The sequence below is a fragment of the Pongo abelii genome, chromosome 7 (assembly GCF_028885655.2).
Source record: "Pongo abelii isolate AG06213 chromosome 7, NHGRI_mPonAbe1-v2.0_pri, whole genome shotgun sequence".
NCBI lineage: Eukaryota > Metazoa > Chordata > Mammalia > Primates > Hominidae > Pongo > Pongo abelii.
In genome coordinates this window covers 31,925,895-31,990,747 of record NC_071992.2, presented here as the reverse complement: position 1 = coordinate 31,990,747, position 64,853 = coordinate 31,925,895, and the positions used below count along the sequence as shown (strand labels likewise).

The following is a 64,853-nucleotide window of genomic DNA, read 5'->3' as shown; positions in this document are numbered from 1 at the left end:
TCATAACCTATCTCTGAGCTACATCCAGCCCCTGCCTACTTCTCTCTTCCTCTTTCTATGTGTTCGATCACACCCTCATTCACCAAAAAAGCAAAGCTGACTCTCCACCCCCAACCGCTTCCACTTGCCCCCACCCTAACACCTTCTGACCCTTTATGTCTCGGATGTCACATACTCAGTTTCCAACCAAACAGAACTAGTAGTAGATGGATATCAAAAGGCTTATTGTAAGGAATTGGTTTACATCATTGTGGAGCCTCGGCTAAGCAAGTCCAAAGTCTGTACACTAAGCTGGAACTCTCATGCAAGGGGTGAGGCTGTTGTTCACAGGAGGAATTTCTTCAGGGAAGCCCAGCTCTGCTCTTATGGCCTTCAACTGATTGAATCAGGCCCACCCAGATTAGCTAGGATAATCTCCCTTCCTTAAAGTGAAGTGATGATAGGCTTTAATCACATCCACAAAATACCTTTACAGCAGCATCTAGATTAGTGTTTGACTAATGACTTGGGAATGTAGCCTAACCAAGATGACACAAAAAACTGACCATCGCACTCAGGGAAACCCTCCTTGACTGTCTTAGTTCTTTCTGGCTGCTATAACAAAATACAGTTGGCCCTTTGTATCTGTGGGTTTGACATCTGTGGCTGGTTGACATCAACCCACGTTGGATCAAAAATTTGGGGGAAAAAATTACACAAGTTTCCAAAAAGCAAAACTTGAATTTGCTGCATGCCAAGTACTACATTGAAGCCACATGAATGAAGTGATATGTAGGAATTGTATTAGATATTCTGAATAATGTAAAGATGATTGAAAGGATATGGGAGAATATGCATCAGTTAGTTATATGCAAATACTACACCATTTTATATCAGGGACTTGAGTCATCTGCAGATTTTGGCATCAGGGTGTCCGGGAACCAGTTCCCCAAGCATACTGAGGGACAGTTATACATTAGACTGGGTATAGTAGTCCTTCTTTATCCTCGGGGGATACATTCCAAGACCTCTAGTGGATGCCTGAAACCACAGATAGTACTGAACCCTCTATATACTATGCACACATTTCCTTTTCCTCATTAACAGTTTCATGGGTAAAAGATTTATTCTTACCATAGATCTTAGCAACCTCAGCATATAGTTTTTTTTCTTTCTTTTTGAAATCAAGGTTTTCACATTTTCACTGAAAGCATTTTACAGTTTCTCTTTGGCAGATCCAAATCACCTGCATCGCTACTTTTGGGCTTTGGGGCCATTATGAAGTAAAATAAGAGTGACTTGAACACAAGCACTGTGATACTGCAACAATGTATCTGATAACTGAGAAGGCTTTAATGGGCAGGTAGTACCAACAGTGTGGATACAAAAGGATGATTCATGTCCTTGCCTAGAGAGAGCAGCATGATAGGAGAGTTCATCACGCTACTCAAAATGGTGTGCAATTTAAAACTCACGAATTGTTTATTTCTGGAATTTTCTATTTAATATTTTTGGACTGACGTTGACTACAGGTTACTGAAACCACAGAAGATGAAACCATGGATAAGTGCGACTACTGTTATTTATAAACAAAGACATTTATTGCTCACGGTCCTAGAGGCTGGGGAGTCCAAGATCAAAGCGCTGGACATTCTGTGTCTGATGAGAGTCCTCATCACCTAATCACCTCCCAAATGTCCCACCTCTTAATTGCCAAGTAGTCAATAAAATATCAGATGTGAAGCTTGGCAGCGAGGACAGAAGCTTGAAGGTTTTATTTCAACATATGAATTCTGAAAGGACAAAAACATTCAGACCATAGCACCATCTAATCAAAAATAGGCTACCCTTCCTATTCTAATTATTTTCTCTATGGGGTAAGGATTGCAGTCATCACCAGCTATACTTACTTATCTTACCATTTCCTCCAAAGACGTAAGTTCCACGAAGGTAGGGCCATGTGAGTTTTGTTCCCACTCTTTACTCAGCACCAACCACAGTGCCTGGTGCATGGTTGATATCCCTCTAAACTTGTTGAATAAGTATATGAATGAATTTAGAGTGTTTTGTCACTGCCAGCCATGTAAACACCTATCCATTTTCAAGCAATGTCTATCTATATTAATTTGAAAGACTTCTATGGCATACTTATAAAGGACCATTTTATCAGTATTAGGTACAGTGTCTAGGGCCTATAGGCTTTTTGGGGATCGATGAACTGTTTGAAACCTGAAAATAAAATGTACTGATTCCAGAATGCAAAAAGTACAGGTAGGAATTAATTAATACTAAGGCCAGGCACAGTGGCTCATGCCTGTAACCCCAGCACTTTGGGAAGCTGAGGCAGGTGGATTGTTTGAGTTAGGAGTTCGAGACTAGCCTGGGCAACATGGCAAAACTCTGTCTCTACAAAAAATACAAAAATTAGTGAGGCGTGGTGGCATGTGCCTGTAGTCCCAGCTACTTGGGGCCTGAGGTGGGAGGATCGCTTGAGCCTGTGAGGTCAAGGTTGCAATGAGCCAAGATCACACCACTGCACTCCAGCCTGGGCAACAGAGTGAGAGCCTGTCTCAATAATAAAATAAATAAATGCACACATACTTTTTTTTTTTTTTTTTTGAGACGGAGTTTCACTCTTGTTGCCCAGGTTGGAGTGCAATGGCGTGATCTCGGCTTACTACAACCTCTGCCTCCCGGGTTCAAGTGATTCTCCTGCCTCAGCCTCCCAAGTAGCTGGAATTATAGGCACCCACCACCATGCCTGGCTATTTTTGGATTTTTTTGTATTTTTAGTAGAGACAGAGTTTCATCATGTTGGCCAGGATGGTCTTGAACTCCTTGACCTCAGGTGATCCACCTGCCTCTGCCTCCCAAAGTGCTGGGATTACAGGCATGAGTCACCGCATCCAACTTCACACATACATACTTAATTCAGTGTCTACAAAGCAATTTTTTCCTTAACGAATCAACTGCAATTCAACTCTTCTATACCTAGAAATGATATTTAATGTGGGGTTTGGTTTCATTCAATATGTTTAATACAATGTTAGCTTGTTTAGTTCCTTAGGGAGCCCTCTTCTTCCCTGTTGGGAATAGGCCCCCAAAATCTGGCCATAAACTGGCCCCAAAACTGGCCATAAACAAAATCTCTGCAGCACTGTGACACGTTCGTGATGGCCATGACGCCCACGCTGGAAGGTTGTGGGTTTCCCGGAATGAAGGCAAGGAACACCTGGCCCACCCAGGGCAGAAAACCGCTTAAAGGTGTTCTTAAACCACAAACAATAGCATGAGCGATCTGTGCCTTAGGACATGCTCCTGCTGCAGATAACTAGCCAAACCCATCTCTTTATTTTGGCCCATCCCTTTATTTCCCATAAGGAATATCTTTAGTTAATCTATAATCTATAGAAACAATGCTTATCACTGGCTTGCTGTCAGTAAATATGTGGATAAATCTCTGTTTGAGGCTCTCAGCTCTGAAGGCTGTGAGACCCCTGATTTCCCACTCCACACTCTATATTTCTGTGTGTGTGTCTTCAATTCCTCTAGCGCTGCTAGGTTAGGGTCTCCAGGACTGAGCTGGTCTTGGCAAGTGGCGCCCATACATGGGGGCTCAAACCCACATTGAAGGGTCATCAGAGCGACGGTTGGAGAATGTGGAACTAAGCTGGAGGACACCCGAGTACTCTTAAAGCAATCCCTGTGGTGAGTAAGAAGGGGAGCTCGGAAGCATCAGGGTAACAATGGGACAAGTGTGGGCTCTGGTTCGTTCCACTTTGGAACCTTTTCACACTGATGATGAGGAAGGAGAGTGTAACGAAATAACAGAAGACGTTACAGAGCAGGTTTGTTTGCCAGCTAAAGCTAAAGCGGCAAAGGAGGGAGAGGTTCATCCCTACCCTTCTGCACCCCCTCATTATTATTTTGAAGAAAAAGAGTGGCCTGACCCTCCAGATCTTTCTTTTCCAGAGGACACTGGGTGAAAAGTAGTTGCCCCAGTGACTGTTCAAGCAGCGTCTCCAGCAACCACTCTCAGTTCTATTCAGGCAGGAATTCAGCAAGCTAGACGAGAGGGTGATATAGAGGCTTGGCAGTTCCCTGTTAGAATACACCCACTTGATCAACAGGGAAATATTACAGCTACATTTGAGCCTTTTCCTTTTAAATTACTCAAAGAATTTAAACAAGCTATTAATCAGTATGGACCAGGTTCTCCTTTTGTAATGGGACTGTTAAAGAATGTTGCTGTTTCCAGTCGGATGATTCCTACTGACTGGGACACTCTTACTCGAGCTTGTCTAATTCCTGCTCAGTTCTTACCGTTTAAAACTTGGTGGGCAGATGAAGCTTCCATTCAGGCTGCTCGTAACACCCAGGCCCAACCTCAAATTAATATAACTGCAGACCAACTTTTGGGGGTCGGTGGCTGGGCTGGTTTAGATGCACAAGTGGTCATGCAGGATGATGCCATAGAATAGCTTAGAGGAGTGTGCGTTAGAGCCTGGGAAAAAAATCACTTCAGGTGGAGAGCAATACCCTTCCTTTAGTGCTGTAAAGCAGCGACCAAAAGAACTGTATGCAGATTTTATAGCTCAGTTACAGTAGTCTCTTAAAAAGGTGATTGCAGATTCGGCTGCTCAGGATATAGTGTTGCAGTTATTAGCTTTTGACAATGCTGATCCCAATTGCCAGGCTGCTCTGAGACCTATTAGAGGGAAAGCACATTTAGTTGATTATATCAAGGCCTGGGATGGTATCGGGGCTAATCTGCATAAGGCTACTTTGTTGGCACAGGCAATGGCAGGACTGAGAGTGGATAAAGGAAATACTCCATTTCCTGGAGCTTATTTTAACTGTGGGAAGCATGCTCATACTAAACAAGAATGTAGAAAAAATCAGGAAGTCAGGCCACCTGATAGGGGAAAAAAGAAAACCGTTGAGCCTGAAATATGTCCAAAATGCAAAAAAGGAAACATTGGGCTAACCAGTGTCATTCTAAGTTTGATGAAGATGGGAATCTGATTTCGGGAAACATCCTGAGGGGCCCATCCCGGCCCCATTCCAAACCAGAGCATTTGTGGCTCAGGCCATTCCCTCACCCCTGTACAATGTCTGTCCCCTGCCACAGCCGGTAGTGCCACAGTAGATTTATGCTGCACAAAAGCTGTGAGCCTTCTGACTGCGGAACCCCTGCAAAACATCCCAACAGGAGTCTGTGGACCCTTGCCAGCAGGGATGATAGGATTACTTATAGGAAGGTCTAGTTTAAATTTAAAAGGGGTACAAGTACATACAGGAGTCATCGATTCAGATTACAATGGGGAAATTCAAGTTGTTATATCTACTTCTGTTCCCTGGAAAGCAGAGCCAGGAGAACGCATAGCACAGCTCCTGATTGTGCCGTAGGGAATGGGGAAAAATGAAATTAAACAAACAGGAGGATTTGGAAGCACAAATAAGCAAGGCAAAGCAGCTTATTGGATAAATCAAATTACTGATAAATGTCCTACCTGTGAAATAACTATTCAGGGAAAGAAATTTAAAGGTTTGGTAGATATAGAAGCGGACATATCAATCATTTCTCTACAGCACTGGCCATCCGCGTGGCCAATTCAACCCACTCAATTTAACATAGTTGGAGTTGGTAAAGCCCCTGAACTATATAAAAGTAGTTATATTTTGCATTGTGAAGGGCCCAATGGACAACCTGGGACTATTCAACCAATTATAACTTCTGTACCTATAAATGTATGGGGAATAGATTTGTTACAGCAATGGGGAGCACAAGTTCTAATTCCTGAACAATTATATAGCCCTCAAAGTCAACATGTGATGCATGAAATGGGGTATGTCCCTGGTATGGGACTAGGAAAAAGTTTGCAAGGTTTAAAGGAACCGCTTCAAGTGGAAAGACAAAGTTCCCACCAAGGTTTAGGATATCATTTTTGATGGCAGCCATTGTTAAGCCTTCAGAATCTGTACATTTAAAATGGTTAACAGAGTAGCCAATTTGGATAAAACAATGGCCGCTAAGTAGAGAAACTGGAGGCTTTAGAGGAATTCGTTACTGAACAATTAGAAAAAGAGCACATACCTCCAACATTTTCCAGTTTTTGTAATTAAGAAAAAATCAGGTAAATGGAGAATGTTAACTGACTTAAGAGCCATTAATTCAGTTATACAACCTTAAAATAACAACTTGGGATAGAGGTTATGCTTGTGTTTCTCCAGGACCGAATCATCAGCCAATTTGGATACCATCAAGACACCTGAAACCTTATCATGAACCAGATGCCGAGGAAGAGATTCTGGGAGGATCCCAAGGACCCCCCAGTTACAGCCATGTTGAGACTGATGCTGAGGAGGACCCCAACTGTCACAAGCAACACCCGTCAAACACAGCCACCCACCTGAGGACAGCTCAAGAAGCTGTCACAGATGGCAGAAGAAAACCTGAGGAAAGCAGGACAACCAGTCACAATGAGTAATTTAATGGTAGCTATGATAGCGGTGATCATCATTGCCATGAGTGTTCCTTCAACAAGGGCTGACACAAGAACAATTATACTTATTGGGCGTATTTATCAATCTTGGCCGGCAATAATGCCTGGATGTAATCACTCTATGACACTGTTACACATGCTTTCTGACCTCAGTATTTACCATAATAAATCTGCTCCTATAATTGAGGCATACCACCCTCAAAAACCTATTTGTAAACAGTATTGGACCTGGCTAGAAATAATGAACATACTTGTTTGGGAAGATTGTATTGCAGAACAGGCAGAGGTGCTGTGCAACGATTCCTACGGAATCATTATTAATTGGTCCCCTAAGGGGATGTTTAGCTTAAATTGCACCTCTCAGTCTGTGTGCCATGGCGACACTATATTCAGCTGGTCTGAACAAAATGGTCAGATGGTAGAAATGGTAAGAAGTATTGCAAGAGTTCCTATTATCTGGAACCATGGTGGTATAGTGGCACCTCAACCTCAAATGATACGGCCTGCTGTAGGAGCTAAACATAAGGATTTGTGGAAACTATTAATAGCTCTTAATAAGATCAAAATTTGGGGAAGAATAAAAAAGCATCTAGAAGGACACCCTACAAACTTGTCTTTGGATATTGCAAAATTAAAAGAACAAATATTTAAAGCATCCCAGGCATGCCTGACGTTAATGCCAGGAACTGGAGTGCTTGAAGGAGCTGCAGACAGATTAGAAGCTAGTAACCTATTAAAATGGATAAAAACACTTGGATGCTCTGTGATTTGAATGATGATTGTGCTTTTAATCTGTGTTGTTTGTCTTTGTATAGTCTGCAGATGCAAATCCTGACTCCTGTGGGAAGTAGCTCACCATGACAAAGCTGCCTTTGCTTTTATTGCTTTGCAAATCAAATAAGAGGGGCATGTTGGGAATAGGCCCCCAAAATCTGGCCATAAACTGGCCCCAAAACTGGCCATAAACAAAATCTCTGCAGCACTATGACATGTTCGTGATGGCCATGACGCCCATGCTGGAAGGTTGTGGGTTTCCCGGAATGAAGGCAAGGAACACCTGGCCCAACCTGGGCAGAAAACCACTTAAAGGTGTTCTTAAACCACAAACAATAGCATGAGCGATCTGTGCCTTAAGGACATGCTCCTGCTGCAGATAACGAGCCAGAGCCCATCCCTTTACTTCCGAAAAGGAATACTTTTAGTTAATCTATAATCTATAGAAACAATGCTTATCACTGGCTTGCTGTCAATAAATATGTGGGTAAATCTCTGTTCGAGGCTCTTAGCTCTGAAGGCTGTGAGACCCCTGATTTCCCACTCCACACTCTATATTTCTATGAGTGTGTCTTTAATTCTTCTAGCGCCGCTGGGTTAGGGTCTCCACAACCAAACTACTCTTGGCATTCCCATTAACTGTTTTATTGTTGCCTAAGACTTTGTGCCTTCTGTGACCTAGAATAAGCCACCCATCTGTTTGGAAACATCCTTTCATAGAGAGCCAACTTAAGCATTTCCACTCTTCCAAAATCCTTTTCGATTCCCTTTTTCTGCAGGTGATTGTTTCTTTTTTTATCCCCTACCACACACCTGTGTACCTACAGTTTATTAACAAAGGTATTTATTTCCATTTCTGTCTCTCCAGTAGACTGAGAGTCACATGGGTGCAGGGACCATGTCTTACTCATCCCCGTATTCCTAGTGCTTAGCAAAGAGTCTGTCATAAAGTAGTAGCCCAATAATACTCATAATGTTGATTATTCAATCACTTTACCTTCAGCTACATTCAACCAGCCAGCTTTATATGCCATGCTTTTACATGCTTTATCTGATTTTTGTAATGATTCTGTTGAGACAGGCATAATTATGTCTAATTTTAAGGTGAAGTTTAGTCCCAGAGAGGTGATGTGACTTGCTCAAAGTTCCCCAATCAATAAGATTCTTTTGGATTTTCTTCTCTGTGCAGAGCAGTCTCTGATATGTTTGGGTCTATGTCCCCACCCAAATCTCATCCCCAGTTGTAATCCCCAAGTGCTGAGGAAGGGAAGTGACTAGATTATGGGAGCGGTTTCCCCATGCTGTTCTCGTGATTGTTCTCACGTGATAGTTCTCATGAGATCTGGTGGTTTTATAAATGGCAGTTTTTCCTGCACTCTTACTTCTCTTTCCTGTCACCTTGTGAAGAAGGTACTTGCTTCTCCCTTGTCTTCCACCATGACTGTAAGTTTCCAGAGGCCTCTCCAGCCATGCAGAACTGTGAGTCAATTAAACCTCTTTCCTTTATAAGTTACGCAGTCTCAGGTAGTTCTTTATAGCAGTGTGAAAACGGACGAATACAGTCTCTCACCAAAAGATGGTCCTTGCCCTGAAGATGCTCATGTCAGATTTTCCTGTCCTTTATTGACAGCTTGCTCATGCACGTGCCTTTGGAGAGGCAGAGCAGCTGGTCAGGGACAGCCCGGGAATGCCCTGGGCTCAGTAGATGGATCACTACCAGCCAAGAGATGTCTTGCCTCTAGTAAGTCTCTTCTGTATTACTTGTCAAGAAAAGATTCTCTTGAAATGTTTCCCCTCTACACTTTTGTATCCTCAAAACATTTTTTTTTCTTTTTTTTTTTTTTCCGAGACAGAGTTCCACTCCTGTTGCCCAGGCTGGAATGCAGTGGCATGATCTCGGCTCACTGCAAACTCTGCCCCCTAGGTTCAAGTGATTCTCCTGCCTCAGGCTCCTGAGTAGCTGGGATTACAGGTGTCCACCACCATGCCCAGCTAAATTTTTGCATTTTCAGTAGAGACAGGGTTTCGCTTGTTGGCCAGGCTGGTCTTGAACTCCTGACCTCAGATGATCCACCCACCTCAGCCTCCCAAAGTGCTGAGATTACAGGCGTTAGCCACCACGGCTGGCCTCCTCAAAATCTTTTAAACAAATATTTACTGGGTATATAGTATGTTTTCAGCAGTGTTCTATGTGCTAGGGATATAGTAATCGACAAAAGAAGTCTTTCCCTTGTAGAGCTCACGCTGTAAAGGGGCTAGGCAAATGAATTGAGAAATATATACATAAGAGGTACTGATAGGAAAAAAAAAGTAGCATAGGAGGAGAGTTGTGGTGAGGAGGGGGAATCTTGGTTTTTGCCTTAAGGACCTGCCTCCATCTGGGTGCAGTTCCTCATGCCTATAATCTCAGCACTTTGGGAGGCTGAGGCAGGAGGATTGCTTGAGCCCAGGAGTTTGAGATCAGTCTGGCCAACATGGAAAAACCCCATCTCTACAAAAAAAACACAAAAATTAGCTGGGCATGGTGGCACATGCCTGTAGCCCCAGCTTCTCAGGAGGCTGAGGTGGGAGGATCACTTGAGCTGGGGAGGTGGAGGTTGCAGTGAGCCGAGGTTGCGCCACTGCACTCCAGCCTGGGTGACAGGGTCAGACCCTATCTCAAAAAGAGAAAAAGAAAAGAACCTGCTTCCCTTCCTCCTAGTTACATTCTTGTTTCCCCTTTTCAGTCCACAGAGTGTCTGTCCACAGTTAGGAAATGAGATTTTTCATTAACTTAGTGAAGAAAATATGATAGCATGATGACTGGAAAGGTAAATAGTATACTATGTCAATGAAACAAAACCACAACTTCCAAAAGCAATGTTTTTAGTGCATGTCATGATTAATGTTACACCAAAACGTGTTTTGGTTTCCATAGTGCAGTTCCTCAATCAGAAAGCCAGCTTTTATTCTGCTTATCTCCAGAGCTTTTGTTTGCCTTTTGCTCACCCTAGCCCTGCTAAACCAGATAAAAAGACCAGAGACAGCCTGGTTGAGATTACTCTTGGAGGAAGGCATCAGTTAAGGACACTGGAAAAGACAGGCTCTTTTGTTCTGGTCCCTAATGGAGTGGCTTCGGCTGTTCTTTCTCCATCCTATATCATTTTACCAGGGGGCTGCATTTCCCTTTGCACTTCTCTTCAATTATCTCTGCATCATGGATTCATTCTCCACTCGTGCCAGGTAGGCTGGATGGCTATTTTTACTCTTACATCCAGAAATACTATAGTGACTGGGTGTGGTGGCTCACGCCCGTAATCCCTGCACTTTGGGAGGCTGAGGCGGGCGGATCACTTGAGGCCAGGAGTTTGAGAACTGCCTGGCCAACATAGCGAAACCCTGTCTCTAATACAAATACAAAAAAAATTAGCTGGGCATGGTGGCTCATGCTTGTAGTTCCAGCTCCTCGGGAGGGAGGCAGGAGACTTGCTTAAGCCCAGGAGGTGGAGGTTGCAGTGAGCCGAGATGGCGCCATTGCACTCCAGCCTGGGCAATGGAACAAGCCTCTATCTAAAAAAAAAAAATTCAGAAATACTATAGTAGGGAAAACGCAGAGTAGATTGCAGATGTGAAGATTACAATATATTAATTACACTTGTTTTTAACTTACTCTCACTGTCACTGATTATTGATTGTTTGATAATGAATATGTATAACAGAGTAAAATTAAACTGGAAATTCACATCCTGTCTGCACTGACATAAGGTTTGCTGGATTCACTTTAAATGGCAGATGGATGAAAATAAACTCTCAGGAGAGATGGTTGTTGCAATGGTACAGGAATTCTCCAAATGGATACATCTCTGTCAACCATGGATCTCAGATATTCTTGAATAGTCCTAATTTTATGGAATTTTATCATTTTCAATCAAATTAAATTTTATATAAAGTTACATCAGTATAAGTTTTATTATAACTAAACGTGATTTTTAAAGTGCCTTTATATGAATTCTCAGAGAAATGAAATAAGTCAAAATGAATCTTGTTAGATTAGCTATATGATAAATTGAAGTTCAAAAATTATTGTCATTAGAGATGTGATGACTTGATTGTAATGATTTTTTAAATATCAAATAACCTCAACACATTAGAGACAGCACCTATTTTTTTAGATTGCTCATATAAGATTTTATTTTTTTAACATAGTCAAAAGGCAAGAACTTAACTGAACATAGAACAGAAATGGTGAGTGTACTGTTAACATGGCTACATGACTTTCTGTTAAATTGAAAAGTCGCAAATACATTTTTTATTTTATTTATTTATATATATTTTTGGAGACAGAGTCTCTCTCTCTGTCACCCAAGCTGGAGTGCAGTGGCACGATCTCGGCTCACTGCAACCACCACCTCCTGGATTCAAGGGATTCTCCAGCCTCAGCCTCCCCAGTAGCTGGGACTATAGGTGCACACCACCATGCCCAGCTAATTTGAAATACATTTTTAAAAATAATTCCAACTTTTATTTTAGATTCAAGGGGTACACGTGTAGGTTTGTTACATGGGTATATTGTATGATGCTGAGGGTTGGGGTATGATTGATCCCATCACCCAGGTAGTGAGCACAGTACCCAAGAGTTAGTTTTTCAACCCTTTTTCCCTGACAGTCCCTATTTTTAACAAGGTTTTGTGGAATGTCCTTTTGTAAAGTGAAAATCTGTTGCCAAAGGGCCACTTCCTAATAATTCACTTATTTTGGGAATTAGGATTTTTGTATATTGGGATTCTTAAATAAAATATGGCTGTATCTAACGATCAGTTAGGATCGTGGAATTTGATTAAACAATGGTATGATCACGTGTTCACAACTGTCTGATGGCCCTTAACTTCACTTATGGAGATTGGAGTTGGGGAACAGCTGTAAAGAAGTTTCCTTTTGAGAAAGATTCTCAAAACAATAAAGCAACATGAGTGCAAAAATAAGGATTAACCCTCATGGAGTTACCTTAGGGTGAAGATTGCTCAGTTTCTGGCCAGATGCAGTGGCTCACACCTGTAATCCCAGTAACTGGGAGGCAGAGGCAAGTGGATAGCTTGAGCCCAGGAGTTTGAGACCTGCTCGGGCAACATGACAAAACCCCCGTCTCTACAAAAAGTACAAAAAATTAGCCAAGTGTGGTGGTGCATGCCTGTAGTCCCAGCTACTTAGGAGCCTGAGGCAGGAGGATCCCTTGAGCCCAAGAGGTTGAGGTTGTAGTAAGTCGTGATCATGCCACTGCACTCCAGCCTGGGCAGCAGGGAGAGACTCTGTCAAAAAAATAAAAATAAAATAAAAAAGACTTCTCACTTTGGATTCAGCCTGTTGTCTTGACTCCCTCACCTAACTAAGTGTCCTTGTGTACGTCAATATACTTCACCCAAATGCCCTCTTCTTATCTGTAAAACAGAAAACATAATGCCTATCTCATGGGGTTATTTTAAGTATTAAATAAATATATTTCTCGTAAAGGATTATTAGCACTATGCCTAGAATGAAATAAGCAATCGCTAAGTCACACATTCTACATTGTCCATGTACAGAAAATTTAATGTTTATAAATCTCCTAGGGGAGTTGCCTGTGGGTGGGAGGGTTGCTGTGTAAAGGATAAATGTTCCCCCTTTTGTTTTCCCATAGCAGGGAAGTGAAGGCTTAGACCACAATATTAACTGGGGTGTTGAGGGGGGAAGTCACCCCAAGCATAGGCTCAAAGAGAAGCACAGGAATGGCCCAGGCTTTTGAGTAATAGATGCTCTCACACTGAGACACTTAACGCTCTCCCCCAAGAAAGAAAGTGGTTCTTGCTAACCTGTACTTGGCACTGTGCCTGGAGCCGTGACACACATTTGCCTTGCAATGGTGTTTCCTGGTTCTGAGTTGGTAGAGAAATCCTAGGCTTCTTTGAGTCGCTTTCCCAGCGAGTCAAAAGGACAAGTGGGTCCTTTTTTCTTTTCTTTTCTTTTCTTTTTTTTCTCTTTTCTTTTCTTTTTGAAACGGAGTCTCTCTCTGTCACCCAGGCTGGAGTGCAGCAGTGCGATCTCAGCTCACTGCAACCTCTGCCTCCTGAGCTCAAGTGATTCTCCTGCCTCCCGAGTAGCTGGGATTACAGGGGCCCACCACCATACCCTACTAATTTTTTTTGTATTTTTAGTAGAGACAGGGTTTCACCATGTTAGCCAGGCTGGCCTCGAACTCCTGACTTCAAGTGATCTGCCTGCCTCAGCCTCCCAAAGTGCTGGGATTACAGGCATGAGCCACCACGCCCAGCTGTTTCACACTTTTTCTGACCCCTTCATTCAGCTTTATTAGTTTGGCACCAATTAAAAAACAAGCCTCCATATAATGCAGAAGGAAGAACCAAGTGTGCATAATGTGAAGCTTCCCAGGCCTCTGCAGATCCGCATCTCCTTGCCTTCTGAGAGAGAGGCATGATTCACAAACCATTTCATCAATGTGGGTATTTTACAACATTTAAAAAAACACTGGCCAGGGACCCTGGCTCATGCCTGTAATCCCAGGACTTTGAGAAGCTGAGGCAGGAGGATTGCATGAGTCTGGGAGTTCAAGACCAGCCTGGGCAACATGACGAATCCCCATCTCTACAAAAAATATAAAAAATATTAGCCAGGTATGGTGGTGCGTGTCAATAGTCCCAGCTACTAGGGAGGCTGAGGTGCGAGGATTTCTTGATCCGGGGGGGTCAAGGCTGCAGTGAGTCATGATCATGCCACTGCACTCCAGCCTGGGCAACAGGGACCCTGTCCCAAAAACAAGACAAAACACTGCTCTTTTCCTCCCTGGCCACCTGAAAATTGGCCACTATCATGAAAGACACAGCAGCTACCCATTCAAAGGAGTTCATAATCAACTGACGACTTTGGTGGAAACATACAGTCACGGTCATCCTTCACTCTGGGAAGGCAACAGTAATAAGAAAGAAATTTGGGAAAAACTAGCCAAAATGTACAAGATCTCGTGGACATGATATATAAGATGGAGATCGTCTTTGTATTTAGATTCTGATCCCATTTTGTTGTAACAAGATAACTGGCATGATTTATGATTCCCTGGATTATGTAAAGAAAAGTGAACCCAAGCATAAACTTGTAAGACATAGCCCAGATGAGAGAAAAAGACGTCAAGAAAACACCAAAAGGAATGCAAGGACAGAATGAAGAAAGTTAGGGGGCCCCAAAAGCCAGTGTTGGTGCTGACAAAAAACAGTCCAGATTCTGCAATGGCTGGGCGCGATGGCTCACGCCTGTAACCCCAGCACTTTGGGAGGCTGGAGTGGGCGGATCACCTTAGGTACAGTGTCTAAGACTGTACCAGGAGTTCAAGACAGTGTCTAAGACTGAGGCCAGGAGTTAGAGACCAGCCTAGCCAACATGGCAAAAACCCATCTCTACTAAAAATACAAAAATTAGCCGGGCATGGTGGCAGGTGTCTGTAATCCCAGCTACTCCAGAGGCTGAGGCAGAATTGCTTGAACCCGGGAGACAGAGGTTGCAGTGAGCAAGATCACACCACTGCACTCCAGCCCAGGCAACAGAGCGAGACTCTGTCTAAAAAAAAAAAAAAAAAAGAAATATTCTGCAATGACTTCATCTGCGGTGACTGTGCAGATTTTTCGTGACAGGATATAATAAACTGTAACAACTTTTTGGGTTTTTTTAGAGACAAGATTTTGCACTGTTACCTAAGCTGGAGTGTAATGGTGTCATCATGGCTCAAGTGCAGCCTCTAACTCATGGGCTCAAGTGATCCTCCCACCTCAGACTCCTGAGTAGCTAGGACTACAGGTAGGCCATGATGCCTGGCTATTAAAATTTTTTTTTTTTTTAGAGATGGGATCTTGCTATATTGCCCAGGCTGGTCTCAAACTCTGGCCTCAAGTGATCTTCCCTCCTTGGCCTCCCAAACTGCTGAGATTACAGGTGTGAGTCACTGTGCCTGGCCTAAACTTTAATAAGTATAAACTTTAATAAAACAAAACAAAATCCTAACTCATAAGATCTTAAAGTGCGGTAGTAAGGATGAAGGGTGGATATAAAGATTTTTCTGAGTTTTCACTTTTCAAAGGGAAGTGTTGAGTCTCCTTTCTCTGTCAGCCTCTGGAACACTTCCGGGTAGCACAACCCTGTGAAAAGGAAGGCACTCGTCTTGAGAGGATGCCTAGGGCGCTCTTCTAGATCCTTGACACTAGATTCACGGCACTTTTCAGTCAGATGACGTACCAGGAGATTTCAAAGATGTCCTTGCTAGCCAGACTTCCGGGACTGTCAGGGGCAAGCGGTGGAATACCTTGGGTGGGAATCCCTTGAATGGTGGGCATCAAAGAGAGAGGTTCCAGGGCCACTAAGGCAGGAATTGAGATTTGTCTCCAGGTCAGGGGTGTGGCTCATGCCTGCAATCGTAGCATTTTGGGAGGCCGAGGGAGGAGGATCGCTTGAGGCCAGGAGTTTGAGACTGGGCGACACACGAAGACCCCATCTCTAAAAAAATAAAAAGCTAACCAAGCATGGTGGTGCATGCCTGTAGTCCCTCCCAGGTGGGAGGATCACTTAAGTCCAGGAGGTCAAGGCTGTGGTGAGCCATGATTGCAACTCTATACTCACCCTGGGTGACAGAGAGAGACCCTGTCTCAAAAAAAAAAAAAAAAAAAAGATTTGTCTCCAAGGTGGAAATTTACAAATTTACGCTGGTTCTTTCTCCCGTGATTCTTTTCTTCTGAAGAACAAAAGGAAGGCCCCAGAGTGCAAACAGCACGGCTACTTTAGGTGTTGCATGGGGCTTACCAGATCGGGTCCCTGGAGTGAAATCTGCAGTGATTCCTTTGCTGTGTTGTTCTAAGTCATTCTCCCCAAGGTGTCCCTTCTCTTTCAGGTACCTCTTTCTCCTGGCTGGAGGAGGTGCCCTGGCCGTGGCTGCCATGGGTCCCTATGCCATGCTCGTCTTCACCCCTGCTGTCTGTGCCGTGGCTCTCTTCTGTTCCCTGGCCCCGTGGCAAGTCCACAGGTGGACCTTCTGCTTTCAGATGAGCTGGCAGACCTTGTGTCACCTGGGTCTGCACTACACTGAGTATTATCTGCATGAGCCTCCTTCCGTGAGGTAAGCAGCCTGTTCGTTGGTCATGCTCAGCCCACCTGCGGTTTGCTTGTATCACAGTGGTAGCAGAGAGAACCTGGGTGTTGGGTTGGAGTCCTAATTCTTCCACATTTGACCAGTGTGACCTTGAGCAAGTCATTTTACCTCTTTCAGACTCATTTCTTTTTCTGGAAAAAGATATGGGGCTAACAATACTGTGTTGCAAGATTGTTGTTAATGTTAGTGTAACCACCCAATGGGTTCACCTTCTCCCCTGCCTAGACAGACAGGGGAATTGCAGTAGAGAAAGAGTAATTCACAGGGAGCTGGCTGTGCAGGAGACAGGCCAGTTTCATTATTACTCCAAGCGTTTGGAGTAATCATAATCAGTTTCCCCGAGCATTTGGGGATCTGAGTTTTTAAGGATAATTTGGTGGGTAGGGGGAGGCCAGTGAGTTGAGAGTGCTGACTGGTTGGGTTGGAGATGAAATCACAGGGAGTCAGAACAGTCTTCTTGCACTGAGTCAGTTCCTGGGTGGGGGCCACAAGATAAGATGAGCCAGTTTATCGATCTGGGTAGTACCAGCTGATCCGTCAAGGGCAGGGTCTGCAAAATATCTCAAGCACTGATCTTAGGCCTTAGAATAGTAATGTTATCCCCAGGAGCAATTGGGGGAGGGTCAGAATCTTGTCATCTCTAGCTGCGTGACTCCTAAACCATAATTTCTAATCTTTTGGCTAATTTGTTAATCCTACAAAGGCAGTCTAGTTTCCAGGCAAGAAGGGGGTTTGTTTTGGGCAAGGTCTGTGATTGTCTTTGTTTGAAACTGTAAGCTATTAACTAAGTTCCTCCCAAAATGAGTCCCAGGAATGAACAAGGACAGCTTGGAGGTTAGAAGCAAGATGGAGTTGGTTAGGTTAGACTTCTTTCACTGTCTCAGTTATAATTTTGCAATGGCAGTTTCATTAGAATGAATATAAATGTGATTTTGTGACTAATCATCGCTGCCACATGTTGCCTACGTGGTGCAGTGTCTGGCACTGAGCAGTAGTTGTCATTGTGCCTGAGAGGGAGGGCAAAGCAGGAATCCTAGAGCCCACAGAGCAGGCCTGCCCGGAAGTGACTCAGCACAGTCTGCCAGCCTCAGCACGGGTTGAGTGGACACTCCGCTTGCAGGTAACAATCTTCCCATGGCGGCTGCTAGGAGAGGCAGCTGCTGTGTCAGTGTTTCTCTTCCTTCAGACTCAGCTGTTCCCATCTTGCTGAAGAAGGGTAGGCACCCCATCTAGAAAACAGAAATCAAGAGCTAATTACAGTCTAGAGAAGTGTTGTTATGAATCAGCAAGATCCCTGAGATGAGGGGAAACATTGCTTTGTGATCTGGAGATCTCACGTTCCTGGCTCTCTCTGGTGATCACAACTGGCTTCAGGGTCACTTGGAGCACAGAGGCTGTGATGCTCCAGGTGGTCACCTATCTGATTCTAGCCTGTGGTTGGTTCACTTGCTTTGCCATCCTCCTGACTATACCCAGAATTTTTTTTTTTTTAATTTTCCTGTGAAGACTATTTTCAGCCAGGCACAGTGGCTCACTCCTGTAATCCCAATAGTTTGGGAGGCTGAGGCAGGCAGATCACTTGAGGCCAGGAGTTCAAGACCAGCCTGACCAACATGGTGAAACCCCGTCCCTGCTAAAAATACAAAAATTAGCTGGGCATAATTGGAATCCCAGCTACTCAGGAGGCTGAGATAGGAGATCGCATCACTGCACTCCAGCCTGGGTGACAGAGGGAGACACTGTCTCAAAAAAAAAAAAAAAAAAAAATAGACTATTTTCACCAAAGGCTTCAGGTTGGCTGCTCTAAGTAAAAGGCAAGATGGCAGGTGGGTGGGGCGTAGGAAGTACCAAATGGGATGGAGTGAATCAGGATTTCAGTAGGGAGCTGGGGCCTGATGGGGCTGGGAGGGCAACAGGATCTGGCTGGATGTGAGGGAGGCTGGAGCAGACCTGGAATGGGGGGGCTCTGCTAGTCGGGCAGGGCTGCTGCCATCACACAGTGCCACAGACTGGGTGGCTCAAACAACAGAAATTCATTTCCTCATAGTTCTGGAGGCTGGAAGTCACTGATGATGGCGTCAGCAGGGCTGGGTTCTTCTGAGGCCATTCTCGTGGCTTGCAGGTGGCGGTGTCCCCCTATGTCCATTTGACAGTCACTCCTCTGTCTGCGCATGTATCTGTGTCCTAATTGTCTGTTCTCATAAGGACTCTGTGCATATTAGATTAGCGCCCATCCTAATGACCTCATTTAACCGTAATCACATCTTTAAAGACTAACTCCACATACAGTCACATTCTGAAGTACTGGGGTTAGACCATAAGCACAGGAATTTTGGGGGCACATTCAGCCCATAATAGAGAGTGAGTGAGCAGGGTTTGGTGGCATTTGGAGGCTACCTTGCTTTCAGTGAGTATCAGTCAAGTGAGCGGGTCAGTTTTTCTTAAATCTTCAGACACATGGATAGAAACAGCAGCAGTTAGAAGACTGTTGTTTTCTCTCCACAGGACAGCGTTCCTGATTGTAGAGTGTGTCATTGTAATTTTCTTTCCTTTTTTTTTTTTTGAGACAGGGTCTCACTCTGTTGCCCAGGCTGGAGCACAGTGGCATGCTTATGGCTCACTGCAGCTTTGACCTCCCCAGCTCAAGCAATCCTCCCACCTCAGCCTCCTCAGTAGCTGGGACCACAGGCATGCGCCACCACATCGGGCTAATTTTCCTATTTTTTGTAGAAACGGAGTTTTGCCATGTTTCCCAGGCTGGTCTCAAACTCCTGGGCTCAAGTGATCAGCCTACCTCACCTCAGCCTCCCAAAGTGCTGGGATTACAGGCGTGAGCCACTGTGCCGAGCTTCATTTTCATTCATTGTTCTCCTCAATAATCTTGCCAGCAGGATCTTTGATGGTGAAGCAGTAAGAGCTCAGGTGATTGGCTAAGACCATATTTCAAATTGCGAATGGCTCAGCACACACTGTGATCCATTCCTCAGTACAAATCCCACATTAGGCAAAGTCTTACAGCCAGGGCCTGGTTCGTATTTAAAACCTTCAGCTTCCTATCTTTTCTTCACTACCGAGTTTTTGTTTCCTCTATGGCAAATTTCTCCCAAGTCTCTGATCCTAATCTTTGTAGGCCTTTCTTGGAAATATTATAATCAACATTTCCCACAATGTTCCTCATCATTCTCTTATTTGCATCTCTGACTAATGTTTAATTTCCCCATTTACTTGATCCTGCCTGATGTCACCCTAAATAACAAATAGAAAGAGGCTCCCTAAAAGAAAATGATGGGGCTGGGCGTGGTGGCTCATGCCTATAATCGCAGCTCTTTGGGAGGCTGAGGCCAGGAGTTTGAGACCAGCCTGGCCAACTTAATGAAACTCCATCTCTACAAAAAAACCTCACAAAAATTAACTAGGCGTGGTAGCGCATGTCTGAAGTCCCAGCTTCTTGGGAGGGAGAGGTAGGAGGATCACTTGAATCTGGGAGGCAGAGGCTGCAGTGAGCCAAGATGGTGCCACTGCACTCCAGCCTGGGCGATAGAGTGAGACAGTGTCTCAGGAAAAACAAAACAAGAGAAAAGAAAAGAAAAAAGAAAAGGATGCTTATGGCTGGGAGCAGTGGCTCACACCTGTAATCCTAGCACTTTGGGAGGCTGAGGCGGGTGGATCACCTGAGATCAGGAGTTCAAGACCAGCCTGGCAGACATGGTGAAACCCTATCTCTACTAAAAATACAAAAATTAGCTGGGCGTGGTGCTGTGCACCTGTAATTCCAGCTACTCAGGAGGCTGAGACAGGAGAATTGCTTGAACGCAGGAGGCAGCAGAGGTTGCAGTGGGCTGAGATTGCACCACTGCACTCCAGCCTGTGCCACAGAGAGAGACTCTGTCTCCAAAAAAATAAAAAAAGAAAATGATACTTATTTAGGAATTGGGCATTACAGTGGGAATATGTGTGCCATCATATGTGTATTCAGGTAGGTAAAGGAAGACAAAGTTTTTGTTTGTTTGTTTGTTTTTGAGATGGAGTCTTGCTCTGTCACCAGGCTGGAATGCAGTGACACAATCTCGGCTCACTACAATCTCCGCCTCCCAGGTTCCAGCGACTCTCCTGCCTCAGCCTCCCGAGTACCTAGGACTACAGGCGCACACCACCACACCCAGCTAATTTTTGTATTTTTAGTAGAGATGGGGTTTCACCATATCGGCCAGGATGGTCCCGATCTCTTGACCTCATGATCCACCCGCCTTGGCCTCCCAAAGTGCTGGGATTACAGGCGTGAGTCACCACACCCAGCCGGTAAGAGAAAGTTTTTTAAGAGAAAAATAAGGAGCATTACATAATTGTTTTGAAATCATTATCCTTGAGTACAGGCTCAATGACAAGGGTGATGCCAGTTTGTGGCTGGGCAGGCAGTGGCTGGGCAGGTGACCTCACAAAAGTATTTTTTTTTGTGTAGGGTTGCAATGGTTTTTGTGCAAGGTTGTGGTTTTTGCAGTCTTTTGTGGTAGTTTTTGTTATCAGACATACAAGCATTGAGAACTCTCTCTTCATACATTTTCCTGGCTCTGTTTGTCAGAAGTGTTTTGTTTTGTTTTGCTTTTTAACACAAGTGACTTCATTTTTCTTTTTCCTTTCTTTTTTTTTTTTTCTCTTTTTTATTTGAGACAGGGTCTCACTTGGATGCGTAGGCTGGAGTGCAGTGGTGCAATCATAGCTCACTGCAGCCTTGAACTCCTGAGCTCAAGGGTTCCACCCACGTCAGCCTCCCAAAGTGATGGAACCCACTGCACTCAGCCATGATTCCATTTTTATTCCCACAACTTTCAAATTGGAGTAGTGTGTAGTTCTGAATTAATTCAAGAGTCTTCAGCTGTTAAAGTAAAATTTCCCAGGCAAATTCTCCTATTCAGGATGGAAGATTTCGGGATGGAAGATGGGATGAATCTCTGAGATCCCTGGGAAGCTTCTCAAGTTGAACATGCGTGTAAATGTGTGCATCTTTTTTTCTTTAAAACAAACAAAAAAATGCAAATATACACACATATTCATACAGATATACATATACTTATTTATAAAACACACATGATCATTACAAAAAATTCAAACAAAGCAAAAAGTGAAAGATCTTCTTATGCTAATCTCATTCCCTAGAGGTAACTATTCTTAAAAGTTTGGGGTATATTAGTCTAGACTTAAGCTCCACTGTATACTTAAGATCTATAAATATTGCCAGGGGCGGTGGCTCATGCCTGTAATCCCAGCACTTTGGGAGGCCGAGACAAAAAAATAAATAAATAAGATTGATTTATTTTATTTTAAGATTTATTTTGTATGGGGTCCTGCAGGCCATGAAATTAATCTTAGCTGTACAGACCTATCTATTTCCTGTGAGATCATGTATGACAGACTGGAATAAGAGAGAGAGAATAAATACAGAGTGTTTTTATGTTCTTTAAAAAATTATCTTGCAGGTTCTGCATCACTCTTTCTTCTCTCATGCTCTTGACCCAGAGGGTCACGTCCCTCTCTCTGGACATTTGTGAGGGGAAAGTGGAGGCAGCATCTGGAGGCATCAGGAGCAGGAGCTCTTTGTCCGAGCATGTGTGTAAGGTGCTGCCCTATTTCAGCTACTTGCTCTTTTTCCCTGCTCTCCTGGGAGGCTCTCTGTGCTCCTTCCAGCGATTTCAGGCTCGTGTTCAAGGGTCCAGTGTTTTGTATCCCAGGCACTCTTTCTGGGCTCTGAGCTGGAGGGGTCTGCAGATTCTTGGACTAGAATGCCTAAACGTGGCAGTGAGCACGGTGGTGGATGCAGGAGCGGGACTGACCGATTGCCAGCAATTCGAGTGCATCTATGTCGCGTGGACCACAGCTGGGCTTTTCAAGCTCACCTACTACTCCCACTGGATCCTGGACGACTCCCTCCTCCACGCAGCGGGCTTTGGGCCTGAGCTTGGTCAGAGCCCTGGAGAGGAGGGATATGTCCCCGATGCGGACATCTGGACCCTGGAAAGAACCCACAGGATATCTGTGTTCGCAAGAAAGTGGAACCAAAGCACAGCTCAATGGCTCCGACGGCTTGTATTCCAGCACAGCAGGGCTTGGCCTTTGTTGCAGACGTTTGCCTTCTCTGCCTGGTGGCATGGACTCCATCCAGGACAGGTGTTTGGTTTCCTTTGCTGGGCCGTGATGGTGGAAGCTGACTACCTGATTCACTCCTTTGCCAATGAGTTTATCAGATCCTGGCCGATGAGGCTGTTCTATAGAACCCTCACCTGGGCCCACACCCAGTTGATCATTGCCTACATCATGCTGGCTGTGGAGGTCAGGAGCCTCTCCTCTCTCTGGTTGCTCTGTAATTCGTACAACAGTGTCTTTCCTATGGTGTACTGTATTCTGCTTTTGCTATTGGCGAAGAAAAAGCACAAATGTAACTGACATCTTTCCCTGGCTTTCATCTTAAACACCCAGGAAATAGTTTAGAAAGTGCCAGATGATGCATCAATAATGCATACATTTGAACTTTTCCATAATAAAATTTTTTCTAAAGTTTTGGATGAATATACCCAGTGACTTGCAGTAGGAATTTGTATATCTACTTTAGCAAGCTATTCTGCTGGTACTGAGGATGACAAAAAGGAAAAAGATGTGGTTTCTTCCCTTAAGGTTTACAGAACTTTTCCATAATAAAATTTTTTCTAAAGTTTTGGATGAATATACCCAGTGACTTGCAGTAGGAATTTGTATATCTACTTTAGCAAGCTATTCTGCTGGTACTGAGGATACAAAAAGGAAAAAGATGTGGTTTCTTCCCTTACGGTTTACAGTCTAGATGTGGAAGCAAAGATTAAGTAAAGTGATACACAAAAACACAAAGTGCTGTGAACCAGATGGCAAACGCTCTATATATAAACACCCCAAAATTTAGTGTTCAGTTGGCCCACCTGATCCTGGAATGGGAACTTTAGGAACACAAAATCAAAACAAAACCTAACTCATTATCATATTGGTTTGTTATGTGGACTACAGACTTATATCCATTATTAAGTTTGAACATTTTTTTTCTATATTTGGAAATTTGGGCCAGGTGCAGTGGCTCATAACTGTAATCCCAGCACTTTGCAAGGCTGAGGTGGAAGGATTGCTTGAGGCCCAGAGTTTGAGACCAGGTTGGGCAACATAGCAAGACTTTGTCTCAAAATAGATATATATATACACACATATATATATACACACACATATATACACACACACACACACACACACACATATATATATATATATATTTGGGTGGGCATGGTATATGCACCTAAAGACCTAGCTCCTCTGGAGGCTGAGAAGGATCTCTTGAGCCCAGGAGTTCGAGGCTGCAGTGAGCTGTGATTGTGCCACTGCACCCCAGCCTGGTTGACAGAGGGAGACCCCATCTGCTAAAAAATTTTTTTAGGCCGGGTGCTGTGGCTCATGCCTGTAATCTCAGCACTTTGGGAGGCCGAGACAGGCGGATCACAAGGTCAGGGGAAATCACAAGGTCAGGAGTTCAAGACCAGCCTGGCTAATATGGTGAAACCTCGTCTCTTCTAAAAATACAAAAATTAGCCGGGCGTGGTGGTGGGCGCCTATAGTCCCAACTACTTGGGAGGCTGAGGCAGGAAAATTGCTTGAATCCAGGGTGTGGAGGTTGTAGTAATCCGAGATCACACCACTACACTCCAGCCTGGGCGACAGAGAAAGATTCCAACTCAAAAAAAAAAAAATTTTTTTTTTTTAAATTTGAAAAAAAATTGTCCTAAAAATAAATGGCTGATATTATTCCCAGGTATATGTTAATAAAGTAAAAACCCACATGATAACTATTTACATAATTGTTAAATACAAAGCTGACTCATAAACATGTCTTACAAAGAGATCAGTAACAGGAAGTAAACACTATTTTAATATGACTTTGAGGGTGGGTTTGATTCTTTTTTTCTTGGCATATCCTAAATAACTCCCTCTGTTTCTTCCTGTTAGGATTTAAAATACACAAGAGAAAGGTTTCAGGACTTCTAAATTATGCAGTAGCAATGTCATTTAACTAGCACTTACAAATTACTGCCACATCTGCAGGTCACCTGTACTGTTATGTAATTACCATTTTTCTTTAATCAACTTTAATTCAACTTACTTATAAAACTTACTGTCCTTCTAAGCAATGGCAGTGATGAAAATTGGGTTTGGTGTGCTAATTCTATTTTGCTCCAGTTCTCACTAAAAGAAATACATGCTTGTTCAAATTAAACAAAAAAAACTTTTTATTTATGTTCTATGTAAAACCATCTGCTTATCTAGGGTGACATCTATCCCACCATAGAAAGCACTATACAGGTATCTCAGTTTGTTGAGTATTCCAAACCAATCCTTCTCATCGTTTTCAAAATGTAAAATTGCAAATAAGCTTTTTGATATGGTTTGGGTCTGTGTCCCCACCCAAATCTCATGTTGACTTGTAATCCCCAGTGTTGCAAGAGGGGCCTGGTGGGAGGTGATTAAATCATGGGGGTGGATTTCCCCCTTGCTGTTCTCATAATAGTGAGTGAGTTTTCACATGATCTGGTTGTTTATAAAAGTGCGTAGCACCTTCCCGCTCTTTCTCTTCCTCCTGCTCCAGCCATGTAAAACGTGCCTCCTGCCTCTTCACCTTCCGCCATGATTTTAAGTTTCCTGAGGCCTCCACAGCCATGCTTCCTGTATAGCCTGTAAAACTGTGAGCCAATTAAACCTCTTTTCTTTATTAATTACCCAGTCTCAGGTAGTTCTTTGTGTGTGTGTGTGTGTGTGTGTGTGTGTGTGACAGGGTCTCGCTCTGTCACCCAGGCTGGAGTGCAGTGGTGTGATCTCAGCTCATTGCAACCTCTGCCTCCTGGATTCAAGCGATTCTCCTGCCTCACCCTTCCAAGTAGCTGGGACTACAGGCACATGCCACCACACCCAGCTAATTTTTGTATTTTTAGTAGAGACGGGGTTTCACCATGTTGGCCAGGCTAGTCTTGAACTCCTGACCTCAAGTGATCCATCTACTTTGGCCTCCTGAAGTGCTGGGATTGCAGGTGTGAGTCACCGCTCCCGGCCTCAGGTAGTTCTTTATAGCACTACAAGAACAGACTAATACACTTTTAATCGTTAAAACTTCGCAAAGATAATACTAAGTTAGAAGTTATAGATAACTTAGAAAGTTATAGGTCAATATCACTGATTAACATGAAGGCAAACCACAAGCCCAATCTCAGCACTCAGAACATAACACAGTGAGGGTCTTGATGAACAGAGATGGCAAAGATTTGTAGTGGCCTTGGTGGGGCGCAGTGGCTCACGCCTGTAATCTCAGCACTTTGGGAAGCTGAAGCAGGAGGAGCTCTTGAGCCCTCAAGTTTGAGACCAGCCTGGGCAACATAGGGAGCTGCCATCTCTATTTAAAAACGCGCACACACAAACCCAAAACTTGTAGTGCCTTAACCAGAAGGGTTCTATACTTTCTCTCACCATACTCAGTATCTCAGAGGAGACAAAGTAGATAAATGGGGTTTCCCAGAGTTGGGAATAGTCAAAGAGACTCTGTCTCAAAAAAAAAAGAAAAAAGAGTGCTTTTTATAGGCGCACTTCTGGGGAGCTGTCTATGGGTGTGTGCAGTTGATGAAAATCCTTCAAGAGGTACACTTTAGATGTGTGCAAGTTTCCATATATATGTTACACTTCAATATATATATTTTTTTGAAACAGGGTCTGGCTCTGTCACCCAGGCTGGAGTGCAGTGGCACGATCTTGGCTCACCACAACCTCTGCCTCCCGGGCTCAAGCAATCCTCCCACCTCAGCCTCCCAAGTAGCTGGGACTACAGTAGCGCACAACTATGTCTGGCTAATTTTTTTTATTTTTTTGTACAGACAGGGTTCTGCCATGTTGCCCAGGCTGGTCTCGAATTCGTGAGCTCAAGCGATCCAACCTCCTTGGCCTTCCAAAATGCTGAGATTCAGCCATGAGCCACCGTGTCCAGCCCCGTAATTTTTTTAAGTGACTACTCTTCATGATTAGGGAAATGCTCATGAAGGAATGTTAAATTTAAAATAAGAACTTGGTTAACAAAGCCTTTTAACATGCAATCTGGTCTCAAAATCTATCTCCCCACTGATGGCCAGGGGTAATTTCTACTCCTCTGATTGGTTAAACCAGGACGTCTACTTCCTTCTTTTTCTATTTGCATTCTGTAGAGAATGATTCATTTCTCTGGACAGTAGTAGAAAGAACATTTATCTGGACAGTAGAAAGTGATTTGTGGGAATTGATCTAACGAAAGAAGTTGGAGCCAGAGATGTAGACTGGAGCCCTCTGTCTGCCCAGAGGACAGCCCGGATCCAAGATGGGCAGAAACAGAGAGGTGGTGTCTCCTTCCAGTCCTGTTTCTTTTGTTAGATCTTAACTCGTTCACTTCCCAACTCCTGCCCCCGCTGCTCCCTCCCGTTTGGCAACAGTTTCCCTATCCTTCGTTACCCATTCTGTTACTTCCAAGACTCTGCCCATTGCTCCTGAGTTCCCTTTCCTACATGACTGGTAGTACCTGCTTATTGACACCCCACCCCCTCTTTTTAAAAAATTCAATCACTACCCTTCTGGAATATCCTCTCATTAATGTGCTCTGATCTCACTTCCAGATCTGGATTTGATGTTTTCCTTCTCTTGCTTGATCTAGAAGTAACCCTCAGGTTACCCCTGCTTTTTGTCTTGTTCTGGCCCATTTATTGGCCCAAGCAGAATACATATACGTGTGTGTGTGTGTGTGTGTGTGTGTGTATTTTATTTTTTTTTGAGACAGGGTCTCACTCTGTCACCTAGGCTGGCATGCAGTGGCACAATCATAGTTCACTGCAACATTGAACTCCTGGGCTCAAGCAATCCTCCCACGTCTGCCTCCCAAGTATAGAATAGTATTTTGATGAATCGTGCCTATCCTTACAAATGCACGGACGGGGCCAGCTGTCTCTGTCTTGCAGGCAGTGGCCCTGGACAAGTGAACTCAATTCTGTGGACCATGTACTAGAGCTCAGTAACCCATGGAAACAGCACCCAGTGGGCACACACCTCCTGACCTCTGGCCTCCCACTTTCATCAGCCGAATCACTCTGAGAGGTTTGGCAGCTCTTTCAGGTCCCCAGGGGATCTCATTCATTTGTTTGAAAATAGTGTCTGAGAGTTTGGTGATTAAGAAATCCCTAAGAGGAGGGTAAGCTAGGCCATGAAAACCATCAAGCTCAGGATGCTGGCAAAGCTGAATAAGAAAATGTTTAGCAGAAAGCTATAGCATTAGCCTTTCTAAGAGCAGCAAGAAACTATAGCCTTCATTATTTATAGATTGAAAAGGCATCATCACCTAGGAAGTGTCATGAGAACTCAGGATATCTGTCAGCATATCTGTCAGCATATTATTTTGTATTTTCTTTTTTTTTTTCAGACACAGTCTTACTCTGTCACCCAGGCTGGTGTGCAATGGTGCCATGTTGGCTCACTGCAACCTCCACCTCCTGGGTTCAAGCGATTCTCATGCCTCAGACTCCAAAGTAGCTCGGATTACAGGCATGTGCCACCATATCCAGCTAATTTTTTTGTATTTTTAGTACAGATGGGGATTTGCCATGTTGGCCAGGATGGTCTTGAACTTCTGGCCTCAAGTGATCCTCCTGCCTCAGCCTCCCATAGTGCTGGTCTGGCCTGTCAACATATTATTCTGAATATACTACCCTCATAGTGCAGCCCCATCCTTCTGAATCATAGCAGCTACTAAGCTGGGCTGGCCTCCTTCTTAATCTGTAGACAGTCGTCATGATCAACAGGCAGCCAGTGGCTTTAATATATGTCCCAGGTTTAGCAATCCACTCCAGTAGTTAAACTTCTCCATAGGAGACAATCCAACCTTGGCCTTTTTCTATCCATGTAGTTTCATAAAGCAAACCACAGGAAGGCTTCACTGATACACACTCAGTCTGTTGATTCATCTATACTGGATTCATCAATTCCATGAGAACTTGGAAAAGGAGGCTGGTATGGTTTGAATGTGTCCCCTAAAGTTCAAATGTTAGAAACTTAATCCTCCGTGCAGCAGTGTTGGGAGATGGGGCCTAATGGAAGGTACAGTCTTGTGTCACTTAATATGGGGACACATTCTGAAAGATGCATTGTTAGGCTATTTTGTCATTGTATGAACATATAGAGTGGCCTTACACAAAGCTGGATGGTCTAGCCTACTACACACCTAGGCTATATGGTATAACCTAGGGGTCTCTGACTCCCACTGCTGATCTACGGCCTGCTAGGAACTGGGCCACACAACAGGAGGTGAGTGGCAGGCAAGATTATAGATAGATTATGGGCATTGCAATGACCAATTGCAATCATTAGTAATTATACTGATTAGAATGCCAACTATCAGATAGTACATTCAAATCACTTACAACAGATTCTTCACAGATTTATAACATAGAAGATGGTTCAGAAAACTTGATTCTCCATAGTCTAAGAGTTCAGTACTAAGAGGTGAAGGGATAGTGATTATACTTTATGTGAGCTTTTTCCAAATGTCTAAATGCATCTATTTCCAAAACATTTCAAAGGAAATGATAGACTAAAATGGCCGTGACTACTTTAGCATTTTCTTCCTGATAATGGCTGATTTGGATGTTAGCAAAGCCATCTCATGGGGAAGCAGTCTGAACCCCTCTCCTGGAGGCAGGAGTTCTGGCCCTGTCCCAGTTCTAGCACAGGCCAACTGTGGGACCCAAGCAATTCCTTCTGGGCCCCAAGTTTCCTAGTACGCCAAAACAGGATGTGGATAAAATATTCCTTTTAGAGTATTTAATTTTAAAACTGAAGGCATTATGATTGTATAAGTGCTCTATTAATTTTTCAACACATTAAGCGGAAAAAGTAAGGCATCCATCTCCCAACCTACCTCTATTCATCCAAAAGAATTTTATAGAAAGCAATGGAAGAAAATCTGCTGAGTGCTCAAGGTTCTTTATAAACACCTGGCATTTCCTATTATGTTCCTTCCATTTGTTTTCTATTGTATAAAAAGAACAAAGTGATATTTTTGTGGCTCATCAAAAAACTGAGAGTCGACAATAGTTCTTTCCTACTAAGAAAACACTGTTAACTTCTTTGACTCTTTCTTTCCTGAATAGTAGGTTTAATTTCTTAGCCTATATTTGGCAGCTCATAACAGTCAGATACTTGTTAATCTGTTTTGGCTCGTTTCCAGGGACAATCATAACAACAGCTAGAGATGCCAGATTATTTCTAAGGAAGTATTTTTGTCTTGCTTGGTTCTTGCTACACCTTTTTCTTCAGAAACACCTTTTAAGTTACAACAAGTGAGATAATTATGTATGTATGTTTTCCTTGCAGGGAATTTGTGCAGTTCATAAGATTCAAGTGATACTTTGGTTTAGTTTCGTGGCCAATCTGGATATGTTACATCGAGTGCCTTAGGTGGATTCATTAGCCTGAGGACATGTGAGGTGATGTTTTCTGGCATTCTGAACTTACTAAAGGAATGCTTTCCACAACTTTGCTTCTAAATTGTTTGTTTAGAGCTTAGATGACATTTCCCTGTAGAAAGAACATTATGTTAACTCCTAATGGATGACACTCATGGTAATGACCTGAATTCAAGGGAACATGTTGTTTAGGATTGAAGAGAAGAGCAAAGGTAATTTCCTCCCCATTTCTTAAATATGCAGCTGACCCTAAGTACATTTTATTTTTATACTTTTTTCTGTTTATATAGTTATGTAAATAACTATATAATAAATTATATTTATGAACTATATATGGACTTTGTTTAGATCTTGATTCAAATGAACCGACTTTGAAAGGATATTATAGGGAAATTTAAACACTAACTGGATAGTAAAGCTTTATTGTTAACTTTTTCAGGTGTAATAATCATATTGTGATTTTTCTTAAGAATAAGGAAGGGTCACATTTTAGAGATATTCACAGATTAAATGATACGTCTTGGATTTGCTTTAAAATAATCTGAGTTAGAGAGAATGGAGAATACATGGATGAAACAGAACAGCCACGTGCTCAGAATTGTTGAAACTGGTTGATTGGGAGTTCAATGTATTCTATTTTTTATAGGTTTGAAAATTTACATGAAAACAAGTGTGCAAGAGACTACTGGGTAGATAAGGAAGAGGGAAGTCAGATACAGGAATTTCCATTCCCCAGTTCCTAATGAAAAGATCAAAAACTGCAAAAAATCATTGTGGCCCCAGTGACCCATCCCGTCTTCCGGCATCCTCATCATCCCACATTGAATCAAGGTTGGTCTGTGTGATGAATATTACATGACAGAAGTGATGGTATGTCACCTCTGAGATTAGGTTATAAGAGACAGTATGAGACTAACAATCTTACCAACTTTGTGTTTTGGTGGTTTCTTCTTCACTGCACTCCAGGTACAATGGCCTTGCTATCTTCTGGGAAAAAAAAAAAAAAGCATATTCCTCCCTTTGAGCCTTTGAAATTGCTGGTCCTTCTATCCAGAATGTTCTTACCCAGGTCTCTATGGAGAGAGATGCTGCTCCTTTACATCATTCATGTCTCTGTCCAAATGACATCTTGCCAGAGAGGAACACCTTGTCTAAAATAAATCCCATTCCCATGCCATCATTCCCATCTCCTCACTCTGCTCTATTTGGTTCATTTACTTTTCATTGATTGAAATTATGTTATTTATTGTTTGACTAAATGAATAAATTACAGGTCTGGATAGAGCTTCCTAAGCAGGAATAAGTATAGACATGGGAACCATGCAAACATATGTCATACTTGAGGTTTATATGTGTGTATATGTATGTGTGTGTGAGTGAGAGAGAGACAGAGCGAAAGAGAGAAATGTTAGTATGACATTAGAAAACCTGACATATTTAGGAATAAATGTAGTAAAATGACTGTAAGACTTGTACTTGGAAAACTATAAAACACTGCTGAGAGATGTTGCAAACCTCAATAAATTGAGAGATATACCATGTTCATTGATTGAAATACTCAACATTGTTGTGGCAGATTGCATTTTCCAAAGATGGACACCATAATATATTCCCTCCCATATGCTTTTCTTACAATGTAACATTAACACTCTTCCCATTGAATGGTCTATGGTCATTCCCCTTGAACCTGGGGGGACATTTACACAACTGGGTTGACCACTAGAGTATGGCAGAAGTGATGCTTCGTGACTTCTAAGGTAGGTCATAAAATGTCTATACACTTCTGATTGGTTTTCTTGGGATGATTCATACTCTTCGAATGGATGTAAGAAAGCCACATTGCCATGGAGAGGCAGAGTTTTATATGGAGAGGAGCAGAGACCCCTGGCCTTCATACTAGCTGAGCTCCCATTTAGACATCCAGCACCAATTGCCAGCTATGTAAGTGAACCATCTTGGGAGATGATCCACCAACCCCCAGCTGACACCATGTGGAGCAGACAAACCCTTACTGTTAAGACCGGACCAAATTACAGATTTGTGAGCTGAACAAATGATTATTGGTTTAAGTCAATAGGTTTTGGGTGGTTTGCTGTGCTGCAATAGATAACTGTTACAATTGTTAAGATTCATTCTCCCCAAATTGATCTATAGCTTCAATGCAATCCCAATCAAACTCCCAAAAGTTTTTTTGAGAGAGAGTCTTGCATCGTTACCCATGCTGCAGTGCAATGGTGCGATCTCAGCTCACTGCAACCTCCACCTCCTAGGTTCAAGGGATTCTCCTGCCGCAGCCTCCCGAGTAGCTGGGATTACAGGCATGCAGCACCACACCTGGCTAAATTTTTTTTGTATTTTAAGTAGAGATGGAGTTTCACCATGTTGGCCAGGCTGGTTTTGAACTCCTGACTTCAAGTGATCCACCCGCCTTGGCCTCCCAAAGTGTTGGGATTACTGGCGTGAGCCACCATGCCCGGCCCTCCCAAAAGTTTCTAAAAATAGAAATTGACAAGCTAACTCTAAAGTTTATATGAAAATACTAGACTGGGTGAAGTGGCACAGGCCAATAATCCCAGTACTTTGGGAGGCTGAGGTGGGAGGATTGCTTGAGGACAGGAGTTTGAGACCAGCCTGGTCAACACAGTGACACCTTGACTCTACATAAAAATCTTGAGTGAATTTTTGAATACAGAGTAAAGTAGGGGTCCAATTTCATTCCTTTGCATGTGGATATCCAGTTATCCCAGCAGAATCATCTTTAAGAGATGATTCTTTCCACATTGAATTACCTTGACACCTAAAGTTAAATTTTTTTTTTTTTTTTTTTTTGAGAGAGAGTCTCGCTCTGTTGCCCAGGCTGGAGTGCAGTGGCATGATCACGGCTCACTGAAACCTCGGCCTCCTGGGTTCAAGCGATTCTCCTGCCTCAGCCTCTTGAGTAGCTGGGATTACAGGCGCGTGCCACCACGTACAGCTAATTTTTTGTATTTTTAGTAGAGATGGGGTTTTACCACGTTGGCCAGGCTGGTCTCGAACTCCTGACCTCAAGTGATTTGCCCGCCTTGGCCTCCCAAAGTGCTGGGATTACAGGGGCGAGCCACTGTGCCAGCCTAATTTTTTTTTAAAGATAAAAAGAAAACAAAAAAGAAATCACTGGAATGCTTGGGGGAGCAGAAGGTAAGGAGCTCTCCACCAGCTTTCCTGTTAGACCCCACACCCCTAATCCAGAGGCCAGGACATTTCTACTGCCATCCAGAGGCCAAGAAACCACTGCCAGAATCACATATCCCCGCATCGGGTAAAAAGCAGTGCAATGGAGTCTTGTCAGCCCCAGAAAAAACACACCAAAGCCCTCATACCACTGCTGGCAGACGAAGGATGTATTTTGCTTTCCTTCAGGTTTCCAAGTCATCTCATGAGTTTATTTTATTAACAATATCTAGGCTGGGTGTGATGGCTCACACCTGTAATCCCAGCACCTTGGGAGGCTGAGGTGGGCGGATCACTTGAGCTCAGGAGTTGGAGACCAGCCTGGCCAACAGGGCGAAACCTCGTCTCGACTGAAAATACAAAAAATTAGCCGGGCATGTTGGCGGGTGCCTGTAATCCCAGCTACTCGGGAGGCTGAGGCAGGAGAATCACTTGAACCCAGGAGGCCAAAGTTGTGGTGAACCGAGATGGCGCCACTGCACTCCAGCCTGGGCAACAGAGTGAGACTCCGTCTCAAAAAAAAAAAAAAACCAAAAACCAAAAACAAAACAAAAAAACCCAAAAACGACAAACAACAAAACACACAAAACACAATATGTAGATGAAACACAGAACCCTGGAGGTAAGGGAATCGAGTAAATGTAGTTTCAAGGCTCCTGAGATAAAAGGGGATGGGAATCAGTAAACAATATACAGCTTATCAACCAGTCCCAGAAGAACAAACGCTATATGATTCCATGTATAGGAGGTACCTAGAGGAGTCAGACTTACAGAAATAGAGTAGAATGGTGGCTGCCAGAGGCTGGGAGGAGGGAGAATGGGAGTAGAGTTTGTCATGCAAGATGAAAAAGTTCTAGAGATCTGCTGTATAGAATTATGCGAGTATATAACAATACTGAAGTGTACACTTAATAATTTAAGACGGTATTTCAGCCAATCCTGTTTGAAAAGAAAAACAAAACAGTTGGGTGTGGGGGCTCATGCCTGTAATCCCAGCACTGTGGGAGACTAAGGCTGGTGGATCACTTGAGCCCAGGAATTCAAGACCAGCCTGGGTAACATGGCGAAACCCCATCTCTAAAAAGAAATACGAAAATTAGCCAGGCATGGTGGCTCATGACTGTAGTCCCAGCTACATCGGAGGCTGAGACAGGAGGATTGCTCAAGCCAGAGAGGCGAAAGTTGCAGTGAACTGAGATTGCACCACTGCACTCCAGCCTGGGTGACAGAGAAAGAACCCGTCTCAGAAACAAAATTAAACAAAGATGGTAGATTTCATGTTATGTATTTTGTTACCACAGTTAAAAAAAATATACATATATATGTATATGCATATACAAATACATACAACTTATTAAGCGACCATTTACATTTTGCCCTCTTTATATTTTACAACTAAAAGAGTATCATGTAACATCTCATGCACGTGCAGTCTTATGATAGTTCTTATTCTTCTATTTTTCCCCAAATGGCTGGGGGAGATCTGGATCCATGCTGTTCTTTTATGTTTGTTATGGAGGAAGCAACTGTTAACAGATTTTCCAACTCAGAATCTGCTTCAAAGGGATGAGCTATTTGGACACTTTTCAGAAACTTGCTTGGGGCAAAAATCATTAGTAATAATGACAATCAATTATAATTTTATTATTTTATCTGAGGTAGTTTAATGGCAGCATTAAAAACATTTATTTATTTATTTATTTATTTATTTATTTATTTATTTATTTAGAGATGGAGTCTCACTCTGTTGCCCAGTCCGGAGTGCAGTGGCACGCTCTCGGCTCACTGCAACCTCTGCCTCCCAGGTTCAAGCGATTCTCCTGCCTCAGACTCCCTAGTAGCTGGGATTACAGGCATATGCCACCACGCTCTGCTAGTTTTTGTATTTTTAGCAGAGACTGCATTTTGCCATGTTGGCCAGGCTGGTCCTGAACTCCTGTCCTGAAGTGATCTGCCTACCTCAGCCTCCCAAAGTGCTGGGATTATAGACATGAGCTGCTAGGCCCAACTTAAAAGCATTTTTATAAAAAAATCATGAAAAAATTCTCCATATTTAAAAAATACCTAGTTAATATTTTCGTATATAGCTGTTATGGGCTGAGTAGTATTCCCCTAAGATTCATATCCTAACTCCCAGTACCTCAGAATGTGACTATATTTGGAGAAAGGGCTTTAAAGATGTAATTAAGGTTAAATGAGGTCATTAGCATGGTCCCTCGTCCAATATGACTGGCATCCCTCTAAAATCAGACAATTAGGACACAGACACAAAATAGAAATTGACAAGTGAATTGTAAAGTTTATATAAAAAAAACTAGATAGGGTGCAGCGGCAGCTCACGCCTATAATCCCAACACTTCTGTGTGAGGACACAGGGAGAACGGGCCATCTGCAAGCCAAGGAGGGAGATTGCAGGGAAAAGAAAGAGGCATCAGACTGTTACTGTGTCTGTGTAGAAAGGGAAGACATAAGAAACTCCATTTTGACCTGTACCCTGAACAACTGCTTTGGCCTGAGATGCTGTTAATCTGTAACTTTGCCCCAACCTCGAGCTCACAAAAGCACATGTTGTATGGAATCATGGTTTAAGGGATCTAGGGCTGTGCAGGATGTGCCTTGTTAAAAAAATGTTTACAGGCAGTATGCTTGGTAAAAATCATCACCATTCTCCAGTCTCGATAAACCAGGGGCACAATGCACTGCGGAAAGCCGCAGGGACCTCTGCCCTGGAAAGCCGGGTATCGTCCAAGGTTTCTCCCCATGTGATAGTCTGAAATATAGCCTCGTGGGATGGGAAATCCCTATGAATGGTCTGTGCTGAGGAGAATTAGTAAAAGAGGAAGGGAGGCGAGACATGTTGGCAGCAATGCTGCTTTGTTATTCTTTACTCTACTGAGATGTTTGGGTGGAGAGAAGCATAAATCCGGCTTACGCGCACATCCAGGCATAGTACCTTCCCTTGAACTTATTTGTGACACAGATTCCTTTGCTCACATGTTTTCTTGCTGACCTTCTCCCCACTATCACCCTGCTTTCCTACCACATTCCTCATGCCGAGATAGTGAAAATAGTAATTAATAAATACTGAGGGAACTCAGAAACCGGTGCCGGTGCAGGTCCTCCGTATGCTGAGCGCCAGTCTCCTGGGCCCACTGTTCTTACTCTATACTTTGTCTCTGTGTCTTATTTCTTTTCTCAGTCTCTCGTCCTACCTGACAAGATATACCCACTGGTGTGGAGGGGCAGGCCACCCCTCCAGGAGATCTCAGAAAAAACTGAACCTGCTGACACCTTACTGTTGGACTTTCAGCCTCCAACAGTGAGAAAATAAATGTCTTGTTGTTTAAACTACCCAGTCTGTGGTACTTTGTTATTGCAGCCCTGGCAAATTGATATAATAACCTTCCAGCTTTTTCCACATGTACACATGTATCTGTATGTACATATATTAATATATTTATGTTTTTCTGGCCAGGCATGGTGGCTCACACCCATAATCCCAGCACTTTGGGAGGCCAAGGCAGTTGGATCACTTGAGGTCAGGAATTCGAGACCAGCCTGGACAACCCAGTCTCTACTAAAAATACAAAAATTAGCCAGGTGTGGTGGCAGGTGCCTGTAATCCCAGCTACTTAGGAATCTGAGGCAGGAGAATCGCTTGAACCCAGGAGGCAGAGGTTGCAGTGAACCAAGATTCTGCCACTGCTCTGCAGCCTGGAAGACAGAGCGAGACTCTGTCTCAAAAAAAAAAAAACCAACCAAACCAAAAAATATATATATATATTTTTTTCCCAAACAGTAGATTCACACTAATTTCTATTTTATAGCCTGCTTTTTAAACTTTATGTCTATAAGCATTTTTCTACAATGTAATTTTTAATAACCACCTAATATAGTCATAGTTGATTTAATTGATCTTCTGCTAACTTTCAGATTTTAAAAATTTTTTGTAGAAACAGGATCTCACTGCTGTTTCCACCATCTTTCCGCACCACCACAATGGCGCGCGTGAATGTCCTGGCTGATGCTCTCAAGAGCATCAACAATGCCAAAAAGAGAGGCAAACGCCAGGTGCTTATTAGACTGTGCTCCAAAGTCATCGTCTGGTTTCTCACTGTGATGATGAAGCATGGTTACATTGGCGAATTTGAAATCGTTGATGATCACAGAGCTGGGAAAATTGTTGTGAACCTCACAGGCATGCTAAACAAGTGTGGAGTGATCAGCCCCAGATTTGATGTGCAACTCAAAGATCTGGAAAAATGGCAGAATAATCTGCTTCCATCCCACCAGTTTGGTTTCATTGTACTGACAACCTCAGCTGGCATCATGGACCATGAAGAAGCAAGACGAAAACACACAGGAGGGAAAATCCTGGGATTCTTTTTCTAGGGATGTAATACATATATTTACAAATAAAATGCCTCATGGACAATAAGAAAAAAAAAAGAAAGAAACAGGGTCTCACTATTTTGTCCAGGCTGGTCTGAAACTCCTGGCCTCAAGTGATCCTCCTGCCTCCACCTCCCAAAGCACTGGGATTACAGGCCTGAGCCAGCACACCTGGCCTTAAGATTGTTTTGATTTTTCAATACCATAATTAGTAAAGCGATGACCATCTTCTGTCTCTGATTAATTCCCTAGGATTACAATACAAGAAGTTAGTAGGTCAAATGGTATGCATATTTTGAAGGTGTAAAGGGGAAAAAAAAACATTTTTTTTCCTCTACTCACACATCTCTCAATACTTCTGATTACCAAATGTATGGTTTTTTTTTCTCCCCCACACTGACCAATTCTCCAGCACTAGCTGGGTGTCCTATAATTCAATTCATGTCTGATACTGACTACCTGGAGTTAGCATCAGATCCCACATGGTGAGGGCCCAGTCCCACAAGATTGTCCCTCCCTTCAGATGCAATCACAAGTAGTAGGTTTCCAGAGAACCCACAATGTCTGTCTGACTTGGCTACAAATCAGAGGTTCCCACAACCCCCTTCTTGGGTTTGACCATTTGCTAGAGCAGCTCATAGAATACAGGAAAGTGCTTTACTTTATTACCTGTTTACCCTAAGGGACACAACTCAGGAACAGAAGGACATTTATCACATAAGACAGGGGTCCCCAACCCCCAAGCCCCGCAACCCCCAGGCCAGGGGCCAGTATCAGTCCATGGCCTGTTAGGAACCGGGCGGCAGAGCAGGAGGTAAGCAGCTGGTGAGCGAGCATTACTCACTGAGCTCCACCTCCTGTTAGGTTAGTGGTGGCATTAGACTCTCACAGGATCACGAGCTCTATTGTGAATTGCACAAGCGAGGGATCTAGGTTGCGCGCTCCTTGTGAGAATCTAGTGCCTGATGATCTAGAGGTGGAACAGTTTCATCCCAAAACCATCCCCTGCCTCCCTGTCCATGGAAAAACTGTCTTCCACAAAACCAGTCCCTGGTGCCAACAAGATTGGGGACCGCTGACCTAACAGACTGCAAAGATGTTAGGAGCTATGTGCCAGGAAATGACAGTAGTAACCAATTTTCTTTTTTTTTAAGACAGGGTCTCACTCTGTCACCCAGGCTGGAACACAGTGGTATGATCACAGCTCACTGCAGCCTCTACCTCAAGGCTTAGGTGATTCTGCCACCTCAGCTTCCTAGGTAGCTGGGACCACAGGCATGTGCCACCATACCTGGCTAATTTTTTGTATTTATGTAGAGACAAGGTTTTGCCATGTTGCCCAGGCTGGTCTCAAACTCCTGGCCTCAAGCAATCCGCCCAGCTTGGCCTCCCAATATATTTCTTATTATATCACAATATTACAGAAGGCTTTTAATATTTACTACCAAATTACATTTTAGAAGGTTGAGACCAACTACTTACACTCCCACCTAAAATCTATGAGAGTGATCGTTTTCATATGTACTACCTGGGTATTATAATTTCTTAGAAACACTGGGTATTCTAATCTTTATAGATCTTTATCAAATTTATGGGTAATATAAAGTATCATATTGATGTTTAAATTTCATTTATTTGATTACTAATGAGAATAATGCCCCTTCCCGCACTCTTTATTTGCCACTTATGGGTTTTTATTCAGAAATTGTCTGTTTATATATTTTGCTATTTCTCTCTTGGGCCTTTTGTCTTTTCCTTATCTATTTGTGAGGTTTTAAAGCATTCTCCTAAGCCTGGGCATCATGGTGAAACCTTGTCTCTACAAAAAAAAAAAAATTAGCCAGGCATAGTGGTGCGTGCCTGTAGTCCCAGCTACTTGGGAGGCTGAGGTAGGAGGATCACCTAAGCCCAGCGAGATCAAGGGCGCAGGATTAGATGAAGGTATGCATTTTTGGTAAGAATATCATGGAAGTGGTGTGCTTTTCAGTACATCATATCTGGTGGTACATGATATAGATTTTTTTTTTTTTTTTAAGATGGGGTCTGGCTCTGCTGCCCAGGCTGGAGTGCAGGGGTGAAATCTTGGCTCACTGCAATCTCTGCCTCCTGGGCTTAAGCGATCCTCCCACCTCAGCCTCTGGAGTAGCTAGGACCACAGCGGCACCACATCCGGCTAATTTTTGTATTTTTATAGAGATGAGGCTTATCATATTGCGCAGGCTGATCTTGAACTCCTGCTCTCTAGGGATCCACCTGCCTCTGCCTCCGAAAGTGCTGGGAATACAGGCGTGAGCCACCACTCCTGGGCCACAGTATTTATATCAGAAAAAAGTCAAATACTGTACATGAGTTTCAGGAGCAGGAGAGAAATAAGGGAAGAGTTGTATAAAGAAGGGCGGTCGACTGTCTTGCTGGCATTCACATTCCCCCATGTCTTGAGGTCAGGTGTGGCTGTGTGACTTGCTCTGACAATGAAAGGGGAGTAGAGGAGGTGCGTGTGACCTCCAGGCAGATCTAACAGCCACCATGGAGGCCTCCATGCTTGTTCCCAAGTCTGCCAAAAGACGGACAATGCTACTGATAGCCCAGGTTCCTCAGACAATATTCCAGTAGAATCACAGCCAATCTGTGATACATTGAGTGAGAAATAAACCTTTGTTGTTAGCCCTGAGATATGGGAGTCGTTTGCTGCTGAAGCATAATTGAGCCCATCTGGACTCCATCAGAGAGTTTTCCAACTCGAATAAATGTCCACAATGGGCCATGCAGGGTTCTAGGTGGGTATCCAAAATGTCATGTAAGCTGGGCTCAGTGGCTCACGCCTGCAATCCCAACACTTTGGGAGGCTGAGGCAGGCAGATGACTTGAGGTCAGGAGTTCAAGACCAGCCTGGTCAACATGGTAAAACCCTGTCTCTACTAAAAATACAAAAATGAGTTGGGTGTGCTGGCGGGCACTTGTAATCCCAGCTACTTGGGAGGCTGAGGCAGATGAATTGCTTAAGCCGGGAAGGTGGAGGCTGCAGTGAGCCAGGATCACACCACTGTATTCCAGCCTGGGTGACAGAGCCAGACTCCATCTCAAAAAAACAAAACAAAACAAAACAAAACAAAAAATGTCATGTAAGATGTGTCATTCTGAGCATAACTTTTCCCTACCTTCCTATCCAAGCAGATGGCAGGTTCTGGGTTCATTGTCTCAGGACGAGTGTTAAAGGAAGGAGAATACATTGTTGAATAAGGTTTATCCGTATTAAGATTATACTATGTGCCTTTGAATCAAATCCATCTTTGTGATGAAACAAAGAGCCTCTGAAGAAAACCAAAATGTTTTCCCTAGGGTTCAGTCCTGGGGCAGCCTAATTGGATTTGGGTGCAAAAAATGTAAAACGTTCTCTAACTTTAACCCTCATCAGCCTGACTTTGTACAACAGTTGTTAGGGTCTTCTTAGGCCGGTGGGTGGCTCCAATACTTAAAACTGTAAAAACAGAGCTTCGGTGTGTTCTATTGTTTCCTCAGTGGTGAGTTCTCTGAATTTGTTTTCTTCCTGCACTGTTGGGTGATCCTCTTTGCATGGAGACCCCCTGGCTGGACGGCCAGCCATGCCTGCTTGAGGGTCTCACTAAAGGGAGAGGCACAGTGTTTTCCCAGCATTACGGATGAAAATGATGTGCTGCTGAGCAGAGGGCCCGGTGGCTGCTCTTCCAGACTTGGTATTCTTATCCTCGCTACTGCAGGAAACATGTTCTCTCTGGCCCATAATGGAGGGTGAGATGGAGACCTGTGTGTACGTGGAGATGCGTAGTCATCTGCTGGTTTGGCTGCTTCCCTGCTGCACCCCAAGTCCTCCCCCTGCAAGTTGCCTCAGTAAGCCCCCTCCTGCTCCTGGATTTCACCACTTGCAGCGATGACAGGCTCTTTGGCAGGGGTCCCACAGTTTCCCTCTTCAATACGATCCTGTATGTTTTCGTTTTCTCAGAAATTTCTTAGTTTCAGATCCACCAAGGCTTCCCTTTCTTGTTTTAACTTTGCCAATGTATTTCTCTGTTCTTTGTTTTGTTTTTGTGACAGTCTTGCTCTGTTGTGCAGGCTGGAATGCAGTGGTGCAATCTCGGCTTACTGCAACCTCTGACTCCCAGGTTCAAGCGATTCTCCTGCCTCAGCTTCCGGAGTAGCTGGGATTACAGGCATGAGCCAGCCACCACACCCGGCTAATTTTTTTTTTTTGGGAGAGAGGGGGTTTCACCATATTGGCCAGGCTGGTCTCAAACTCCTGACCTCAAGTGATCCGCCAGCCTCAGCCTCCCAAAGTACTGGGATTACAGGCGTGAGCCACTCTGCACCCGGCCAAAAAAGTGTATCATTTCTAAGATTCGGTGCAGGAGTAGGGGTAGGGAGGATCAATATGCTTAGTCAAGTAGATCGTTAAAATGTGTTTTTGAAGTTTGTCCTCTTAAAAGAGGAAACTGCTTAGCAATACAGGCAATTGGTAAGAAACAGTGAAAGTATCAGCGAACATCTAACATTCACTATCTATGTGAGCTCTCTGCGGGTTACATTTAAATCTCACCACCACTTTATGAGGTAGATACTATTAGTATCTTCACTTTATAGATGTGGAAATAGGACACAGGTTAAATAACTTGGCTAAGGTTACACCACTAGCATCAAGAAGAGCTAGAAGTTGGGTGGTCTGCCTCCGGAACCTGGTGTGTAGCCCCTATGCTGTGATGTGTGCTACAATGTAAACCCTCCAGGAATTTAGAAAATGGTTACAAAGGCCGGGTGCAATGGCTCATGCCTGTAATCCCAGCACTCTGGGAGGCCGAGGTGGGTAGATCACCTGAGGTCAGGAGTTTGAGACCAGCCTGGCCAACATGGTGAAACCCTGTGCCTACCAAAAAAAAAAAAAAAAAAAAAAAAAAAAACAACTTAGCTGGGCATGGTGGCGCACACCTGTGATCGTTACTTGGGAGGCTAAGCCAGGAGAATCGCTTGAACCCAGGAGGTGGAGGTTGCAGTGAGCCGAGATCACACCACTGAACTCCAGCCTGGGCGACAGAGCAAGACTCCATCTCAAAGAAAGAAAAGAAAATGGTTACAAAGTTAGCGTCCCAACTCTGAATAGTGTTTTGTTTGGCAAGGGTCTGAAACAAGGCAAATCGTGGCATGTCTGGGTAACAGGTGGATATGATGAACCAGTCTGGATCTGTGTTCCAGAACCTTTATTTTTATTTTCAATCTCTCCCTTACTACTCCTTTACTCCTACCCAGGTGACATGGATGAGCAAAAACTTGGTAGTCATCACTGACTCCACTCTGTCTTCCACACAACTCATCAGCAAACCTGCTTTTATTCGTTTAAAATATAGCCTGAGTCTCATCACTTTTTATATCTCCATGGTATGTGGGATCCAGAGATCAGGGTGTCAGAATCAAAAAGGTGTCCCCAACTGCATCCGAAACCCCAGGACACTGAAGAACCCGACTGCTGCTCCAAAGGAACTCTCACATCCTGTGACCCTGCTGGCTGGCACAAGACCCACCAGAGCAACAGAAAACCCCCCCTACCCGACCTCTGTCTCCCAAACCTTTCCCTTCCGTGAACTCCACACCTCTCTTGGCTTGGAGATGAACTGGCTTCCTTTGATATATTTCTATGTCTCTCTTATCTCATTAGATTACCACTTCAGAGAGGGACTGTGCTCCAAGATTTTCCTATTTCCAGTAGTACCTGGAATGCGGCATGTAACTGCCACTGGGAACAAGGAAGTTTTCTAGAGGAAAAGCTGAAACCAAACGTGGAATTTCAGCATTAACTATCTCATGACATAGCCGAAGTGAAATACAGAGATGTGAACACCAAGTTGTTTCTAATACATTGGACATTTCTTAGCATCTGGGTTTTTAAATGTATATATTTTTGAAATCACTGTTTAAGCACTGTTTTGATTTAGTTGATAATTTAATAAATTATTTAATTTAAATAATTACTAGGCCATTTAAATTAGTAAATGACAAACATCATTTGTAGTATGAAGTATAGCTCAAAACCATCTTCTTTTTCTTTTAATTCTTAGGGACTAACACCTTTGTCTTCACTGCTACACTCAGTTAATGTTTAGAGCCAATTCTTGCTTATGTTTTGGAAGTTGATGATTTAGAACCTCCCTGACAAAAATAAATCCACCTACACTTGGTTTAATCCTAGGAAGTTGTTTCAGTTGTAAACCCTTTTAGAAACAATCCTCAAATAGATGACATAAGTAAACCTAGCTTTCAGGAGAACATCTGTCCTATTTTGGGGAGGTTCCCAAATCTACACAAGTTCATTTACTTTTATGTCACAGTTGTATTTACACGATATTATACAATAAACTGATCTACCAAGAGAAAAAGATACTTCTGATATTAAATGCCAGACACACTATATATCAAGATAATGAATAAATACTAATGATCTTACAAACAGATATGGAAATACTCAGGTTTATTCTTTGGCATTTTATTCTATTGGCTGGTTTCTACGGTTGTAAACTGCCACAACGCTTCTCTTTCACAGTATTAGACATTCTACTTGCTTTTTTTTTTTTGAGACGGAGTCTTGCTCTGCCACCCAGACTGTCTCGCTCTGCCACCCAGACTGGAGTGCAGTGGCGTGATCTTGGCTCACTGCAACCTCTGCCTCCTGGGTTCAAGCGATTCTACTGCCTCAGCCTCCCAAGTAGCTGGGTCTACAGGCGCCACCATCACACCCGACTTAATTTTTGTATTTTTAGAAGAGATAGGGTTTCACTATGTTGGCCAGGATGGTCTCGAACTTCTGACCTCAAGTGATCCGACCCCCCTCAGCCTCCCAAAATGCTGGGATTACAGGTGTGAGCCACCACGCCCAGCCTCTACTGGCTTTTGAAGTAAAAAAAATTCCTGATTCTGCCTCCACTACACACACACACACATACACACACACATACACACACACATGGAGTACTGCCTCTAAATGCAAAACTCCCCAGAATTATAGTTGAAAGATAAATGTTTTATGGTCATAATCTCTCACTCATAGAAACAGGTTTGGATTTTCTCTGTTCCCACCACCCTCTGCTGGAATTTACAAGCTTAACAGTTACTATCTGAATTACTGTCACTAACCGTGTGTATGGGCATAAACCCACAGATGTATTCAAATAATCTTCAAGAGACCGGAAGCAAAGCATACAGTATAAAGTTTCTTGTAAAAATAAACTGTAAATCTATCATCATCCCTTAACTTTCAGTAACTAAACACAAAGGGTGAAGTGAGATATAAGACCCCAGAAATCAGATAAAGGTCTATGGGTATCTTGAGCTCAGAATAACCCCTACATTAAAGTGTAGTAAACTTAATTATAAGGCTTCTTCCACTGCACAGCATGGTAACACCTCCCTTATCTGGTGCTCCTTTTGCAATCTCAAATTATCTAGTATACAGTTAAAAAAGCCTTTCAAGAGGAAGAATACCTGTCACAAAGCATTTCATTTGTGTAAGAGGTAGGAGGCACCCTAATTAAGTCCACTGATGTACTGTATACAGAAATGTTACATAATTGATTTAATAAGCTTGGTTGCCTTATTTTTTTCCTTGACCACTTTCCACTCTTCCTAATATACTGTAAGTCAGCAACTGGGAAACAAAATAAGTTAAGGGGTGCTAGAAACAAATACTCAGTTGTAGGAAAAGGATCAAAAACACAATTCCAGAAAAATACAGGTCTGCAGCCACTTACGATGTGGGGGAAATAGTTTATGATGATAGTCCTAAATTACCAAGGAAAAATTAAAGTGTTTTACTATATATTCTAAGAAAGCACAAGTGTACGATCCATTTAATACTTTCATCAAATGATTAAAGTAAAACAAACATTAGTTCTTAGTAAGTTAAGCTTCATTGATCTGAAATATTTACCTACAGGATATGTTTTCTTCCTTGAGAATGCCATAAAATGAACAGACTTGTAATAAAATCAGAGCTCCTAATTTTCACTGAAAGAAAGGGCAATGCAAGCTTATAGAGAAGGAATACGAATTTCAATTTCCCACCAATCGTATACATTATAAAGCATCCTGGGATCTAAAACACACGTACCACTTAACAATAACGTTGTGTTGCTTGTTAACTTTGGTGCATTGATTAAAAGTTATCCGAAACTTAAGAATCTAGTCACATTCAATATAAATATCCTAGACTTTAGAAATCTGGATTATTTTGGCCAAAGTGTGGTGGCTCACGCCTGTAATCCCAGCACTTTTTTCGGGGGGGTGGTTGGCCGGGGGTGGTGGTGGTGATGACTTGAGGCCAGGAGTTTGAGACCAGGGTGGTCAACATGGCAAAACCCCGTCTGTACAAAAAATACGAAAATTAGCCAGGCATGGTGGTGCAGGCCTATAATCCCAGCTACTCAGAAGGCTGAGTGGCAGGGCGATAACTTGAGGCCAGGAGTTTGAGACCAGTGTGGCCAACATGGCAAAACCCTGTTTCTACAAGAAATACAAAAATTAGCCAGGTGTGGTGACCTATGCCTGTAATCCCAGCTACGTAGGAGGCTGAGGTACGAGAATCGCTTGAACCTAGGAGGCAGAAGTTGCAGTGAGCTGAGATCATACCACTGCACTCCAGCCTAGGCACAAAGCAAGTCTCAAAAGAAAAAAAAAATCTGTATTGACAATGCCCCAAAAATCATATTAGAGCAGACATTTAGTGTCCACGGCCTAAACTTTTTAAAGTATATAAGATTATAATTAGGACAATTTGGGACACGACTAATATTTGAAAAAACAGAACAGTACTTTTCTCTCTTCACAGTGTACCAAACAGAAACATTTTTTGTTTAAAATGTTTGCAAAAAGTAACACGCTAATGAGTGGTAATAAATACATAATAAGAAGTCATAAAAATGTTCTGAAAATTTAAGAAGTAGGACCTTGCCTTTAGATCAGTAGTAGTCTTAAATGTCAACAAAACCTTTAAGAAGTAGGACCTTGCCTTTAGATCAGTAGTAGTCTTAAATGTCAACAAAACCTTTTATGACTGTTTTCGTAAAAGATTTTGTAAAAATTCTACTTCCCAGATTACCAATCCTTTTACTACAGCTCAAAATTACAGGGCTGCATTGTAATATGTTACTATGGTTTCCATTTTATTTTGGAATGGAAACTTCTGCAAGTCTAACATTACACCAATGTCATGTTGCTTTACATCACATTATTAAAATGTTAATGCACTGCAGAACGAAAGTGTGCAACATATTTTCATTTCAAAAACACCCACAAACTAAAATAGATATTGAAAATCTTTATTGTTTCATCATCAAAAGTTTTCTTTCCATAGAAGAATGGTAATGCTGTATCAGTGCATATTCTATGGAAAATTCATATCTCAAGTAACTAGCCTAGAAATCAGAGACAGCACTATGTCAAGCTAGTGTACAAGGTCAAAGACACAATGCTGCCAATGCAATTAGTATATAGAAAGAATACGCAGCTGTTAGAAAAAGAGTCTATGGCCAAGTGGATAAAACAGTAGCAGTGCACTGCACTGACATCCAGAACAGAAAATAGGGAAGGACCAGAGAATGCACTTCCTGCAAAAAAAAGTCCAGTAGATCACAGGCACAAAGAGTTCCCAACTGTCTCACCAGCTCTCTAACTCATGTATACCTGCACCTGCCTTATTACAATACCACAAGCCACTTTCAGCCTCCAGTGTGAAGGCTCCAGCCACACGCCGATATTTCGTCCTGCTTCCCGTCATCTCATATCTAAAAGTCATGGCTTAAGTTAGGCAACAAAACCTGTGGCTTTAGGCATCTTTAGTAAAAAAGCTGAACAAATCCCAAATTTATTCCCATTTTCTTGATAAATAAACTTCATAAAACAACAAAAGATAGCTGTCATGATTACTGAGTTTTGGCTGATGGCAAAATAATTTTTATGTAAGTATACTGAATAAACATACAAACAAATATCCTTAACAAAATACTGTCAGACCAACTTGAATGTTTTTATAACCCACTCCCGAAAAAAGTCCTGATAATTGTTAGATGTAAATGACCACTACAAATTGATCATGCCTGGTTACTGGGAATGTTTTGGTCAGGTATGTTTCTGAAGTTGCTATATAGCTGGACTTGGCTACTTTGCATTAACTCACACAACAAATGCCTTTTATAAGGAAACAGCAGATCTATCATGATGAAATCAAAATCAAAACAGTTCAGAGATATACAGGAGACTTGTCTTAAAAATACTTTTAAATTACATATGATATAACCTTAGAGAATACGAACTACTATTACCATGGTCTAAATCTTAAACTGTTAATGCATGAATTATCTGTAAGACTAACAAGTTACTTGTTAATCATGGCAAGGCCTTGCGGGGGAGGGGGCACTCTGAATGTACGGCATAGCAATTATTTTCCAGGTAAGTAAACACTTCTAAGTGTTATTAAACTATATTTGAAAAGTTATTTTATGTAATATATACAACATACAAAATAAGTCAAAAGGAGGAAGCAGAGGAAGGTTTTCTGGCATATATGATGCAAACATACAACTGTCCCTCATCAGTAGTGGTTCCATGTATGTCCATTTTAACAGGGGAAAACATGAAAGGTTGATAGGAGATCATAAATTTCACTTATAAATAGAAACAGGATTCAAAAACTGGAATTTCAATGTCATTTCTTCCCACATTGCAACTCACTCTAACAATAATAAACATAAATAAAAACCCTATCTCAAAAATGTTTTTACACTCTTACCTTAAAGTTTAACATAAATTCTTCTAACAATTGAGAAGAAAAGCACTCCTCTGTAGCAATTCCATAAAATAGTTTTCAATTCACAAAACATCTGTCTACCAGTAAAACCAACAACCCTTAACGGAGGGCATGGGCATTAACACTTGGCCCCTCTGAGGTATAAATGCAGCTATATTTGCACTGAGTATACAGTCTACAACGTATGCCAACCGTCTGCATGTTTGCATAACATTGGGAGTGATGTCATCCTGACTGATTGAAAACTTATTTTTATCACTTTTTGTAACAATGGAGGCTAAATAATTTTAAGAGAAAAGATGTACTTGCCCAGTAATAGAGCCGGCGGAATTCTGAATTCCTAACCAATGCAAATGATTACATTAAAAAAGTGTTTAACATTGCATATTGATTCCAAAAAAAAATCAACCGAACAGGAAAAACACATAAATATTTAAATTCAGCAGGACACCACAAAAAGCATACTATAGATAAGTGTGAAATCAGTCAAGCTTTTCCAAAAGAGAAAATCCTTTTAATCCTTCAGCAAGTCTCTGTGAAAATAGTATGCTTACAATAGAAGTGAGAAGGGAGCACCTAAAATACCCCCAAGAGGCTTGCTATACCATTCAGCATTAACTGCCCCATCTCCTGTGTGTGTGAATGGCCAACAAATGACAGGAAGTCCATTTGACAATAGTTCAGTAATTTCTTTTCACCACTGCTGCCAGCTGAAGTCGTCGTTGCTTCCAAAGACCAAGAAAAAGCCTAGTATAGTTGCAAAGATGACTGTGTTTCCTGTGAGAACAAGTGCACAAGCTCCCCACTCAATCTATGGAAATAAGATACACTCAGTTAACAGGCATGAAAAACGAAAGGAAAATGAAAAAAAAATCAAGGCTCTAGTTGTATCCCAATTACGATCTAAAAGAAACATGGCTTGTAACAATAATTGTCACAGTGCTGAACACATACTTATAAATATATATAGTATAAATATATATAAATATATATAGTATATACAGTAAAAAATATATAGTATAAATATATATAAATATATACAGTATAAATATATTTATAGTATAAAAGTGGTACTTTTATACTAGTATTTTCATTTACCTTTGGTTCCTTTAAAAAGAAAGTCATGAAATGACCATTCAAAAACAAGCTTGACTTCTGGGCTATGAAGAAGCAGCATAAAATTCTACAAGTTTCTGTTTATAAAGGAATGTGCTTACTCTTCCTTAATCTAAAAATCTATCTAGAGTAGATTAAATTTTAGCATATCACAGATGGAAACACGCCCATGTACATTCTTTTGAAGGGGTGGGAAAACAATTGCCTTCTCCATACGGCTGTCTTCTCTACCTCCCCAGAGATGAAGGCGCATGGATCAGTGAGTTTGGGAGGAAGAACTGAGTACCCGTAGCCAGCCCCTTCCCCTCTTCAGTGCTTTTCTGCCTGCAGAGCACATGCATCTTCTCAGGTCTTCCATATTTTAGGTTTTACAGGATAGGCCTGGGTTGTTCAGCACTGGGGGAGTTGATATGCTCAACTCCGACAGTTAAGTATTAGCAAGCCCGATGGGCGTGGTGGCTCACGCCTGTAATCCCAGCACTTTGGGAGGCTGAGGCGGGCGGATCACGAGGTCAGGAGATCGAGACCATTCTGGCTAACATGGTGAAACCCCGTCTCCACTAAAAACACAAAAAAAATCAGCTGGGCGTGGTGGCGGGCACCTGTAGTTCCAGCTACTCGGGAGGTTGAGGCAGGAGAACGGCGTGAACCCGGGAGGCAGAGCTTGCAGTGAGCTGAGATCACGCCACTGCACTCCAGGCTGGGCGACAGAGCAAGACTCTGTCTCAAAGTTAAAAAAAAAAAAAAAGGAAAAAAAAAGTATTAGCAAGCCAACAGCTGCTGCAGATCCAAGCCACGTTCTCCAATATCACTTTTATTAGTTAACAAGAACAATAAAGTGAGATTTTAATCTCTATCTTCTAGGCTCTTATGTCTTTCACCTCTTTTCATGTCATTAACAAAAACTTTGCTTGAGAAAAATGTAACATATGTTCAATATAAAATCATTAATGGAAGAATATATTCACTTACCAGATGTGCTCTGGCAAATACAATAGGGAGTCCAAAAGCTGACACGACAATGCCCGTTGTAAGAAAGATGGCAAGTTCCTTACAAGCGTTACTCATAGCATCTGTATCATCCACTAATCTTCTTGCTATGCAGTATGGAATAGGTGAAAGGATGTAAAAAAATAGAACAAAGAGGGGCCAGTATTTGCTAGAAAAAGAAAAATAAGTTAATGTAATTTTTGCTATGTCATTTTCCTACACACAAAATATGGTCTTTTTAAAAAATCAAGATTCAATCCCTTGACTTCTAATGGATGATACCCAACCTTAGCATAAAGCTGAAACAACCCTAAACTTCCCTTACAACACAAAGAACTCCCAAATTACAGAAATCAAAATACAGAAAAGAAGCTAAAAGTAATGTTGAACACTTTCAGTCAGAATACAGAATTTATCACAATAAAAATAGATGGCTTTTACTCTACATCTAGTTAACTGTATTGTACCAGAGTCATTTCCTGGTTTTGATAACTACGGTGATGTAAGATCTTACGACTCTGGCAGGCTGTGTGGAGGGTACAGGGGACCTCTGTGTATGATTTTCACAACTTCTTCAGAATCTAAAATTGTTTCAAAATAAAAAGTTAAAAAGAAATAGATGTCCTTAAAACCACCATAGAATAAAATAGGTATCATGGTGGAGATCTGATTATACAGAGGCTAATGAGAAGCAGCTATTTATGTTTCCTAAATTTTTTTTTTTTTTTTTTTTTTTGAGACAAATACTCGCTCTGTTGCCCAGGCTGGAGTGCAGCGGCATGATCTCGGCTCACTGGAACTTCTGCCTCCTGGGTTCAAGTGACTCTCCTGCCTCAGCCCCCCTGACGAGCTGGGATTACAGGCGTGCGCCACCACACCCGGCTGATTTTTGTATTTTTAGTGGAGATGGGGTTTCACCATGTTGGCCAGGCTGGTCTTAAACTCCTGACCTCAGGTGATCCACCCGCCTTGGCCTCCCAAAGTGCTAGGATTACAGGCATGAGCCACTGCGCCTGACCATTTCCTAAATATTTTAAGAAAAAAAATTAAAAATTGAATATATGTTTTAAGAACAATAATTCAAACAGTACAAAAGCACAGAAGTAAAGACTGAAAGTTCCCAATCTCCTCTTGCCCACTTTCCTACTGAGCTTCTCGGGGACCCTTCCACACTTCCACATAAACTTTAAAATATGAATGGGTCCCTGCAGTTTTCTAACAATATATCTTGAACATATTTACATGTTAGCACTTACAGCTCTTCCTCGTTCTTTTTAAGACTGCCTAGTATTTCCATTAAAAGATTTACTATAATTTAACCATTTTTCTTTCGAAAGACATTTAGGATGTTTTCAGAATTTTTTTTGGCTCTTATAAATAAGGCATAAAAGAACAAAACAAAAACCAAAAAATAAACAAGGCTGCTTGAACATCCATACTCTTCCCCCACTAAATATAATCTTTGTAAACATCTGCAAGTGGGTTTGTATGAGAAAGTCTAACAAGTGAAAGGGCTACCTCAAAGAATATATACTTTGAGAGCTAGAAGCAAACTTATCTCCAAGAAAACTATCTATGTGTACTCCCCCCACAGCACAAAAGAGTGCCTGTTTGCCCTGTCTCTTGTCTTTGCCAATAGACTTTGTTTAGTTTTGAGTGAGGCTGGGGATATTTTTATGTGCTTATTAGCAATTTGTAGTTCTCTTTTTGTATTTATTTTTCTATTGAGTTGTCCATCTTTTTCTAATTTATCTAAATGTTAAAATGTTAACTTTGAGAAGTTCTTTCTATCCTAAGGAAAGAAATTTTTTTTTTTTTGGAAACAGAGTCTTGTTCCATCACCCAGGCTGGAGTGCAGTGGCACGATCTTGATTCACCGCAACCTCCATCTCCTGGGTTCAGGCGATTCTCCTGCCTCAGCCTCTCGAGTACCTGGGACTACAGGCACGCGTCACCACGCCTGGCTATTTTTTTTGTATTTTTAGTAGAGATGGGGTTTCACCATGTTAGCCAGGCTGGTCTCGAACTCCTGACCTCAGGCAATCCTCCTGCCTTGGTCTCCCAAAGTGCTGGGATTACAGGCGTGAGCCACCGCACCTGGCTGGAAAGTAACTGTTTACATCTCTTTTTTTTTTTTTTAGTTAATTGTGTTTTGACTGCTTATGGTATTTTTTTGCAAAAAGACATTTTAAATTTTCTTGTAATTAGTATTATCAATAGATGTTAAAAACTGAGCAGGAGGGCTGAGGTACTGCGTAGCTATCTTGCCATTGCAGACTCAGCAGTAGTGAAAGAGCAGGTAACAGCCAAAAATCTTATTTGCATCTTGGTGTCCTAAAATCTTTAGAAACAAACTTTAAGTGATGATTTTTACAAAGGTATGTGTTTGGTAAGTGAACATTTCTCCACATTACTTTTACGGTAGTAAAAAAACATTTTTTTAAGCTTTAAAAGTAGAAAGATTTTACCCTTAAATATTCAGAAAGACAAACATTTTACATACTTGTATATTGGAAGGGCACATCCAAGCATCAAAAACATCAGTCCGATTGCTCCTCCAAAGGACAAACTAATCAAAGCTGCAAAGCAAATAAAAAGTGCAACAGGAATATAAATTGGTTAAATATTATTTTTATTAATATCAGCAGTCTGAACATTATCTGTAACCTCAGAAGTAAAAATCCCTCAAACGTAATAATGGCAAGTTGCCATCAAAAGTGTAAGTTACCCAGTCTTAGAATAAGTCTTCTGCGGTATCTTCAAGGCAAAATGAAGTGACATTGGCTTTTTTTTTTTTTTTTTTTTTTTTTTGTGAGATGGAGTTTCACTCTTGTTGCCCAGGCTGGAGTCCAGGGGCTTGATCTCGGCTCACCGCAACTTCCACCTCCCAGGTTCAAGTGATTCTCCTGCCTCAGCCTCCTGAGTAAGCTGGGATTATAGGCATGCACTGCCACGTCCTGCTAATTTTCTATTTTTAGTAGAGACGGAGTTTCTCCATGTTGGTCAGGCTGGTCTCGAACTCCCGACCTCAGGTGATCCACCTGCCTTGGCCTCCCAAAGTGCTGGGATTACAGGCGTGAGCCACCACACCCAGCCAGTGACACCGATTTTTAAAGTTCTAACCTACTGCTAGTACCCCACCATATTCCCCAGATGCTGGTTCCCTTTCTAAAGAGTCAAAGTCCACAGGCTCAATGCTCTTCTGGGCATTAGAATTATATTTACTTCACAGATCACTACAGTTTTGAAAAGCAGTATGTGGAGAAACTCCACATTCTCAAGTTTACTGGACTTTAGAAACCTCATCCTATAGGAAAACCTCTTCTAATCAGCTCCTGTTTCTTGCACATATACTCTCAATGTGCATAAAACTGACCAGAAAAAAATGCCCGAGAATATCTGTAGTTAATGATTTTAATCAATTAATTTTGTTGCAGATCTTTAAATAGTTTGCAAAAGGAGAGCTGGGTTTCCTTCCCTAATCTACATTAGAAAATCTGTAGGACAATGGGTTATAATCCTTCTGAGGTATCGCTACTTTAACACGTTATTATAAGCAATAGATGCATTCTACAGGTGAAATATAGTTTCTAAAGCTACACACACACACACACACACACACAGTAGTAAATTTTAAGGTGCTCTCACATGTTAGTGAATAGAAACAACATTCTTGAATAGGCATAGTTAACCAATGACCTAGACTAAAGCAAAGAAATAAATGATAGCCGAGTGCAGTGGCTCACGCCTGTAATCCCAGCACTTTGGGAGGCCAAGGCGGGCGGATCATGAGGTTGGGGGTTTGAGACCAGCCTGGTCAGTATGGTGAAACCCTGTCTCTACTAAAAATACAAAAAATTAGCTGGGTGTGGTGGCACATGCCTGTAGTCCCAGCTACTTGGGAGGCTGAGGCAGGAGAATTGCTTGAACCCGGGAGGCGGAGGTTGCAGTGAGCCTAGACTGCGCCTTTGCATTCCAGTCTATGTGACAGAGCAAGACTCCATCTCAAAAAAAAAAAATAAGTAAATGATAAATTTATTTTGAGTTCTATATAACCTGTATTTCTACAGTTACAGTGGCTAAGAAAATAACTAGTTTTGTTGTTGTTAGGTCATTTTATTAAAATTCAAAAGTTAAAATTCGAAAGATTTGTAGAAGGTCTAAAAGTTACCAAGACAAAGGCTAACATAGAGAAACCAAAATGAACAGGAAACAGGTTAAACTTTGCCAAGTACTACTGATATACTCTGCACAACTAAAACGGTCATAATCAAGGACACCCAATGACATAGTGGCTTGGCAGATTTGGTTTTTGGTTAGATCGCTCATGCAGGTCATGGCAACCCCGAACACATCACTTAGTCCTGAATACCATTCTATTTCCAGCTACAGGAAAAGAATTGCATTTTTACTTTACAGGAAACGAGGCACTTCAAGCTTACAGGGGAATGCAATATAAACTGTAAGGAAAACACTGAATTTGCCATTTGTTTTCTTCAGTTCCAAATTGGTTCTCATGACCGGGCCCTGCCCACCTCTCCTGTGACGTGTCACACCAGGCTACTACAGTGTCCCTGAACCCTCACTTCAGTTATACTGGCTCTGTTTCCTTTCCTGGAAATCAGCAGACTTGCTCACTCACATGGCCTGTGTACACTTTGTCCCTTCTGCCTCAGACATTTTTTCATTCAAGAAATATTCACTGAGCACTAAATATGTGACAAGCACTAGGGATACAACAGTGAATGAGGCATGGCCCTTTCCCACTCCTCTCTACTTTCCTCCAACTCCTGCTTTTCCTTCAGATCTCAGCTCAACCAGTGAAGTGGTTTTTTGCTGGTTTTTTTTTTTTTTTTTTTAGACAGAGTCTTGCGCTGTCACCAGGATGGAGTGCAGTGGCGCAATCTTGGCTCACTGCAACCTCCGCCTCCCGGGTTCAAGCCATCCTCCTGCCTCAGCCTCCTGAGTAGCTGGGACTACAGCTGTGCACCACCACGCCTAGCTAATTATTATTATTATTATTATTATTTTGTATTTTTAGTAGAGACGGGGTTTCACCACATTGGCCAGGATGGTCTCCATCTCTTGACCTCATGATCTGCCCACCTTGGCCTCCCAAAGTGCTGGGATTATAGGTGTGAGCCACCGCACCTGGCCCCAGTGAAGATTTTCCAAACCTCCTGATTAGACCAATTCCGTCACATTTATTTATTCATTCCTCTAACAAACATCTATGGAGCACCTAACGTGTGTCAGATACTGTTCTTGCTACTGGAGACAGAGCAATGACAACAATCAAAGCTTTTGCTCTCACGGAGCTTATGTTCTAGTGGGAGAAGAAAATGATTTTTAACAAGCAAGTGAATAAATGTCAAGTGATGACAAACGTCAGGTAGAGTAAGGGATGGGAGTGCTAGTCTAGACACAGTGGCCAGGGAAGGCATCTCTGATGAAGCACCACCTGAGCAAAGATCTGTATGAGGGGAGGGAGGAAATCATGTGGCTATTTGGGATGAGTATTCCAGGCACAGACCCGTGTATGCTGAGGTCCTCTGTCCACTGAATGCCTCTCCTTTGCTCAATTATCAGCTGCGATTTCCTACTGGTTTGTATTTTGTCTTTCCTTCTCAACTGTCCATTTCATGAAAGGAGGGAGCAAGTTTTTCTGTTGTGATGATCGTGCCTGGCTCTTAACACTCAACAAATATTTGTGGAATGAATGTAGCAGAGTGGAAGCAGCATGGAACTGAGACTCAGGAGGGTCCAAGGCCCTAATAGTTACTAGCTAGTTGTCCAAGTAATTTATGAGTCTCAGTTCTTCCTTCTCTAAAATGACAGTTGGACTAGATCTTAAATGCAGATAATTTTCTGAACACTAAAGGTACTGTTAAGACAGCTAAGTCCATTACTATAAATACTGCCTAGTAACACCTCATTCATTCAGAAGCCATTTATATACAACTTAGAATCCTGGAGAAAACAAAGGCCACTAAAAAGAGACAAAATAGATGTTACAAAGCCCATATACTAAAGCCAACATTCTCTATAAACAGACCCTTAAGTTCTTATTTATACTAACTCATTTTCGTGACACAATTGTTAGATGAGAATTCAGAGTAAAACACATTTTTATTTTAAAGAATCATCTATGCTCACTTATATATATTTTTCAATAGGTAATTCATATACCCAGAACAAAAATTAAGTGAAAAGGAACTTTTTCTTATCAAAAGTAATCACTATTACCTGTATACCTTGTGACACAAAATTTTCTAAGTTTATCTTTCCACATTGAAACAAATGGGAATTAGGAGAAAGAGTTGCATACAAGCAAGAATTGCCCTTTGACAGGAGAGAGGAAACAACAAAAAAAATTTAAACCAGGCAGAAAAATCTCAAAAAGCATGTTCACGGTAATCTCCGCGAGAGGCAAGCCACCTTAGGACCATGAGGGCCTCTGAAGGTGGCTGTTCTGTGACAGAGAACAGTCGTTCAAGTTTTTATCAAAAAAGAAGGCCTAAATTCTTCGACTACACTCTTACAAAGTTAATGAAAAATGATTCCTTAAAAAAAAAAAAAAAAAAAACCAAGGGACTAAAATGAGATAAGGCTCAGGTATCAAAAAACAATTTTAAAAACATAAACCAAGATTGTCTTATTATAAGTGCTATGAATATGAATACTGGAATAACATTTGTTTGGGGGAATCAAGATACCTTGAGATAATACTTCTATTCCATTAAATACTAAATATATGTGTGTGTGTGTGTATATATATATATATATTTTTTTTTTTTTTTTTGAAACAGAGTCTCACTCTGTTGCCCAGGCTGGAGTGCAGTGGCGTGATCTTGGCTCACTGCAACCTCTGCCTCCCGGGTTCAAGCAATTCCCTGCCTCAGCCTCCTGAGTAGCTGGGATTACAGGTGCCTGCCACCACGTCTGGCTAATTTTTTTGTATTTTTAGTAGAGACGGGGTTTCACCATCCTGGACAGGCTGGTCTTGAACTCCTGACCTCATGATCCATCCGCCTCGGCCTCTCAAAGTGCTGAGATTACAGGTGTGAGCCACTGTGCTGGGATTAAATACTAAATATTTTTTAAAATATTCATAACACAGTTTGATGTGACATCTCATCTTCCAGTCATACCGAATAAGGTAGTCAATTAGAGGTTAAATAAATTGCTTAAAAGTGTTCTCAAAACTTGCAAGTTTCTTCAATCTTATGAAATTGGCAACTAGGAAGATTTATATATACATTTCATCATTTGTATATAAGCTGTTTCTTAAATGACACATCAACAAGGCAAGAATTCATACAGTAATTGAGTGATGCAACATTTGGAAGACAAAGCTTAGATAAGTCTGGTTTCTACTCCCAAAGCCTCTAGGCTAGGGATAGAGCAGCCCAATTATCTAGCAAAACTCTCTAGAGACAAGATGCTGATTCTGTGATTACAAAGAAATTAGAGTAGAAGGAGGGACCACTTCTCTAACCTGGGAGTTACCAGAAAATCCAATATATCAAAAAGTAATAGACAAATGGCTCAAGAAATGCCTAATGGTCTCTAATTATAGCAACACTCTTTCCTAATATAAAGATATTAGGCCAAGAGAAAGAAACATACTGACTCATAACAACCAGAAAATCCTGCTGAAATCAAAAGTGCAATTCACCTGAGGCACCTTCATCAGTTTAATGCAGTATTTCCCTAGGTCTGGAGAAGTAAATTACAAAGCTATTTTTTCTTAAGAGACTACCGCAGTAATGACACTGAAGAAACAGGGAAGAACAGGGAAACGGGCAACATCCTAAAAACCACAGCAATTCACAATAACTGCCTTTCACATAACGGTTTAAAAGAGTTCAAAAGGAGATTACAAAGTATCCCAGTTGCTTAAATGACAAGGTTTTATATGGGAAATGAAATGTTTTCAGACACTGAAAATAAACAAGAAACAGTAAGACTGTGACCCTGAGAAAAAAACTCGATTAAGTTTTCCCTAGAGAAGAAAAAATACAAAGAAAACCACTGCTCCCAAAGTAGTTCCTGCTTCCTGCCTGACTGCCCTTCTACAGAGCGGCAGGTCAAGAAATCAATGTAATTAGTTAAGCAGTAGTTGAAAACTTTGCTTCTCATCACACTGACAACAAAACTACCTAACAGTTGGAACAAATGCAACATTCCTTTTTTTAAAAGAAAACACATGAATAAGCCAGTAGTTTTTCATTAAGTTGTACCACTATTTTATCTTCTAAAAAAAAAAAAAGAAAAAAAGAAAAACTTTGAAATTTGAAAAAGCCTCAGGGTGCAACTGCGGAGAGGGAAGAGAGCCAGGAGCACTTCGGGGTCGCCTACAGGATCAACTCTATGGTCCAGACACCGCAGATGAAAATGCACCCGTTTCGGGAGCCTGTAAAGCCTCGGGCGCGGGCGGCCGGGGTGGACGTGGGGTCGAGGTTTCGGGCAGACCCGCGCAGCGCCCGCAGACCGCACTTGTGCCTTTCGGTGGGAAATGACTGGTTTTCCATAGCTGGCATCTCCAGCAGCCTCAGCCTCCTCAATCCCACGCTCTGCCTGCCTCTCCTCGGATGCAAACTCCTCCAAAATGTGTGTGGCCGCCCAAGTCGCGACGGGACTCCTCACTGACCGCCAACCACTTCATATTTTGTCCAGGGGGCGATGGGTGGGAGAGAGGCTGCCGAAATCGGCAGAAAGTGGGGGCTGCCGGGGTCGCAACAGTCCCTTGCCCAAGGGCGCCGCGCCCACCTCCGGGCCAAGCGCAGGGCCGGAGCAGGGGTCGCCTCCCCGGCGCAGGGACCCCACGCGCGCCCCCGGGCCCGGAGGGGGAGTGCGGGGGCCGCGTGGGACCCCCGGCCCATCTTCCCCGGCGGGCCCCAGCCCTCCCGCGTCCCGCAACCCAGGGCCACCTTTGATGCCTGCCATGGCGGTGACGTCGCTCCTGGCTCCACGACCCGAGGCAGAGGCAGCGGCGGCAGCGGCGGCGGCGGCGGCGGCGGCGGCGGCCGGGAGACCCAAGACGCGATACGGCGGCCAGACAACACCCGGAAGTGCGCGACGCAGCACTTCCGCCGGCGGCTCGGGCTCGCGCGGGGGCACGGGGGCCGCGCCGGGCTGGGCTGTGGGGCCGACCCTTGCCTCTCTTCTCCACGGGTCTGCAGATCGCCGCCAGCCGAGGCTTGCCGCCACCGCCCCGACTGGGGGAATGAGCAGGCGCCAGGTCTTGAATTCCTGTCAGGGCCGGTCTGGGGGCTCCCTGCTGAAGCCCCTGTCCCTGATCCGGCAACCTCCCGCGTGCTTTGGGAAGGGGTCGCGGGTAGCGGCCGTCCTTTGGATGCACGTGTGATGGCTTTTGGCTTAATTTCACATTGTTTTGTTTGTTTTTTGAGACAGGGCCTCTGTCGCCCAGGCTGGAGTGTGATCACGGCTACTGCAGCCTCGATCTCCAGGGCTCAAGTGATTCTCTCACGTCGGCCTCGCAGTAACTGGGACCACAGACATGAGCCACCATGCCTGGCTTTTTTTTGTTTTGTTTTGTTTTTTTGTAGAGACAGGGCGGGGTGTGAGACTCTCATCTTGTTGCCCAAGCTGGTCTCCTGAGCTCAAGGATCTGCCCTCCTCGGCCTCCCAAAGCGCTGGGATTACAGCTTGATACCTTACCTTGTTTTAACCTGATTGACTCTCTCTTAGCTGAGAGAGCGGGACAGACTCCATTTTGGTTTCTTCGCTTGCAGCACCTTGTCCCCCTCCCTTAAGGACATAACTGGTGCAAACTGACATCAAGCACATCCAGGAATGTGCTTACTGATAAGATACTGAGGCAAGCTGTACCAGCAGCTCCTGGGAACGCTCTGGGTTGATGGTACCCAAAGCCCCTGCGTTTATTTCTTTGTGATAATTTAAGCCCCATGCACCTGGAACTGTTTATTTTCCTGTAACTGTTTCTGTAACCATTTATCTTTAAACTCTTTGCCTGTTCTGCTTCTGTAAAAATTGCTTCAGCTAGACTACCCCTCCCCTATTTAGACCAAGGTATAAAAAGAAATCTAGCCCCTTCTTCAGGGCCGAGAGAATTTTGAGCTCTAGTCGTCTCTCGGTCGCCGGCAATAAAGGACTCCTGAATTAGTCTCAAATTGTGGCGTTTCTCTATAACTCGCTCGGTTACAACAACAGGTGTGAGTCACCGCGCTGGGCACACATTATTTTACCGTGCCTTTTCCTCTCTCCCTCCATCCCTCCATCCCCAGTCCTATAATTAAGGTTAGTTGGGTGGTCTGCACTTGGCTCCTGGGTTTCCTACACAGGACTAGGGTTCTGGTGAGGACCCACCTCCAGACATAGGAGCAGCAGGGTTCAGTAAAGGGTGGATTTAATAGAAATCCAGTCCCTTGGGTGGCTGTCTTTTTGGTAGTAACAAGGCAAGGAAAAAAAAGTGAAAGCCCAGGTTCAATACCTTTATTTACACATCGTACAATTATTTATGGAACATTTACTATGTGTTAGGCACAGGGTTAGACACTGAGATGTGCAAAACCAGGTACTGTTTGCAGACTGGTGAGGAAGACAGACACACAAAAAATGTAAAATTGCAATAATGATAATTGCTAGTAAAGGGGATCAGAATATGCCACTCTAAAATATGCCACTTTGAAGTCTGGTGTGGTGACTCAGGCATGTGATCCCAGCACTTTGGGAGGCTAAGACAGGAGGATCGCTTTGGCCCAGGAGTTCAAGACCAGCCCTGGTAACATAGTAAGATTCCATCTCTACAAAAACGAAAAAAAAAATTAGCCAGGCTTGGTGTGTGCCTATAGTTCCAGCTACTTGGGACGCTGAAGTAGGAGGATTGCTTGAGCCTAGGAGGTGGAGGCTGCAGTGAGCTCTGATTGTGCCACTGCCTGGGCAACAAAGCAAGACTGTCTCCAAACAAACAAACAAATAAATGTCAGTCCTCTGAGCCCAAGCTAAGCCATCATATCCCCTGTGACCTGCACGTACACATCCAGATGGCCAGTTCCTGCCTTAACTGATGACATTACCTTGTGAAATTCCTTCTCCTGGCTCATCCTGGCTCAAAAGCTTCCCCACTGAGCACCTGGTGACCCCAGCTCCTGCCTGCCAAAGAACAACCCCCTTTGACTGTAATTTTACTTTACCTACCCAAATCCTATAAAATGGCCCCACCCCTATCTCCCTTCGCTGACTCTCTTTTCGGACTCAGCCCGCCTGCACCCAGGGGAAATAACCAGCCTTGTTGCTCACACAAAGCCTGTTTGGTGGTCTCTTCACACGGACATGAGCGAAATAAGCCTAAAGATTGTTTTGAGCTGAAGGCAAATAAGAAGCAGCAGGCATAGGAGGAGCTCTCTGCTCTCTCCTTTTCTACCCAAAGGCCATGCTTAAGTTCCCTTTGTAAAGATAACATAAAGTTCCACTTTTTGTTTTGTTTTGTTTTTCTTTTGAGACAGAGTCTCGCTCTGTGGCCAGGCTGGAGTGCAGTGGCATGCTCTTGGCTGACTGCAACCTCCGCCTCCCGGGTTCAAGCGATTCTCTTGCCTCAGCCTCCCAAGCAGCTGGGACTACAGGCGCGCGCCACTACGCCCAGCTAACTTTCAGTCTTGCTCTGTCACCCAGGCTGGAGTGCAGTGGTGTGATCTCAGCCCACTGCAACCTCTGCCTCTTGGTTCAAGTGATTTTCCTGCCTCAGCCTCCCAAGTAGCCGGGATTACAGTTGTGAGCCACAATGCCTGGCTAATTTTTGTATTTTTAGGTAGAGACAGGGTTTCACCATGTTGGCCAGGCTGGTCTCGAACTCCTGGCCTCAAGTGATCTGCCCACCTCGGCCTCCCAAAGTGCTGAAATTACAGGTGTGAGCCACTGTGCCTGGCCCCCAAAAAATGTGTAAACAAATTTTTCTACTTATAAATATTTACATTTCCCAGACCAGGGAGAGGAGGCAACTCCTATGCCCCAGTAAACAGCATTTATTGGAGACTGTGAAAACATTACTAAAGTAGCCCTTATCTTTCATTAGTTTTCCCCCATGTATTTACCTTCTTAAAATCTACTGCCCCTAGAAGTCCAAAACCTTTCCTTTGTCTACTTTTCCACAATGCATCACCCTTTGTTAAAATGATACATGCTCCCAGGCCTAATTACTTTTTGAGTTTTCACGTCTTTTCTGTGAAGCCTCCTTGTGCATTCAAAAATAAACCTTTTTTTTTTTCCTGGTAATCTGTACTTTGTTAGTTTAATTCACAGTTCTCAGCTTCTGAACCTAAGAGGGTAAAGGAAGTTTTTACCCTTTCCTACACTAGGAAAGATAGGTAAATAGTCCTCTGAAAACTTTTGATTGCGATCTGCCAGGGAAAATTTCCCCCAAGGAGAGACAACACAGTGATGAATAAATGTGTTAATAGAGAATGGAAAAGCCATCACAGGTGGCGGGGTGTGTTGTTTGTGTTTGTGTGTGTGCGTGTTTGTGTTTGTGTGTGCGTGCATGTGTGTGTGCGTGCATGTGTTTGTGTGTGCGTGTTTGTGTGTATGTGTTTGTGTGTGTGTTTGCCTGTGCATGGGTGTTTGTGTGTGCTTGTGTGTGCGTGCGTGTTTGTGCGTGTTTGGGTGTTGTGTGTGTGCGTGCGTGTTTGTGTGTGTGCGCGCGTGCGTTTGTGTGCGTGTTTGTGTGTGCGTTTGTGTGCGTGTTTGTGTGTGCGTTTGTGTGTGCATGTGCGTGTGTTTGTGCGTGTTTGTGTGTTGTGGGCATGCGTGTTTGTGTGTGCCTGCATGTGTTTGTGTGCGTGTTTGTGTGTATGTGCACGTGTTTGCATGCGTGTGCATGTTTGTGTGTTTGTGCATGTGTGTGTGCATGTTTGTGTGTTGTGTTTTTGTGTGTTTGTGTGTTTGCGTGCGCGCATGTATGTATGTGTGGTGGGGAGTTAGGCGCTTTGGCAGCAAATGGAGCAAGGAGTTTGCTTGGTCCCTTGGAGAGAAGAGAGGTGGCCAATGGGGTTGGTCAAGGTTGGGGTGGGGCAGCATGCTTATATAGTAGGGCGGTACACAAGCAGTTTTGGGTTTTCTCTCTGAGCAATAAAAATCTTTTGAAGGTTTTAAAAGGAAGTAGGTGGGGGTGAGCTACATACGATTCGAATTTTTAATTTTTTTTCAGTCATCACACTAACATAAAATGGCATGTAAGACTGCTGAGAGAATGTTTAGAAGAGATATTTCCAATATGCTTTAAAATGAGAGCAACTGGGAAGCTTGAGGCATTACCCACTTTGCTTCTCTCTACTATTTCTAGAGTTGAATTACAATTTAAACAACAACAACAACAAACAGGTCACTTCTTGAGTCTTAATGCACCAAATGAGTCTATGGGTGTTTTGTAGGAGAGAAGAATTTTTTTCTGTTCAAGTTAGTGCAGAAAGATCTACCATCTCTTTCCTGTATCATGAAAAAAGTTTCCATTTAAGGATGTGGTAACAAAACCACAAGGCACACTTGAACATATGCCATGGAAATACACGCTGTTTACACGGAATCTGTGAGCCACCAGCTCGTTTCCCTAAACTACTGAAGCAGGCATATGCGTCCTTCTCCCCAGCCATCTTGAATGGACAGGTAGAATTCCTGGAGAAGAGAATAATTCCATCTCACATGTCACCTACCACAACACCTTTTCTTGTTTTGTTCTGTGAACCCACAATATCTGAGACAGGTCTCAGTCAATTTAGAAAGTTTATTTTGCCAGGGTTGAAGACGCACCCTTGACACACCTCAGCAGGTCTTGATGACCTGTGTCCAAAGTGGTTGGGGCACAGCTTGGTGTTATACATTTTAGGGAGACATGAGACATCAATAACTGTATATAAGGTGTACATTGGTTCAGTCTGCAAAGGTGGGACAACTCAAAGTGCGGAAGGGGCGTCTAGGTCATAGGTAGATAAGAGACAAATGGTTGCCTTATTTTGAGTTTCTTTTTCTTTTTCTTCCTTTCTTTTTTTTTGAGCCCAAGTCTCGCTCTGTCACCCAGGTTGCAGGCTGGAGTACAGTGGCGCGATCTCGGCTCACTGCAACCTTCAACTTTTGGGCTCGAACAATTCTCCTGCCTTATAGCTGAGATTACATGTGCCCACCACCACACGTGGCTAATTTTTTTTTCTTTTTTTGAGGCTGGAGTGCTATGGCACCCTCCGTCTTCTGGGTTCAAGTGATTCTCCTGCTTCAGCCTCCCAAGTAGCTGGGATTACAGGCATGTGCCACCACACCCAGCTAATTTTCGTATTTTTAGTAGAGACGGGTTTAACCATGTTGGCCAGGCTGGTCTCAAACTCCTGAGCTCAAGTGATCCACTTGCC

At 42.9% G+C, this 64,853-nt stretch overlaps 3 protein-coding genes across 4 annotated transcripts; 2 read left to right on the top strand and 1 right to left on the bottom strand.

Moving 5' to 3' along the window:
* The first annotated feature begins 10,294 nt into the window (after nt 1-10,294).
* Nucleotides 10,295-25,199, top strand: MBOAT4 (membrane bound O-acyltransferase domain containing 4). Its single transcript, XM_024251087.3, has 3 exons — nt 10,295-10,481; nt 16,162-16,386; nt 21,894-25,199. The coding sequence occupies exons 1-3, from the start codon at nt 10,363-10,365 to the stop codon at nt 22,855-22,857; spliced, it is 1,308 nt and encodes a 435-aa protein (XP_024106855.3). The 5' UTR covers nt 10,295-10,362; the 3' UTR covers nt 22,858-25,199.
* LEPROTL1 (leptin receptor overlapping transcript like 1) lies at nt 16,570-59,555 on the bottom strand. Of its 2 annotated transcripts, none has more exons than XM_024250534.3 (4): nt 59,406-59,555; nt 52,976-53,051; nt 50,455-50,641; nt 16,570-17,648 (listed from the first exon to the last, which is right to left on the bottom strand). In XM_024250534.3, the coding sequence occupies exons 1-4, from the start codon at nt 59,419-59,421 to the stop codon at nt 17,418-17,420; spliced, it is 510 nt and encodes a 169-aa protein (XP_024106302.3). In that variant the 5' UTR covers nt 59,422-59,555; the 3' UTR covers nt 16,570-17,417.
* On the top strand, nt 37,140-37,609 carry LOC100434028 (small ribosomal subunit protein uS8-like). The gene has a single exon (XM_054561395.2). The coding sequence runs from the start codon at nt 37,155-37,157 to the stop codon at nt 37,545-37,547; it is 393 nt and encodes a 130-aa protein (XP_054417370.2). The 5' UTR covers nt 37,140-37,154; the 3' UTR covers nt 37,548-37,609.
* Nucleotides 59,556-64,853: the final 5,298 nt, after the last annotated feature.

Coding starts and splice junctions, on each gene's coding strand:
- MBOAT4 (XM_024251087.3), top strand. CDS start 10,363: ATGGAGTGGCTTCGGCTGTTCTTTCTCCATCCTATATCATTTTACCAG. Junction 10,482..16,161: donor TCATTCTCCACTCGTGCCAG/GTAGGCTGGATG, acceptor CTTCTCTTTCAG/GTACCTCTTTCTCCTGGCTG. Junction 16,387..21,893: donor CATGAGCCTCCTTCCGTGAG/GTAAGCAGCCTG, acceptor ATTATCTTGCAG/GTTCTGCATCACTCTTTCTT.
- LEPROTL1 (XM_024250534.3), bottom strand. Junction 50,642..52,975: donor TGTGCCCTTCCAATATACAA/GTATGTAAAATG, acceptor TTCTTTTTCTAG/CAAATACTGGCCCCTCTTTG. Junction 17,649..50,454: donor TATTTGCCAGAGCACATCTG/GTAAGTGAATAT, acceptor TCTGTTTTCTAG/ATGGGGTGCCTACCCTTCTT.
- LOC100434028 (XM_054561395.2), top strand. CDS start 37,155: ATGGCGCGCGTGAATGTCCTGGCTGATGCTCTCAAGAGCATCAACAAT.